Genomic DNA, 72089 nt, shown 5'->3' on the forward strand with positions numbered 1-72089 from the left:
CAAGCGTATTATTGGATGATCTTTTGACAATGGAGACACGTGATTCGATTGGTTATTGTAGCGGCAACTATAAATTCAGATATTTAGTTATTTATTTCTTTTATGGCTTAGAAACTGATTGATATCCGCTGGATTAGAACCAGTTCTCAGTTAAAATGAAAATTACATATAGGATCTTATTACAGACAATTTTCCACAAATATGAAAATAAAAATCATAAAAGAAAAAAAAAATTTTGTTAGGCCGGCCTTTCGGCCCAACGGGCCTAACAAAACTGGTTTAAATCTTATATATTTTTATTTCAAACCGCAGAAAGATGTCATTGAAACGATATGAAAAAAACAATCCTAGCTTAAACAATGGCTACAATTAATTAATTCAATTAAATTAATTATTTTCCAACTCTCCGTGTTTTTCTTCATTTATTCTGGACATCTGAAACAAAAATAACAAATTAGATTACTCCTGTTATACTAGAAGAATTTAGTTGACATACGGTCCTAGGACAAACGCAGGAGTTCCAAACGTCGGAGTGGACAAACGCAGGAGAGGACAATTAATCTAACCTAACCTCTTTTAAACCATATTTTAGGTTTTTTAAATGCCTAACCCCTGCGGGGGGCTTATTTGTATAATCATATCTTAACCTAACCTAACCTGTATAAAAATACTTAAACTAATATTTTAACACCCCTGCGTTTGTCTACTCCGACGTTTGGGACTCCTACGTTTTTTGTCGACTTAATTATTGACTTATTCCCAAATTTTTCTGATATTCAGGTCTACACAATTATCAACATGAAGTTTCGCTAATACAATGCTTATTCTTTTGCATAACTAATAACTATATTCTAATAATGATAGATAATTACTAAAGTCTAATGTCTTAAACTTTTGAACAATCTTCTGTTAATTTGAAATAAATCAAAAATATTGGGTAGAGAGTTGTTTTATTTTTAAAAAATTAGTTCAGGTTTGGGTAGGACTTGTTGGATTAAGGCCCCTCTCAACGGTTAAGTATAAAGAAACAAACTAGGGAGGCTTCTCTGCTGGCTAGGTGCTTTAAGGGAAATCACCAGGTTTTGTTAGAATTTTGTCTAAGACAGTCAGATGTAGCTAGACAACTCGAAAAAAAGTTAAATCTATACGCTGTAATTAGATAGACTGATTAAAAGTTTCTTTGATTAGGATTCTTACAGAATAATTTACTAATTTATTTTATTACTTGAAAGGATTGTGCAATGTAAGGTAAGGTTTATTTTTTTTTCAATTGGAATAAATAATCTAGCTAACTTGAGCAATCAATAATTGATTTTGCATCCACAAAAAACTATTTTGCCTTCAAAGTTTTCACCAGTAATAACCCTAAACAAGGATGACAACATTCATAATAAGCGAATCACAAAAAAACCAGATGGATGGGTATTTAGACAATGCGATTTAAAGAGTAGATGTTGAAATCAAGAGTAAATGTATTTTCATATTTTTCAATATCTATATTTTGAAACATTAATTAAAGACCTACAGACCAAATAATTTACATACTGAGGTCTCACTGGTATGGGAAATCTTCACAAAGCAATCATGTTTCCCCATGGCGATATGGACAGAAGGACGGACAGACAAAGCGAATTATCAGCTTGTTGCGCTACCTAGGCACAAAATAGCAAAGTCAACGTAAATAACCACTAACGAATTTGATAGATCTAGAAACTGATTAAAAAGTTTTCTCACTTCGGATTAAGACAAGGAGATAAATTCTTATAAACAACTAATATGGAAAATGTTATATTTCTAATTTATTGATAATGCCTGCTAAAAGTTAACAAAAGGAAACAGGTGCATTCCCTCAAAGCACCTATCAAGCACTGAACCCACCCTTTTCTCCTTATTTTTGAAATTGATTAAAAATAAGAGGGACCTTTACCTTCGGTTCTTAAACCTGTGGGGCTATCCAGTACCAATTTAACCTAACCTAACATAACCAAAAGTAACAAAAAAGCAAACGGAAAACTCCCCCTCCCCTCCTTTTATTTCATTTTTTTTCAAAATACGAGGGAGGGAGTTTCTGTGTCCAACAAGGTGCATTGCGGGAAACTACCAGGAAACTTTCTTATTGTTTTATGCTTTACAAATATGTTGTAATCAAAATATCTTTTTAAAATTTGTTGCTGCTCCCCTGCTGAAAGACAAAAAATATCTTGGACATTAAATGTAACAAAATGAATTTTCCGAATTATTATCTCTTTTCTGAAATAAATAATTGTTAGAAGTAACTTAATGAGAGGATTGGTGCAAAAAATACAAGAAATACTAAATAAAAACAAGGAAGACAACATCATAAGATAGCGAAGCACAAAAAGTCATTCATGGACAAACGGAACAAGTTAGTTACCAAGCAGTTGTCATAAAAAGTAGACGAAAGAGTATCTGCGATAAATCATAATAATTTTAAAGAATATTTAGATAAATGTATGTATGTCTTTTGAAGCATGGTGAACAGATCAAATGGGGAAGTAAATTATAGTAATTTCAGCAGTGTTCTTAATTAGCAGCTAAGAAAATAGCATTTTCCAAATAGCGTTGCGGAAGTACAGAAGAACAGACAAAATTAATCATAGAGCAGCTACAGCAGACTATTATAAATGAATTAAATCCTAAGAATAACATTTAGCAATTTAAAATGACATTCTAAAGCAAATAAAGTAACATTTTTAATTGTTTTTTAATTTTATATACCTATTTCAAATGCGCACTATTTTTAAGGCCTATACAACTGCGAAAAAGTAATTAGTAAAATCTGTATTCATTTTTCCAAATGGATAATATAATAATAATGCATGCAGAATATGCGTGGATATTATGTCAGGGGAAAAATTTAAGTCAAATAAGCTTAATAACACGGACTCGTTCGTTCATCCAGTAGGAGGGGATGGGGTAAAAGGGGTGGAAGGGGGGAATCGTCATTCTAGCCCGCTGCTATTTTCAGTCTTTTAGAGAACATAAAAATTTGTTGTACTATCCAAATATTAATATATCCATTGTCATATTGAGTATAAGAAAAATCTCATTTTGGCTATAGAAATGTTGCAAATATAAAATAACCGCATTGCCAAAAAGACGCAGAGTTCCAATTTGTTTTTTTGAGAAGCGTAGCTACTCTATAACTACTTTTTGTCTCTATGTTATAACGGTGAAATTGTTAGTATATATAATGATGGATTTCAAAAAGATATTTAAGAAACATATTATATTCTGCGATTTATTCACTATACTTTAATGTTTACTAGCGGTTACGCATCCATAGCCTCTAGGGGCACTTGAGGAGGGGGGAGTTGAATTCGGTAACCAATTTTTTTCATTTTAGATTTAAAAAGAAAAATGAACAAAATTTTTTTTTGCTGGGGTAATTTTTTCTTGGGATGGTGGTGGTACCCTACCCCAAAATAGTTATAAACCTTTTGAGAAGCTAGCATATAAAGGAGAACCATATGGGTTCAGCGGTTGGCGAGATTCATTAATACAAACTTACAGACAAACAGACAGACAAACATCCTGTTACTTTATTATAAGGATTGCATACAAGTATTAACCACTGTGTTTTACTTATCTTTTTCCCTATTTAAATGGTTTCGCTAATTTTGAAAAAAATGTCCTTGTACATTTATTGCAAAATGAATAAACTTATTTATTCATTTAGTGGCGTGCACATAATTTTGCCAAGTGTGTGTGACCTTTAAGGGGGTATATTACAGACAACAAGAGAAGTGTATTTTCAGTGTTAGCTTGGGATGGGTAAACCTCCTATGTGTTTACTAACTTACCCCTTGATTTTACCAGAGGGTTTGATTCTCCCCCCCCCCCTTCTGTAAATAAATTTTTGTCCAACAAATTGTTGATTAAAATGAGTTTTTTTACTCAAACAGCATAAATGAATAATTAAATCTCAAGTTGATAAATCTAGATTGAGCAACGATTTTTTTCTACATGAAATAATTGGATCCCTAGCAAAATAAATTGATCACACGTGAAAAATAAATCCTACGAAAAGTAAATTGTAATTTATTTCACAAAAAATTCTCGAAATTAAATCATTTAATATATTCTCACACCAACTATATTTTTACAATGGAATGATTACGCTTTTCTTATTTTTAAAATACATTTCTTTCTCCAATGTTTTGAGCTAGCGAACTAAAGATCCTATTTTGTTTAATTTTGACACCTTTTTGTACTAAATTTTCATTTCTGAGCTTTGCTTTTGTAAATGTTGTCATTCTTGTTCTCTTAAAACAAGGAAGACAACATCCATAAGAGCAAAGCTCTGAAACGGTAGGAAAAACGAACATTAACACTTGTAGAGTGTAAGAACTGAATAATCAGGATTTAAATGTATAACAGTCGAACCAATATTGTAAGTAAATTTGGTGAAATACTGATTAAATACAGGATAATGTTTAAGGACATGCTTTCATGTTTTATTAAGCCTAAATTAACGAAAAAAGCTATCCGTTCCTGACGGACGGACGTACGGACCGACCCTAACTAAAGAAAAGTTTCGCTTTAAATACTTATTTTTAACCTACCTCTGATTGATAATTATCCCTCAGAGCTCCGGAACCGTTCGATACTTGAGATCTAAAATAAAGTTAATCATTAAATAATAGATGTTTTATAATAGATCTATTCTTTACTAATTTGGATTTTTGTTTAATACTCACAAAAGTATTTAAAATATTGTACATTTGTTAGTTAAAGTAAAGTTAATCTTTATACAGTTATCATTTAAATAATGCCTTTAAAAGTAGTCTAAAAATTGGACATTTGGGTTTTAAAGTAAAGTTATTATTATATAATAGATTTTATATAATAGAGAATCAATAATTTATTATTTTTGATTATATTTAAATGCCTCCAAGTGTATTTAAAATATTGGACGTTTTAGATGTAATCATTATAATAGATATTATAGAATAGAGAATCTATTCTTTACTAATTTGAATTTTTGTATAATACCCCCAAAAGCATTTAAAATATTTGACATTTGACATCTAAATATAATAGAATTCATAGAAGAATTAATTCTTCACCATTACGGAATATTGTTTATAATGCCCCAAAAGTATTTCGAATATTGGACATTTTAGTGAAGTTAATAGATGTTATAGAATAGAGAATCAATAAACTATTTTTTATGACATTTCAATGCCCCCGAGTGTATTTAAAATATGGGATATTTGAGGTATGAAGCGAACTTAATTATTAAATAATAGATGCTATAGAATAGAGAATCAATTTCTTTACTATTTTGGATTTTTGTCTAACGCCCCTCAATTATTTGAAATATTTGTAATCTTAAGTATAATTATTCAATAGATGTTATAGTATAGAGTATCAATATCACATCATTGTTATTTAAAGGTTTATTGAAACATTTATTGATACTCTAAAGTTGAATGTCTCCCTTAGCAAAAATAAGAAAACATGACAAACAAAAATCCTTATAATAAAGTAACAGGATGTGTGTTTGTCTGTCTGTTTGTACCGAATGATCTCGCTAACCGCTGAACCGATTACGTTCTCCTTAACATTGTAGCTTCTCGTTGGTCCCGGGAAGGTTTATAACTATTTTGGGGGAGGGTACCACCACTCTCCAAAGAGAAATCGCCCCTAGAAAAAAATACTCCCCCCACCTAAAAAATTCCCCCCCAAATTTTTTTCTTATTCTTTTAAAATCTAAAATAATTAATTGGGTTATCAAACTCGACTCTCCCCTCCTCAAAAGCCCCTAGAGGCCTCTAGGGGGCGTATCCGCTAGTAGAAAATAAAGAATAGAAAAATGGAAAAATGTTGAGATAATAGTATAAATTACTTCGCATTTTTCTCTCATGACAATTATGCACATAAAACAAGGATATATTTATTCATGAGTAGCACAACAAAAAACAAGGTAAAACCGGTTCTAATCTAGCGAATATTATTCGTTTTGAAAGCCATATAGAAAAATATTTCTCGTATTCATTCGAATCCGGTGGATAGGAACCGGTTCACATCCATACGAAAAAACTATGTCTAGTATAATATCCAGCTTTCTACAAATATACAAAAGTACAATCACCTCGGGGCTAAAAAAACTGGTTTTAATCTCATAATTGTACATTCTATGTCTGCGGAAAGCTGTTTATAATACGATGCGAGAAATAACTATTTCTTCTCATGGACTATGTTCGCCAAGGCATTATAGATTAATAACATTGTGAAATATATAAAAAATGCTAAATAAATTTAAGAGTGGCTTTAAAGGTAATAAACTAAAGATAGAATATTTGTCTTTTTCGTGGATAAGGATTTATATTAAAGTAAGAGAATAGAGAGAGCTAATTGTAATTTTGTCCGTAGGGCGAGGAGTCTGTCCCGATTTTGTAAATTAGATTATAGTGTCAGAAATATAAACACAGCCGAGTTCCTACTAAAGAATAAGAAGCAATTTGGTAGCAGACTAAAAGGGTCTCCACCACTTAGTAATTTAGAAATAGTGTGTAGTTATTTGGCTATTTAGTCGTCTAAATTATGCATCTTTACTTTTTTTGGACTGTTGTCAAATAATTAAACAATCGTTAAGTAAGTGGTTTATTAAATTCCATGCAAACTGACTTAATGATTTCCACTTATTATCAGTTAATTATAGGCACATGACATAGATGCAGAAGCAAAGCTAGGGGCACTTGAGGAGGGAGGAGTTGAATCCCAAAACTTTTTTTTTAATTTAGATTTTTTTTAAAGAAAAAAAAGTTTTTTGGGAGGGGGAGGGGGGCAACATTACTCCACCCCCGACCTCATTTTTTATTTTAGTTTTCAAATGAATATGTTGCGTTCAAGTCTCTACAAATATTAAAAAAAAAATGATTTTTTTGTTATTTCTCTTGGGAGGGTGGTGGTACCCTCCCCCATAATAGTTATAAACCTTCCCGGGACAATGAGAAGCTATCCTGTAAAGGAGAAACCGATCGGTTCAGCGGTTACTACATTATAAAGAAAAACCATATCGAATTTATTTAATGAGATTCGAAACCGCCACCTCACATTGAGGTGTTACAGTCACGGTTAAATCAACAAAAATTCTTAAACATTACGTAATCAAATAATTAAAGTCTCTAAATATGTATCCCGATTTCTTGTCTTATATGTCTACGTCTCATTTTCTAATGTAATGTAATAAATCTAACAAAATTCTCAGAAAATAACAAGGATGAAAATAATAAAAGTTCAGAATTCCGAAAGTTCGACAAATGAACATTTTATCCTTATAATAAAGTAACAGGATTTGTGTTTGTCTGTCTGTACCGAAGGATCCCACTAACCGCTGAACTGATCGGGTTCTCCTTAACAGGGTAGCTTCTCATAGGTCCTGGGAAGGTTTATAACTATTTTGGAGTAGGGTACCACCACCCTCCCAAGAGAATCCACAAAAAATAGAAATTTTTAAAAAATATTCTTAGAGACTTGAACGCAACATAGAAATCGGACAATTTTATCAAAAACATTTTCTTTTAAAATTTGCCGTTGGAATTCAACTTCCCTCTTCTCGAGTTCCCCTAGAGGCTTTAGGGGCGAAGCCGCTAGTTAATAATAGAGTGACAGCGCTCTAACTTGATCTGCCGGTAAAATGATGCTTAATTTGGACGTACTTTCATTTTGAGATGTAATTAAGAGCTGACACGCATGTAATATTATTCCTAATCGTCGTAAGATTAAACATTCAAGAATATGGTTAAAAATATAAAGAAAATCTGGACGTACCATTTTACCCTAATGTTTGAAGCCGATAAAATGGATGTAAAATATGCCTTGATATGCCTATTTAGGTTGCTAACATAGACCTCATTTATGGTCAGTTCGTTCATCCAGCAGGAGGGAGGGGATGGGTAAAGGTTGTTGAGCCAGGACTCGATTCCATCACTTCCCCGACGACGAGCGGATGCGCTACATGTTTAGCCATGGTTAAAATTATCACCTGCTGTATTTTCTGAGGTCATTATTTGTACTACATGCCTTCACATCTAAAATATTGGGTATAGTCCTTTCCATGACATCGCTCCATATGGGGCGATGATTTTAATTGATCGCCTCTTATGACAAGGGGCGATGTATTGGCTCCTTGAAAGGAGCGATTTAATAGCCCCTTATAACAAGAGGCGATGTTATGACTCCTTGAAAGGAGCGATTTGATAGCCCCTTGCCCTAAGAGGCGATTAAATGATCCTTTATCGCTCCATACTCGCTCCTTCTAAAGAGGTAATGATATGTCCTCTTATCCCAAGGGGCTATTTAATAAAATATCGCCTCTTCATGGCCCCTTCACGATTTTATATATATATCTGAGTTCCTTGATGGCCCCTACATCGCTCCTTCATCTCTCCTTCTTGAAATTTATATTACATTGTACTTACTTTGATGGCCCCTACATCGCTCCTCCATCGCCCCTTCATCGCTCCTACATCGCTCCTTCATCTCTCCATCTTGAAATTTATACTACATTGTACTTTGATGGCCCCTACATCGCTCCTCCATCGCCCCTTCATCGCTCCTACATCGCTCCTTCATCTCTCCTTCTTGAAATTTTTATTACATGGTACTTTGATGGCCCCTACATCGCTCCTCCATCGCTCCTCCATCGCCCCTTCATCGCTCCTACATCGCTCCTTCATCTCTCCTTCTTGAAATTTACATTACATTGTACTTTGATGGCCCCTACATCGCTCCTCCATCGCCCCTTCATCGCTCCTCCATCGCCCCTACATCGCTCCTTCATCTCTCCTTCTTGAAATTTACATTACATTGTACTTTGATGGCCCCTACATCGCTCCTCCATCGCCCCTTCATCGCTCCTCCATCGCCCCTACATCGCTCCTCCATCGCCCCGTACATCGCTCCTTCATCGCTCCTACATCGCTCCTTCATCTCTCCTTCTTGAAATTTATATTACATTGTACTTTGATGGCCCCTACATCGCTCCTCCATCGCCCCTTCATCGCTCCTACATCGCCCCTACATCGCTCCTTCATCTCTCCTTCTTGAAATTTATATTACATTGTACTTTGATGACCCCTACATCGCTCCTCCATCGCCCCTACATCGCTCCTACATCGCCCCTACATCGCTCCTTCATCTCTCCTTCTTGAAATTTATATTACATTGTACTTACTTTGATGGCCCCTACATCGCTCCTCCATCGCCCCTTCATCGCTCCTACATCGCCCCTACATCGCTCCTCCATCGCCCCTTCATCGCTCCTACATCGCCCCTACATCGCTCCTCCATCGCCCCTTCATCGCTCCTACATCGCCCCTACATCGCTCCTTCATCTCTCCTTCTTGAAATTTATATTACATTGTACTTTGATGACCCCTACATCGCTCCTCCATCGCCCCTACATCGCTCCTACATCGCCCCTACATCGCTCCTTCATCTCTCCTTCTTGAAATTTATATTACATTGTACTTTGATGGCCCCTACATCGCTCCTCCATCGCCCCTTCATCGCTCCTACATCGCCCCTACATCGCTCCTTCATCTCTCCTTCTTGAAATTTATATTACATTGTACTTTGATGGCCCCTACATCGCTCCTCCATCGCCCCTTCATCGCTCCTCCATCGCCCCTACATCGCTCCTTCATCTCTCCTTCTTGAAATTTATATTACATTGTACTTTGATGACCCCTACATCGCTCCTCCATCGCCCCTACATCGCTCCTACATCGCTCCTCCATCGCCCCTTCATCGCTCCTTCTCCAAATTTATATTACATTGTACTTTTATGGCCCCTACATCCCCTACATCGCTCCTCCATCACCCCTTCATTGCTCCTCCATCGCCCCTTCATCGCTCCTACATCGCCCCTTCATCGCTCCTACATCGCCCCTACATTGCTCCTTCATCTCTCCTTCTTATAATTTATATTACATTGTACTTACTTTGATGGCCCCTACATCGCTCCTCCATCGCCCCTACATCGCCCCTACATCGCTCCTTCATCTCTCCTTCTTGAAATTTATATTACATTGTACTTTGATGGCCCCTACATCGCTCCTCCATCGCCCCTTCATCGCTCCTACATCGCCCCTACATCGCTCCTTCATCTCTCCTTCTTGAAATTTATATTACATTGTACTTACTTTGATGGCCCCTACATCGCTCCTCCATCGCCCCTACATCGCTCCTCCATCGCCCCTACATCGCTCCTCCATCGCCCCTACATCGCTCCTCCATCGCCCCTACATCGCTCCTACATCGCCCCTATATCGCTCCTACATCGCCCCTACATCGCTCCTTCATCTCTCCTTCTTGAAATTTATATTACATTGTACTTTGATGGCCCCTACATCGCTCCTCCATCGCCCCTACATCGCTCCTACATCGCTCCTCCATCGCCCCTTCATAGCTCCTTCTCCAAATTTATATTACATTGTAGGGGCCATCAAAGTGCAATGTAATACTAATTTGGAGAAGGAGCGATGTAGGGGCCATCAAAGTACAAAGTAATATAAATTTGGAAAAGGATCGATGTAGGAGCCATCAAAGTAGAATGTAATATAAATTTGGAAAAGGAGCGATGTATGGGCCAGCAAAGTAAGTACAATGTAATATAAATTTCAAGAAGGAGAGATTTAGGGGCGATGAAGGAGCAATGTAGGGGCCATCAAAGTACAATGTAATATAAATTTCAAGAAGGAGAGATGAAGGAAAAATGTAGGGGCGATGAAGGAGCGATGAAGGGGCGATGGAGGAGCGATGTAGGGGCGATGGAGGAGCGATGTAGGGGTCATCAAAGTACAATGTAATATAAATTTCAAGAAGGAGAGATGAAGGAGCGATGGAGGAGCGATGTAGGGGCCATCAAAGTACAATGTAATATAAATTTCAAGAAGGAGAGATGAAGGAGCGATGTAGGAGCGATGTAGGGGCGATGGAGGAGCGATGTAGGGGCCATCAAAGTAAGTACAATGTAATATAAATTTCAAGAAGGAGAGATGAAGGAGCGATGGAGGAGCGATGTAGGGGCCATCAAAGTAAGTACAATGTAATATAAATTTCAAGAAGGAGAGATGAAGGAGCGATGTAGGGGCGATGTAGGAGCGATATAGGGGCGATGGAGGAGCGATGTAGGGGCGATGGAGGAGCGATGTAGGGGCGATGGAGGAGCGATGTAGGGGCGATGGAGGAGCGATGTAGGGGCCATCAAAGTAAGTACAATGTAATATAAATTTCAAGAAGGAGAGATGAAGGAGCGATGTAGGGGCGATGTAGGAGCGATATAGGGGCGATGGAGGAGCGATGTAGGGGCAATGGAGGAGCGATGTAGGGGCGATGGAGGAGCGATGTAGGGGCGATGGAGGAGCGATGTAGGGGCCATCAAAGTAAGTACAATGTAATATAAATTTCAAGAAGGAGAGATGAAGGAGCGATGTAGGGGCGATATAGGAGCGATATAGGGGCGATGTAGGGGCGTTGTAGGAGCGATGAAGGGGCGATGGAGGAGCGATGTAGGGGCCATCAAAGTACAATGTAATATAAATTTCAAGAAGGAGAGATGAAGGAGCGATGTAGGGGCGATGTAGGAGCGATGGAGGAGCGATGTAGGGGCGATGGAGGAGCAATGAAGGGGCGATGGAGGAGCGATGTAGGGGCCATCAAAGTAAGTACAATGTAATATAAATTTCAAGAAGGAAAGATGAAGGAGCGATGTAGGGGCGATGTAGGAGCGATATAGGGGCAATGGAGGAGCGATGTAAGGGCCATCAAAGTAAGTACAATGTAATATAAATTTCAAGAAGGAGAGATGAAGGAGCGATGTAGGGGCGATGTAGGAGCGATATAGGAGCGATGTAGGGGCGATGGAGGAGCGATGTAAGGGGATGGAGGAGCGATGTAGGGGCCATGGAGGAGCGATGTAGGGGCGATGGAGGAGCGATGTAGGGGCGATGGAGGAGCGATGAAGGGGCGATGGAGGAGCGATGTAAGGGCCATCAAAGTAAGTACAATGTAATATAAATTTCAAGAAGGAGAGATGAAGGAGCGATGTAGGGGCCATGGAGGAGCGATGTAGGGGCGATGGAGGAGCGATGTAGGGGCCATCAAAGTACAATGTAATATAAATATCAAGAAGGAGAGATGAAGGAGCAATGTAAGGGGATGGAGGAGCGATGTAGGGGCCATGGAGGAGCGATGTAGGGGCGATGGAGGAGCGATGTAGGGGCGATGGAGGAGCGATGCAGGGGCGATGGAGGAGTGATGTAAGGGCCATCAAAGTAAGTACAATGTAATATAAATTTCAAGATGGAGAGATGAAGGAGCGATGTAGGGGCCATGGAGGAGCGATGTAGGGGCGATGGAGGAGCGATGTAGGGGCCATCAAAGTACAATGTAATATAAATATCAAGAAGGAGAGATGAAGGAGCGATGTAGGGGCGATGTAGGAGCGATGAAGGGGCGATGGAGGAGCGATGTAGGGGCCATCAAAGTACAATGTAATATAAATTTCAAGAAGGAGAGATGAAGGAGCGATGTAGGGGCGATGTAGGAGCGATGAAGGGGCCATGGAGGAGCGATGTAGGGGCCATCAAAGTACAATGTAATATAAATTTCAAGAAGGAGAGATGAAGGAGCGATGTAGGGGCGATGGAGGAGCGATGAAGGGGCGATGGAGGAGCGATGTAGGGGCCATCAAAGTACAATGTAATATAAATTTCAAGAAGGAGAGATGAAGGAGCGATGTAGGGGCGATGTATGAGCGATGTAGGGGCGATGGAGGAGCGATGTAGGGGCCATCAAAGTACAATGTAATATAAAATTCAAGAATTAGAGATGAAGGAGCGATGTAGGGGCGATGTAGGGGCCATCAAAGTACAATTTAATATAAATTTCAAGAAGGAGAGATGAAGGAGCGATGTAGGGGCGATGAAGGAGCGATGAAGGGGCACTGGAGGTAAAGGACTATGGAGGGGCGATGGAGAGGCTATGAAGGAGCCATCATGGGGCTATAGTATAGCCTCTTATCATAAGAGGCGATATTAACGCCCCTTCAAAGGAGCTATTAAGAGGCCATGAAGGAGCTATAGCATAGCCTCTTATCATAAGAGGCGATATGAACGCTCCTTAAAAGGGGCTATCACATCGCTCCATATGATAAGAGGCTATGCTATAGCTCCTTGAAGGAGCTATAGAAAATCATCGCCCCATATGGAGCGATGTCATGGAAAGGACTATACCCAAAATATTTAATTATATGAAAGCCATTCAAGACTAGTTAAGTTATTATTTTTCTTATATTTTGTCAGTTATTTGTTTAACTTTTAACCTATATCATCCTTATATAAAAGTAGCAGTATGTGTGTTTGTGTGTGTATCGCTAACAGCCGAACCGATATGGTTCTCATTTACAATGTAGCTTCTCATAGGTTCTGGGAAGGTTGATGATTTTTTTGGGGGGGAGGGGACCATCACCCAACCAAGTTAAATCGCACCTAGAAAGTCCCTCGAGGCCCCTAGGGGCGTAACTGCAAGTCTAAAACCAAATATTTTTTAAAAAATGCTCGAACAAAAATGAATAAAATTACCTAAATCTGACAGAACTGTTGTCGCTGATACAATGCTTACTTTTTGTACTCGGGCCTTTGCCTGAGAAAAAATAGACGTAAATTAATTTTTATAATTCTAATGCTATCTTTTTACTGCTGCTATGTGAAACGCGAGATAAAAGTGTTTTACAAGTGGGAAAATTGTTTTTTTTTATTGACGCAACAGATAGCTTTTCCATAATTGAGGTAATTGAATCAGTTGAGATGTTAGTTGTCTGATAAGTGTCTGAACACGACAAACAAAATTTTTTAAAAATGTAAATAATAATATATTTAATGTTGATACCTGCTGTCTTTCAACAACCATTCCAATTAAAGGTTCTTCTTGACAAAGATTTCTCATTTCTAAAAATTAATAATAAATTAAGCTAATCAAGGCTGACATATGACAATAATGGGGGGAAATGGGTGTGTGGATTAATTTATTCACGTTTTTCTCCCTTCCTTTAACAAAAACATTACCACATAAAAGTAACTGGATGTCTATCTGTAGCAAAGGGGCGCTCCACCCTTCAAGAGAAATCGACCCTAGAAAAAATTACCCACACCTCCCAGAAAAGTTTGTTTTCTTCTTCTTTTTAAAACTAAGATTGAAAGGTGTTCCTCGAAGTAATAAAAAAGCAGTAAATTTTTAGTCTAACTGTATATTTATTCACTAAAATCTCGCATTGCTTCTATATGTCCTGGTAAGGTGTTAGATTATTTTAAGGGAATACCCTCACTCCCAAATATAACCATTGCCCCTAAAGTCTAGAGACTAAGAAAAGGTTTTTGATATAAAAAATACCTAGTACTTTTTGGAAAGCTTTAAAAAGAAACAAAGATAAAAAAGAAATAAAAAAAGAATTTTTTATTGTATATTCTACTATGATAAAGTCTTATATTAAAAAACTAAAAATAAAGTTGTATCTTTTAAACGTCTAGTATTGTAAACTGAAACCTCTACAATGAATAAGTTTAATAAAAATTATACTTCTACAGATTCTATTTTTCTTAACTTGTCAGAAATATTATCTGTGATCTAAGGGATAAGATTATGGCCGACAAATTAATGTGTTTCTCTAATGATGATACACAAAATTACACCTTCTGTAGATAACAATTAGTGGTTAGAAATTTGGACACTCAACTTATAAACCAAACAATCAAAATTCAATAAAATCCCCAAAAGTACTAAGGGAATAAACAGCCCTATGTCCCCTCCTTCTCTGGTAATAATACCAGACAGATGCAAATTTAAAGTCAATATTGTTTTTCTTTTAGACTACAGCTTAAGATTTATTAACCACTGAACCGATTGAATTCTCCGTTTCAGGGAAGCTTCCTTTAGGTCTCTGATTGGTATCAGGCAATTAAAATTTGCGGCAGCCGCCGGTAAGCCTCAGTGAAATCAACCTCAAAATGTTAAAAATCAGCTGGAAGTCTAATCCTGAACCCAAAAATATGGCAATCCCTCTTTCCAAAAATATTTTTCAAAGCGCCCAAAAAGTTTTAAATTTGAGGCTTACTCGCGGCTGACGCTGGGCTTCTAAGACCTGACGAAAATAAAATAAAGTATTAGATTACAGAGTAGCAACGCTACTGAATAATTGTAAATAATTACCAATTGATGATTCATCATTTGATGCCAAATTATTTCTTCTTGTTCTCTCTACGACAAAACATAAATGTTTAATATTTTACATATAAAATCTAATATTTGTATGCTGAATTTGTGCTTTTACAAAAAGAACATTGTTTTATAAATAAAATCAAAATGAGGGGGGGGGGGAGTTTTTTCCTTTGCATAAATGATGCGGGACCTAACTTAACACGATCTAAAGAAATAAATAAACAAACCTAAAACTACCTCTCCTCCTTCTTAATTTTAACTAATTAAAAAATAACAGGTTATTTGTGATTTACAATACATGTTGTGGGATAACGCTGATGCTTTTCATTCTTGTTATTCTATAAAAATAGAGCGCAGACGATTTTGTATTTTGTTAAAATAATAAATATATGTAAATTGAATTTAAACTCTATTATTTCTATTCGTTTGGTAACCATATTACTGTTGAAATTCTATAGTTTTGAGAATCTAATTTTCTAAAATTTAAAATCTAGGCAAGCTTTTTAAACACTTTTTGAATATAAACAAAACAAAAGCAATTTTGGGGGGAAAATTTGATAAAAAAATGACAATAGCAGTCATTGACTGCTAATATTTTGAATTGTTTAATGTTTAAACATTCGGCCTAAATGAGAGAATCTATACAAATAAACGTCATAAATCTTTGTATATTTATCAGATGGACGTATAGACCGGCGCTAGTTATAGAGAAGATGTACAACTAAAAATTACCTAAATTTCTCAATTTTGTGATGTTAATGTTTGAATTTTTTCTGTACAAGCTGGCTGCTACGTGGCGGCTCATTGTCTCCCGTCTAATAAAGAAAAAATATTAGTATTAAACTTGGATCCTATACTAGATTGTACTCTAATAAAGTAAAACATGTAACTGGCTAAAATAAAGGTCCCCCATCCAACTTCTTTACCCCATTCCCTCCCCTTTACTGAATGAAAAAATGAAAAAACTGAGCAATAAATGAAGTCCAGGCTAGCAACCTAATGCACGATAATCCTAATGTCCAAATATATTCTATATTGTCAAAAGTAACTTGGAAAGTTATATGAAAGGAGGAGACATTAGATACTTGTTCCCAAAGTTAAGTTTGTAAACTTAGTCTCATATTGGTACTTTTTGTTTCATTGTATCTTGATTAGTTGGTTCATACTAGAAGTGATCAAACTTTTCGACCAACAATTTTTATACTTTTTAAGTTTTATTATCAAAGGTGAGAAAGCATATCAATTTATCGTCCATTTTATTGATTTACCAGGGCATTAAGGCTATTTGGGAAATGTGATAAATTTATTTGTTAAACCTCTCACTCCAACTTGAAGCGGATCCCATAAAGGCTAGGAGCTTAGCCCTTGTTCATAAAAAAAAGATAATTAATGTAAATTTTCCAAAGAAGTAACTTTTAAATTTTTAATTATGAAAACAAAACAATAAAATTTTAGTTTTTGTTGTTAAAATATTTCTTTTATCATAAAATTCTAATTTATCATGGAATTTTTTGTTTAGTAATTAGCTTCAAAAAAATTACAAGATGGTTTAAGACAGGAAATCACCAGGGGGTTTAGAACCTTTAGGGGGGAGGGGGGGGGGGGGGGGTGGAAGTATTGTTGAGTGATGATGACCCCCCTTCTGCACGCCATTTTTATTATATATTGAAATTTATAAACCATAAGTGTGGATAAATGGAAATAAAAATATGAAACAAAATTTCATTCAAATAGTTTACAACATATACTATACTTAACAACATAACAATATAAAAAAGAAAAATTGTTCATGCATACTGTATGTACAATTAATACATTTTTAATGTACATCATACATATGTATATGTTATCAACTAAGATTGTTAAATGAAACAATTTTTAAGAATGCTATCACGTAGATGTTGTTAAAAAGGATAATTTAAAACCTAACATAAAAATACCAATTTATTTAGATCAAAGCTATACCTACCTAAAATACTTTCTTAGCTGAAGTTTATATTCTACTATTAGATATGCCTATAATCTAGTGGAGGTTGAGGGAATAGAATAGGCTAAAACCATCCCAAGAATTAAGGATAAATTAGCTTGGGCCTTATTCAAGCTTCAATCAAAGAAGAACTCAATCGGTTCGATAGTTCCTTATTTTTTATATATACTATAGGATGTGGAAAATCAAATAAATTATAATTTTAAGTAAGGAAACAAAATATCTATATTTATGAAACTAAACCTTTTATAAAATCATTAAAATTTATTATTTAACATTTTAAATTTAAATAGCTTCCGGCAAAAATGTTTTTAAATTTTTTATACAACAGTATAAAAAATTACATCCATATTAGTGAATTTAATTTATGCCAAAGCTTAATCTCGTTAAATCTAATGAATTTTAAAATCTTAAATGTATTATATAAAACTTTTATATAAAAACTGGACAGGAATATCATTCTCATTTAAACAAAAACTCATTTTTATGCTAGTAAAATGTGGTTTAATTTTGGTTTTTAAATTTCATTTATTTCCCTGGTATAATTTTTCCTTCTTTTAGTAATTAATAAAAATTATAAAATCTTCCAAAAAAAATTAAAAATCTTCTAAAATCATACCAGGGATATAAATGAGATACCAGGGAAATAAATGAATATTTACATCCACTATTTAAGGGGTTGTTTATATGGGAATGAATATTTACATCCACTATTTAAGGGGTTGTTTATATGGGAATGAAAAATTCATAACATTTTTATAATCGCCTGATTATAAATAAAAAATATTTGCTTTAAATTAAAAATAATAGTCTATTTCTGATTTAATTTGCTAATGTTCTTTTATTTTATATTTAATGAAATGTGTGTAAATTAAACATTACATTTATAGATTAAACGTGAAATATTATTGCCAAAATTTAGTCTATTAATAAATAATGGCCAACTTGTTGCCAGTTAAAAATACTTTTTTTTATATTGTTTTATTTCTTCGTTGATAACATTTAAAGCATAAAATTGTTAACTGATGAGCACGCAGTAAAAAGAATTTAATTTTTCTATATCTATAATTAGTATTTTCAATACTTTGCGGAACCGTTGTTTGCCCTTTTTTTGTTGGGGGGGGGGGGGGAGGGGGGCAGTTTTGTCAGGGCTGTATCTCCAATAAGGGATGGATGGGATGGTCGAATACCTCCAAAAACTGGCCTAAAACATGCAAAGTACCCCAACTAAGATTATCAGAAAAGTTGCCACTAGTTTTTGAGATCTTAACAAACACATTAACATAAAAAATACAATGATAAATAAAAAAAATAAATCGCCAACAACTGTCAAACGCTTTGCTAAATTCAAACTGCATCTAAATATGGAAGACCAATAGATAGATAATAATAAGGATGTTGCACAATATTTTCATGTACTCTAATAAAGTAATAGTCCCCGGTGGGTAAAATAACAATACTTACAAATGACAGTTTTTAAAAGCGAAGCTTTTCTATAACTAGGATCGGTCAGTCCTTCCGTCCGTCCGTAACGGATAGCTTTTTTCGTTAATTTAGGCTTGTTAGAATTGTCCTTTCGATTTCAAACTTTGCATGAAGATTCCTGTAGTTGTTAGGTACAATTTAGAAAGCATAGCAACTCTATAGTCGTTACCCAGAATGTCCGTACGTCCATTTTAAACATGTTAATTGTTTACTTTTTTAACAACAATTTTTTATGTGATAAAATCATTCGATTGTTCTGATTTTTGGATTTCTACCATCCTGCATTTTTCATATGTTTATTATAAAGAACTTACGAGACAATGTAAACTACATTTCATTCAACAACAAATAACTACAAAACTACAAAATCATAAAAAGGACGATTTTGTCTATAGGTAACGTAGCAATAAAATGACAACAATATATCTAAAAAATATTAAATTGTCTTTACAGTAAAATTTAAAAAAAATATGCTGAAACAATTATAAATAATCGAAAAAATATTGAAAAATTACAGTCTTTTATAAACACTACAATTCACTCTAACGTAAGAATGGTAGACTTGTTACTGAAAAATCATCCATTTTTTTCATTTATATTTCTTGATTTAATATTAAAATTTTTAATGTTATCCAAGTTCAAATAACACTTCTCCCAAAAGGTATACATTAAATAAACGTTTAAAAACATTGTACATTTTTTAATTTTCACAAAAATGAGATTTACTTAAATCGGATTAATAATAAGTCCCAATTCTTACTGAAACCTTTATTACTTAGAAATCCTGTATACAGTCACTAACTGAAATAAAGTGGCCATTCCACCTTGCTATTGAAATCAAATTTAATTTTGCTTCTAAGAATACTATAATATAGCCACGAACCTCTTACACAGTAACCTTGAATCTTAGCCTCTAGCATAAAAATATACAACATTCTGTATATATTTAGAAAACCCGTTCAAGCTAATAATTAACTCATTTCCATCTTTGATCTTTTTCCAGCCTCGCCTATTTGTGTTAAAAACCTAGACATTTTAATATATGCGGTCTTAACTTTTATGTATTAGATGGAAAGATATATTACAAAACATTGGCTGAACAATGGATATAGAATACGTGGATGTTGTGACAGATTCTCGCATACAATGATAAAATGTTTATCCCAGCTGGCTGATATAACAATATCCCATCCATTATAATTTTATCCCATTCAATCCCCTGACCATGGAGGAACGTATTGACTAATATTTCAGGACTATATTAGCAACCTAAATTGACGACAAAAATTCCTATCATGATATCCACGTATATTATATCCATTTTGGGTGAACGGGATAAAGATTTTATTTTAGACATCTTGTTTGGATATAATATAGAATAGGTATCAGATTTTAATTAAATTGTTTTTTAATAAAAATCTAAGAAAGAAACTTATAAACTCTTTGGTAGCAATAATTTAGTTTAAAAAAAGAGAAACACGTTTTTTTTCAACCTTGTTTAATGTTTATGGCCTATAAGTGACAACACCAAAAAGTGGCAAATCACAAAAAAATCATGTACTAGAAAATAGACAATCAGAAAAATATTAAAATCAAGATTAGATCTACAGGAGAGAAAAAACATAAACCTTCTTGCGTATTTCTATATTTATAATATCCTTATTTTAGCATGACTAACAGACCGACGGAAAAAGTAAATTGCTGTATGATTATTGGTTTGGGGAATCTGCCATCTATCATGGCAGCTGAGAAAATTAATTTCCACCATAGCGTTACGGCTTGAATGACTGTCGAAAGGACAGACAAAGTTAATTATAGTGTAAATTAAAAACCTATAACATATCAGAAAAATTATACAGTGCTTAAATTTTTTCTGTTCTGTTAATAATAATAATATTTGATATTTATCCTGTACTTTAATATAATTTATTGAACAAATAAATGAAAAATGTTCTAATGTCAAATGTAAAGTGTAAATGACACGAAGTTTTAAGGGATAAAAGGATAGGGCAATGGACATGAAATTAATCCCACCCCCTCAATTCTTTGATGTGAGATTCTGTCTTTCTGTCTTTAACTGTTAGGAGAAGAAAATGGTGTACTAAATTAATTTAACCCCCATGGTTCTAACCACCCCTGAAAGTTTCTGAGGAAAAAAATATTATTTTTCACGCAAGGATAGTAGAACATGAACAAGTTTTACCAGGAATAAGGATAAGCCAATGGATGTTAAACTAAAGTACACTTCAATCATGATATACAAAATTACCTATTTTGTTGATTACAATTATTTGTGAAAAAGTTTGGACACTGCTGCTAGTTTCCATCAAGATTTAACAAATGCTTTCAATAGGAAGCGAAACAATACATCAAAGGAAAGTTTTCATTTTTGTAAAGAAGATATTTTATCCTTTAATACAAAGAAGTAAGGCATTTTTGTCTGTAGCTAAATATCGTGGAAATTGCTGCTCTAAATGGGTAATTCTTTTCAGGGTAGATTTATATATGTGTTTGTATAAATCATGGACTGCATAACAATATTAAACATAGAGTACATACATTTAAAACGGTTAGTTTAGGACAAACAGGTTAAAATGGGACTCTAAAACAAGGACGTCCAAGCTTTTTATTTTGGGGGTGGTAAACTTATGGGAAGCTAATGTAGTTCTTAGGGATTTTTACACCTATTTACCCTCTTCTTCCCCTTGGACGTCCATGCCCCATAATTACTACAAATCAACTGCAAAGAGCAGGTGGTCTGTTAAAGACGGGGCAAATATAACAATTGACTTTGTCTCAATTTAACCTGTTTTACTGTAAATTATATACATACTAATACATATATTTCTTTAGTGTATTTTAATACTTACTTATTCTGTCTTAAATATAAAAAGAAACTTTTAAAATTGTGCAAATTATTAGTGTTAATAAAAAATTTTACAATAATACCCTTATAGCTAATTAATTGGGTTATTTTTCAAGCAGTTAGGTGTATGATTTTATTTTCAACGTGAAAAAAAGAAAATTAGGACAAGTTTTAAAAACAGAAGCCAATTTGGAAAGGTTTTCTTAAGATTTTAATAAAGTTTTAGGTGATTTTTTGAAGAAAATGTTTTATCAGTTTTCTTTCTGAGTTTCTTCGATTTAAAAAAAAGAAAAGAATAAATAAACTATTTTTTTTTAAATTTGTCCTTATTTAGTAGAAAACTAGAAAAAAGTTTTTAAGATTGTCACAAAACTTTTAGAAGTGATTTTGTGGTGCGTTATATTCAAAAAGTGCTTGGTATAAGGTTTGAAAATTATGATTAAGAAATAAAAATATTTGATTATTATTCAATATTTTAAAAATCAAATTTTCTTTCCTTATATTTAATCATTTAAAAAAAAACTATGTAGCAAACAATTTATGAAAAATCGAAATCGGGGTTAGACAGGAATAGGCTAATGTAAGATAAAATAATCTTTCCCCATATCTACTGTAAAAATAAAATCTTATATATGAATTATTAATTAATTTTAAATAATTTGGTTGTATTTTTAGTTCAATAAAAAAAGTAACAAAACTTTTGTAGCATGGAAAAATATTTCTTCATTTAAAATGTTTTATAAAATGAGTTTTGGAGGAAGAATATTTTATCTTTCATTGTCATATCTCTGTTTCCTTAGGGGTAAGATTAGAATAAAAAAAGAATAAAAAGACCGTACATTTTGAATTGATGATGATACCTGGAGAAAGGACTGTCCCATGTCACGTTAGGAAAGCATTGTCTCATACCAGGAATCTTTCCAAATAAATCCAGGAATCCATAACGAATCTAAAAACATAAAATTTAATTTTGCATTTCGGATTTTGCATATTAAATATGTGAATTTAAAAAAAAAGATGGTATTAGTAAAAAATATCATATAAAACTAACAGAATGTCTATAGTATGTTTGTGTGTGTGTGTACTGAAGGATCCAGCTAACCGGCGGACCTATATGGTCCTCCTTTACAATGTAGCTTCTTATGGGACTTGGGAAACCATTTTTAGGAGAGGTACTACAACCCTTCCCAAAAAAAATTTAAAAAAATTTGTTTTCAATTTTTCTGTTTAAAACTAAAACCCATAAAGGCGTTTCTGGGTGTAGCCTCTAGTTAATAATATATTATTAAAAATGAAGCTGGAAAATTAAACTATATAACAATTATAGATACATTTACATTTAGACGGCTGAAAAACAGAATTTTTACATGAAACTTTTTGGAGGAAGGATATTTAGTTTTTTCCTAGATCACTAAAATTGATCTAAAAATCATACTTTTTTATACCAAAAGTTCAAAAATAATTTGTGCCGTCATGGTTTTAATTAAACATTTACAGAATTATTATTATAATTGGTAGAATCTTGTAGAATATAAATGGATGTATGATTTTAATATCCAATTATAAATCTATTCTAATTTGATTGCAAAATCGAACATTAGTCTGACAGGATACGGTCTGCACAAAGTCAGGGAGAAGATAATGGATGACAAATTAATGTTTATTATAAAATAAATTACCCTTTTTTCTAATCACAATTACTGGTTGAAAAGTATGGACACTTCTAGCTTGGAAACAACCAATAAAAATTCAATAAAAGTACACAAAGTTTTAAGCCAATGAATTAAAAAAACGTGTTTATAAAACTTTGGGTACCAGTGTAATTTACAGTCCAATGTCCCCTTTTTCCCTGATATAAAGAAATTAGGATTCTCTTGGATAAGTTCAATAGTTTTTATTAGCGTAGCTACTCTATAATTTAAAATGTCCGTCTATCCGTATGTACGTATGTATGTATGTATGTCTGAAACGTTTTTGGGGAGACGTGATTTTCTTAACTACTGCATAAGATAGAAGGCTGAAACTTTTTGTCAACATTCCCGCAATACGGAGTATAATTAAGAATAAAACATCTAAAGCGGTCGGACTGCTTTTGGCAGCTTTTTAACCGCTTTTACTTTTTACAACTTTCTCGACTACTTCAAAAAATACACGGCTAAAACTTCTTGTCTATATTCCCTTCATCTACCATTATTAGGTATAAAAATATATGGCAGTATGACTGCTTTTAAGCAGCTTTTAACTTCTTTTCTTTTTACAACTTTCAAAGTCATAAACTATTTTTGTAAGGTTTCGTGATTTTAAGTTTTGAATATTCATATTAGAACATTATGACAATTGATGTCAATTTATGTTGTTTTATCAGGCGGCTGATATTGTAATAAATAAAGGAGTAAGTGAATAATAGACGCACTTCAAATTTAGGGAGTTGTTTAATTACAGCTTTCTTAGTCTTTGAATTTCAACATTATTTCAAGACTATGCATATTTATACACAAATACATAAATATGACTAAATTCCTATGTAAAATGAATTTAAACCTAATAATTTTCATAATATCAAATCAAATCTTAACAAAAATATTTCTAAAGTCTTTCTTTAAATATAGTTAGTTTGTTTATTATATGTACATTATTTAGATTTTTAAGATTTCTTCGTTAATTTGAAACCGAGCCTTTTTCTGCATTTAGAGTCAGTAGATAAGAATAGCTCTAATAGATAATTGTTGTTTGTTAGAATCGTCATATTATTTCAAAACTTTCCAACGTTGTTGCTATTCATATTTTCTTAGTCTTATTAAATTTTCTTAACAAATTGTTTCTAGATAAAACTTCTAAATATGAAAAATAAACAAAAGATTAAATTAATTTCAATTCTGAAAAATAAACAAAAAATGTGTAACAATATTTATATTTTAACAAAGGAACACTTTGAATACAATTCCTTTACATTTGGTAAAATATTTTATTTGAAAAGAAAATGTTTAATTGAACCAAAAAGAATAACAAGAGATTCTTATTTAACAATAAAATTAACAAAAACTGGCAAATTCCATTTTTCTGTAGGAGCACCTATGATAAACCAAAATTCTTTCAAAAAAGGACTAAATTTTTAAAACATTTTTATTGTTATCTTATAAGTACATATAAGATAGCCTAAAACCATGCCTAAAATAGGGACCTACATCAAGCCTCCCTAGAATGAAACACTGAATCGGATTATAGGTTAGCAGGATCTTAGCAAACAAACCAAAAAACTTTATACAACATGAATTATGCATGAATAATATGCAAATCCGACACATGCCTTATTTATAGAGGAGCGGCACTATTTAAACATAAATATTTGGAATATTTCTTACATGGAAAGACATTCGGTCGGATATGCCCTAGGTATAAAGTAGCTTCGCTACTAAAAAACACTTACCCTAACATTCATCCAGATATAATCAAGTGGATTAAAGAAGACATGGGACAGCGCTAGGAATAAGGACGTACGGACATAACACATGGTGAAGAGTAGCTTCGCTATTAATATAAAAACACTTACCCTAACAATCATCCAGAAATATACAGGAAGATTATAGCAGACATGTGTCAGCGCTAGGAATAAGGACGTACGGACATAACACATGGTGAAGAGTAGCTTCGCTTCTAATAAAAAACACTTACTCTAACATTCATCCAGAAATATACAGGTTGGTTATAGCAGACATGTGTCAGCGCTAGGAATAAGGACATACCGACATAACACAATGAATAGAGTAGCTTCGCTACTGATATAAAAAAAACTTACCCTAACATTCATCCAGAAATAGACAGGTGGATTATAGCAGACATGGGACAGCGCCAAGAACAGAAAGATTGTGTGGATATACGCGAATATATGCCTGAAAATAAAAAAAAGTTTCTTTGAAAATCAGGTATCTAAGGGATAAGACAACATACAATCTAACATCCCTTATGATAATAAACAAAATTACCCCTTTTGCAAATTAAAATTATTGTTGAAAAGTTTGCAAACTTCTAGTTTGAATCAACGTACAAATTAAAAGTACCCAAAGTTTTTAAGCTTAGGAATGAGAGAGCATGTTTATATAAAAATTTGGGTACCAGTATAATATATTGTTCAATGTCCCCTCCTTCCGTAAACAAACGAAAAAGATATATTAACGAATTAGAATGCACAAATTAAATTATTTTTCATCATAACTGTTTTATGCTTAAAGTTGCTTCCATGCTTTTAGTCCCATTTACATATATTTTTATTTGTTTTCCTAGAGGATAAAGGCGAAGCTGGCAGTTTGTAAAATGTAAAAGAATATCTTTATTACTCTATTTGTAAGAACATTAGAACAAAAAAGCAATCCTAGAGAGTGAAAAATGGTCCCAGATGGTTTTTTCAATATTTGACCAAATACACAAGACAAAAATTCGCAAAACATTTTATATAAATTCATTAATAATAGTAATTTCTTGAATTTGGAAGGCGTATTCAATCCATTCTTTCCTTATACTTGTATAGCCTAACAAAACAAAAAATTTGCTATCAGACATAATCACCTTTTAATCTATTCAATTAATTAACATAATGCAAAGTCAAGGAATGTAAAAATGCTTTTCAGAATGATTATCCCTATCATTAAAACCTTGGAAAATTTTGTGGTGTGTATTCACTTCTGCATTTTATCATATTTGCATAGTATTTCATAATCGCAAAAAAAACAGTAGTAAATACATTTCCATTATGGCTTAGACACTGATTAATATCCGCTGGTTTAAAATCGGTTGTCATCCATACTAAAAAATCATGTACAGAAATATTAAAAATAAACATCATAATTAATATTAATTAATAATTAATATCAGTTTTGTTAGCCAGGACCTTCGGTCCTTTAGTGCTAACTAGTTTTAGTTTTATGCTTTTTCACTTTAATATCCACAATATTTTTTATTTAAATATCCGCGGAAAGCTGTCTTTAATACGATGCGATAAATAACTATTTTAAATGAGAGTGAAGCAAAAGGGGGTATGGGAATAGAATATGTTGTTTTAATAATATCCAGTTCTGGTAATACTTATAATAGGTCAGCTGAATTCTAGTTTCCGATTATGCACATAGCACCCTTCTTAATTCTAGCTAAAAAAGCTTTAAACTTCAAAAAAAAAAAAAAATTCAAAAATTAAGATTTTGAATGCATAATGTATAAATCGTTTTTACATTATATCGATTTTCCCTTTCACCAAAGTAGCTAAAAATAGCAGAGATAAAAGATAATGCCGCGTTTTTTCGACATTTTTTACGCTATGAATAACAAGCGCGGCATTCGCGAAATCTAAACAGAGTATACAACTATTTATCTAATTATTTCGCTTTTGTTGGTACAGCCTTTATAAAAGAAAAACTAATTATCTTAAATCCATTTTTGCTGCATATTAATTAATATATCTTTTTAGAGCTATATTAAACATTATACAAATGGCTAAAATAATAATTTTAAAATTTTGAATTCTTAAGTTGTATACTCTTTTTAGATTTCGCAAATGCCGCGCTTGTTATTCATAGCGTAAAAAATGTCGAAAAAACGCGGCATTATCTTTTAAGAACCCATCTCAGAAGTGTGCAGAAGTAAAGGCACACTAAAATTTCTTAAGATTGATGGAGATACATTGAGATTCACTTCCAGTAAAAACAGGGATCCAAAGGGATATGACAATGGCCAATCAATTGATGTTCATCCCCAATATTGGTACTTTAAATTACCCCTTCTATTGATTACAATTAGTGGTTGCAATGTTCAGTGACTCAACTTAATGAACCAACCAACCAAAATTCAATTAAAGTCGCCAAAGTTGTTAGGCCAAACTTTTGGGACTAATGTAATAAACAGGTAATGTTCCCTGCCTCCCTGAGTAAAACAGAGGATTCTATTTCTCAAAAAATTACAAATTTAAGGGAAAAGTTTTATTGATCCCCAATGATGATACACAAAATCACCCTTATTGTAGATTGAAGTTTTGCATGAAAAGTTTGAACACTACTAGTTTGAAGTTTCAATGAAAGTAACCCAAAGTTTTTATTCAGACACAACAAACTTTAGTCATCTTAATTTGTTAACATCTTTAGTTATAAATATATAAAACCTCCCTAAAAACAAAAAAAAGAATTTTTACGAATTTTTTTTTGTGAATTCGCTTTTTTTCGCGAAAATTTGCGATAAATTCGCATTTTTTTCTGCTGGGTAGGTAATAGAAGATGTAATTATACCTCTTGGGGCAAAGCCGCTAGTATATTTATAGTAATAGCACTATAGTTAGTCCAAAATTTTATTTTGGTACAATTAAACACATTTTAGGATATTAGTATTATAGAATTTCACACAAGCATTCTATAATTGACAAATAAACTTACCCCAATCCAGATCTGGAATTTTCCGCCTTCTCTGCTACAGGTCCCAAAATCAGCTAAAATAGATATTTAATTTTAAAAAAGTTTTAATTTGAATTACCAAAGCCAAATTTTTTTTGTAAAATCTGTAATTCAGTCTCATAAAAAGCCAAGTAATGTAATTTTCTAGCTTAAAAAAACATTTAATAAAAAAACACTTTGATTTATCACCTCATAGAAAAAAACTCTCTTTACAGTTTACATTACATTGTTTTTTTTTCAAGTGAATTATAGTAAACTTCTAGGTAAAAACTAGTTTAGAACAAAATTGTTCTTGAAAAATTGCGTTTAATCCTGTTAAATAGTTTATAATATTTAAATAATCATCAAGAAAAAAATCTTTTTAAAAAGTTTTCCAAAGTTTCTTTTGAAGAAATATTCTGTTTTCTTTTCAATACTATTTATTGATTAGGATTTCCAAAACTTTTTCATTTTTTGTTATCAAATGTTTTATAACATAACGAGAATAGGTTTTTCTACAGTAGTTTTAAGACAACGAATTATTATTTTTTATAATTTTGGTTTATTTCTAGGCTACTTATGTGTGCTTTCCCTTAAAGTGCCTATAGAGCACAGAACCCCCAACACCATTGTTTTAATTTGAGAAAAGTGTCAAGTAGTCTTTTTGCCTAACCTCTGCAGGGGTGTCGTAACCCTGCGGGCCTATATCTTTGGTGCTTTGAACCTCTTTGGTTACCATCTACTCAATTAAATATATAATTAATATACATTCCCAATAATGGTACACAAAATTAACCCTTCTGTAGCGTGTAATAAGTAGTTGAAACGTTTGAACACTCAACTTAATAAACCAACCAATTTAAAAGTCACAAAAGTCCCCAAAGTTGTGAAGCCAAAAAATAAGAAACGTTATTATAAAACTTTAGGGACTAGTGTAATAAACAGCCCATTGTCCCCTCTCTTTCTGGGAGTAAGGGGTGTTTCTATGATCGATAGGGAAACCACTACATAAAAATTGATTGTCCTTGTTAAAGCGAAGCTTATCTATAATTAGGGTCGGTATGTACGTCCGTCCGTCCGTCCGTCCGTACGTATCGGATAGCTTTTTTCATTAATTTAGGCAAGTTATAATTGTCCTATCAATTTCAAACTTTGCATGATGATTCCTGCAGTAGTCGGTACGATTTAGAAAGCGTAGCAACTCTATAATCATTACCAGAATGTCCGTACGTCCATTATAAACATGTTAATTTTTACCCTTATTTAACAACAATTTTTTATCTGATATATTCATCCGATTGATCTGATTTTTGGAGAACATATTCCTGTTACAATAAAGTACAATATTATAAGCGAAGGATCTCTATGATCAAGTTCTAAAATGTCAGTATGTCCTTGAACAGAATTCTGTATTTAAGAAATTTTGCAACAAAAATACGTAAAATTTTGTCAAAACTTTTATATTTATTTTGTAAATTCAGTTCTGACACTCTATAAGAGTTGATATTCGTCTGTCATACCGTTTCAGAGCTTCGCTTTTATGGATGTTGTCATCCTTGTTAAATGCAAACTTACCCAGACAATGTTAAGAGGAAAGTATGCCAGTGAGTATAGAGTTACCACTACTATTAACATCTTAACCATCTAAATAAATACAGTATATGTAGATCATCAATCAGCAAATTCTACCAATAAGAACACAGCGTAAGAACAATCCGGCCATATTTTGATTAAAAATAAACACATTTCGGAAAAAAGGCAATATTTTTAAGAAAATAAATCGTCCAAATATTCGTTCGTAGTATTGGAATGAATAATTTGAGTTTATCGTGTCTGACAGTTCATTTACAAGTATCAAATCTATTGGCAAGTAAAACAATTACAGAGGATCGAGATACATGTTTGGATTACTTTGTATTGTTTATATTTAGTTATGTACTAAAAACCAACAGCAGTAGTTTTTACTTTTGACGTCTTCAATTATGACGGGGGATAATAAAACTATTAAAACTTTTTTAAAGAGCAACAATTATTGTAAATTATGGCTATTAAGTAGTTATGAAACTTGACATTTAATATTTTTCATCGATTTTTTTGTATGCTCTAACACAATAGACATAAGAGTTTTAGAGTTAGCACACAATTTACTGTTTTCTGTTATTTGAATTGTTAGCCATTATATTATAAGCCTAGATTAAATTTAATTAAATTTTCAATTTAAAATTTTCCCAAAATTTGAAACCATTATGTATTCATACTTTATTTTTTTAAAAGTTAAAACTAATAATTGCGAATGTAAATTCCTTATTTATTGGTGTTTATACACTTTTATATCTAATGTTATTGTAAGGTCTTTATTTTCGAATAATTATATTAATTGCTTTAATATGAATTTATGGAAAGCGTGTATTCTTAAAAAGTACATAATATAATATGTGCACGCAAATGATTTTCCATTATGGCTTTGAAACCGATAATATCCACTGGATTAGAACCGGTTCTCAGCCATACTAAAATCATGTATATCATCTTAAAAATCTTAAGTAAAGTCCTGTTTCGCTAGACCGAGCCTTCGGCCGCTCGGGGCTCACAAAACTGGTTTTTAACGTATAATTTATAATTTTAATATCTGCGGAAAGGTGTCTACAATACGATTCAAAGTTTACCTTTTTCTTAGATTTTAGCATCTGCTGACGTCTTTGTTCCTTCTGACAATCAAGTCCATTCTAAAATGATAAAAAAATAGAGGTGCGTTCTTAAAAAATCTAGCATAGCTGAATCGGCTATGGTAGCCAGATCACAAAATTTAATTTTGTACAAATTTAATTATAAATTAAAAGAAAAGTGTTCTATAATCAGAAGGGTTTTAACATAAGAATTCATTTGATTATTTTAGATGTTTTATGTGATTTTGGAGGATTTTTTTTTTACAAAATATAATTTTGGTGATGCAGCGATCCTATTTTGTTTTAAGAATCCACCTTAGGTATTTCCATTTTTTGTTGCAAATTTAACAGCGACACACTTGAGAATGACGGTTGTGTTTAGACAATAAAGGAGAGATATGGCTCCCATTAGTTATTTGAACTTGACGTTAAAGTGTGATGGGCAGCAGCCTTGCCCCTATGAGGTAATTGATAGGTATAAAAAAGAATGACAACCTTCATAAAACTGAAGCTCGATCGGTATGACAAGCGATCATTGGCACGTAGAGTGTCAGAACTTTAAAAGATACATTTCTGTATACGTTTGTTGAAAACTTGCCTTAATACGGGATATTGTTTACATTTTTTGGTTATAGAGATGCCTTGCTTATTAGTTATTTCTCGTATCGTATTATAAACGGCTTTCCGCGGATATAGAATGTACAATCATAAGATTAAAACTAGTTTTTTTAGCCCCGTGGTGCCGAAGGCATCGGCTAAAAAAACTAGTTTTAATCTTATGATTGTACATTTTTATATTCGTAGAAAACTGGATATAATACGATGCTAGACATAGTTTTTTTGTATTCATGAGAACCGGTTCCTATCCACCGGATTCAAATGAATACGAGAAAATATTTTAATTTCGCTTATAAAAATGATTCAGTATAAGAAACAACAACAAAAAAAACAACATATGAAATACAAAAATATGAATTAGTTCAGTTTTGCAACCATATTCTTTCTTTTAACATAAAAACCTTGAATTAAACATACTTTTCTTTTTAAGTAGATATTCTAAACCTTTAACATTTAACATTTGATTGGTAATTTTACAATTTTATAATATACATTTATATAATCTATAACAGAAAAACTTTAAATAAAGATTTTGGCAGTTAAAATTAATTAGCTATGTAATTAAGATTATAAAAAGAAAATAAACTTTTAACCAAAAATTATTACTAGTTGAGTTGGTCCGGGCCTTTAGTCTTAATCATATAATTTTTCATTTTATTATCCGCGGAAAGCAGTCTACAATACAATGCTATAAATAATTATTCCTCACCTGATTGAAATCCCTTTTTTTCCAGATGGTAGCAGCCATCATGACATAACAGAATATCATTACCACAACAGGAATTATGTATTGGATTATTAACACAGCGGCATGATAGATCTAAATAGATAGATAGATGGATTGAAACATGTATCATTTAAGGTGCTGATAGATGGATAGATTGTTAAATGTGTCAATTTTGATAGACCCATAAATGAATAGATATATTGAACATATTACCTTAGCCCAAGAGGCTCCACCTGGATTAACAGTGCACTGTCCCCCATGGTCCCATATGTACTAAAAATAATGATATCTTATTAAAAGAAAACAAGTTAAAAAGCCTAAAAGCATCCCTGGACCTATGTGAAGCTTTCATATAATGGAGTACTCAATCGGTTAAGTAGCACTTTGAAACTTAAGCTGCACACCAAAAAACCTTAAAACTTTAATTTATAATTGGATAGAATACAGGGACGTCAAAGGTTTTTTATTTGGGGGGGGGGGGTAAAATTTTGAAAATAAAATTTTTTTTGGGGGGGGGGTAATCTTTATTTCCTAGAGGCATTTTTTTTTATTTGGTGGGGGGAGGGGTAAAAATTGAAAATCCAAAATTTTGTGGCACCCCCAAATTCATTTGGGGGGGGGGGGAATCACCCCTTTACCCCCCCCCCCGCCCTTGGACGTCTATGATAGAATATATGGTTTTTATTGCATTGTAAACTAAATAGCATGCAGTATCATTATGAAAAGAAAATGTCTGTCAGTCTGTGTTTGTTTCAAATAATCTTGCTAACCGCTGAACTGATATGGTTCTCCTTTACAGTAAAGCTTCTCACAGATCAAGCTATTTTGGGAGAGGGTTAAAATATCCACCCTCCCAAGTGGCATCTCCCCAAGAAAAAAATTAATCCACCTAATTTTTTTACTTATTCTTTTTAAATAAAATTAAAGTGGAGGGTCGACATCTTCCTTCCCACAAGTGCAATAAAGTACTTAAGTGATAGTACATATTTAAAATTTAATAGTATAATTTCATAGCAACATCCATTTCTTATTCAATAAGCTGAAATTAAGTTAATTTTATATTTTAAAAGAGAATTTAGGAATATTTCTATAATTTGTTTTCATTTTAAAAAATCAATTAAATGGTCTATTAAGAGCCTTAGCAACATATCAAATATAATATTCATTTTTATAACTAAAAATGTATTTTAAAAAAAGAAATTTTGATAATAGTAATAATTTGTTTTCTCGTATTCATTCGAATCCGGTGGATAGGAACCGGTTCTCATCCATACGAAAAAACTATGTCTAGCATCGTATTATATCCAGCTTTCTACGAATATAAAAATGTACAATTATAAGATTAAAACCAGTTTTTTTAGCCCGTGCCTACGGCACCTAGGGGCTAAAAAACTGGTTTTAATCTTATAATTGTACATTCTATATCCGCGGAAAGCCGTTTATAATACGATGCGAGAAATAACTATTCTCGTATTCATTTGAATCCGGTGGATAGGAACCGGTTCTCATGAATACGAAAAAACTATGTCTAGCATCGTATTATATCCAGTTTTCTACGAATATAGAAATGTACAATCATAAGATTAAAACTAGTTTTTTTAGCCGGTGCCTTCGGCACCACGGGGCTAAAAAAACTAGTTTTAATCTTATAATTGTACATTCTATATCCGCGGAAAGCCGTTTATAATACGATACGAGAAATAACTATTCTCGTATTCATTCGAATCCGGTGGATAGGAACCGGTTCTCATCCATACGAAAAAACTATGTCTAGCATCGTATTATAACCAGCTTTCTACGAATATAAAAATGTACAATCATAAGATTATAGCCAGTTTTTTTAACCCGTGCCTTCGGCACCTCGAGGCTAAAAAAAACTGGTTTTAATCTTATAATTGTACATTCTATATCCGCGGAAAGCTGCTTATAATACGATGCGAGAAATAGCTATTATTTTTTTTAAAAATCAATTAAATGGCTTATTAAGAGGTAAAGCAACTATTCAGATATTAAAATCATGCTTAATCTAAAGTAATTAGTGAATTTGTCTATGATGTTAGACTGAGAAAATGATTGAAAATTCTATTTAATGGATAAAAAATCACCTGGGCTAGATAAACATCTGGGCTACTGCAGATACCAGCAATTATCCAAACACAAACTAAATAAAACAATTTTCAGCATAGCTTCAAAACTGATGAATAACCGCTGCGTTAGAATTAGTTATGAGCCATACTGAAAAATCAGTTATTGTACCATTTTATAGGCAATTTTTTATGAATAATAAAATAAAATTCATAAAATTAATACTAGTTTTGATATCCGAGTTTTCGACCACTTGGGGCTAACAAAACTAGAATTAATCTTATAATTTTTCTCTCTCTGGAAAGCTGTCTATAATACAATATGATAAATAACTTTTTTTAGCCTTGCAAAATTGTTACAATTAATTTGCAATTTTCACAAAAAAAAGAAGCCATTATGATAATTATTAAACTGTTTCATGATTTTTAAACATTAAACTGGTATTGTACCAATTAATTCGCAATATTTGGTAGTAAATTATTAGATTAAGGGCATTTTTAGTTTTAAGATTTTACAAGATGCATACATTTATTTTTAGTTTTTTTAAATCTTACCAATTGTTATTTTTGAATGTGATGTTTTCATTCTTGGCTTCAGTGGGTATATAATACTCACATATCTAAAAAAAAATATGTTTTATCTGGGTTTGATATTTATGATCTGGTTAGTCTTAGCAATAATGGATCCAAATTGAATGCAATTGATCTTCAACTCTTAGACAAGCTTGTAATTAGTTATAGTCAGGTTTTAGGTCCTTTTTTCGGGGATAGGAGATCAACCTTCCCCTCCCATTTTTGTTATACGCAGTTTTAAAACAAAAAAAGGATTGAGGGACTATTTTTGGTGTAAAAGTCTTATTTAGAAGTAATATCTAATATATTTCCAAAAAAATATTGAGGGTGGTTATGGAATTATTTTGGGGAGTCTCTCTACCCCATTGTACATTTTTTTTTTTTTTTTATAATTAAAATTAGTTTATTAATATCTAATACAAGTGCAATATTGTTTGTCTTGCGCCCAAATAAAAAAGTTTTATATTATTTCAATCAAAGTTTGTAATGTAATTAAATTAATAGCTGTGTAAACTTTTATATTAAAAATAACTTAAAGTTTTTTCTTGTTTGTTGTGTAATTTTCTTAATTGATCTTATTCACTGAAAAGAACTTTACTTTCTTATTCATACTTAGGACATCACAAATGAAATTAAATGTTTAAAGAATGAAATATTGCAGTTTAAGAAACGGACTTCAGTCTCTTAGAATAAAAATAAGTAAGACTTTACCCATGGATCTAAAGGATAAGCCAATGGCCGATAAATCAATGTACATCCCCAATGATAATACACAAATTTTTAATTTACCCCTTTTTAGTTTACAACTAGTGGTTTAAACGTTTGGATATTCAACTTATGAACCAACCAATCAAAATTTAAATTAAGTCCCCAAAGTTGATAAGCCAACGAATAAGACAACTTTATTTAAAAACTTTAGAGACTAGTGTATTAGACTGCCGAATATCCCCTCCCTCCCCGTTATACTAGTCTTAAAAATCATTCAGTCCCTTGGAAAAAAAAGTAAAAAAGACCTCTTACCTTTCAATACTGATAACAACAAGAGTGAATGAGCTGGAGAAAATTGTTGTGGGTTGTATCATTACCAACAGGTAACACATGGACGGACCAAACGGAAAACTTCCAGTCAATAAGATTATTGCCTAAAATTTTTTTTTGTTAATACTTATATCGTTAAAGTCTGCAATTTCACATGTTAACTTGTTAGGCATAGGACTTTTTTTGTTATTACATAATGCTATGTATACCTACTTGCGGCAACGCACCTAGAGGCTTCAATATTTACTTGTGGCTTCTAGGGGCAATTCTTCTTGAGAGGATGGTGGTATCCTCAGTCCAAAAAGTTATTAACCTTCCCAGGATCAATATTGTAAAGGAGAGAAAAATACCAAAGTTAAATATATTTTTAATTCTCATTTAAGATATTGAAACCGTCTTATAAAATCGTCGTATTATATATGCTCAGAAATCTGAAAGAAAACTGCTTTAATATGAAAAGCTTTTAGAGAAAATAAGATTATATTTTTGTCCACTCAAATATTAAATATTTATAAAACTTTTTGGGGTTTATATCTTACATAATTTTTAAGGTACATATTTCAACTTACATCATTAAAAATATTACAAAATGTAGGAAAAACTTTTTTGATTAAAGGAAGTTTTCGGATATAAAAATTATTTCAATTTAAAGCATTTAACTTGATATGTTTTACGACGTTGGTATGTTCGACAATCCTAAAATTATGATTTTTTGAATATTGAAATTCTTAAATCATAAGCTCATGTAAATTTTTAAAATTGAAATTGTTTTTGCATTTCTCTATCTTCGAATTTAAAGCATTTTGCAATATTCAAAATATCTTTTTAAAAGCGAAGCTTTTCTATAATTAGGGTCTTTACTTAGGTTATGTTAAAATCTTCCTATCAATGTCAAACTTTGGATGATGATTCTTGTAATATGTACGAATTGTGCATGTTTTTTTATTGCATGATAAATAATCCTATTCATCTGATTTTTAATAATTATTCCTAGAATACCAAAAACAATATTTTAAGCGAAGCATCTCTCTTAATATTCTGCTTATTAAGTTTTGACAATCTACAAATGTTCATGTTCTACCCTTTGATTACAGAGCTCGGCTTCATGAATGTTGTCATCTTTGTTGACAACACACGTTAAGGAAAAAAAAAACACTTTTCCAGCTAGTTCCTAAGTTGAAAATCTAAGAGAGGTAAGATTTGCATAACTGAATAAAACACAGATTGTGTAAAAATGTATTATTTATCTAAACTGTGTAAAGTGTTTCTAAAAATAACCTTCTTTTCTGGCGGGGTAATGAGGTGTACTAAACTCCATTTACTTGAATGAACAATGAATGGCCGAAAAGTAGGTTGGATTGATTATTGTGTCAAATGGAATGTACAAATATCTTAATGTAAAGGAGTTTGGGTGATACTTTTTTAATAAAACTAAAATGACAAAACCTATATAATGAATTGAAGCTCTGAAACCTAATAAAAAAAATATTAAACATTACAAAGTATCAAGATCTTAAAAAAACATAAAAATAAATATACTGGCATATGAAATTTATAATCTTTATTTTTTTCTATTACTACGTTCTTCTTTTATGAATGGTTTAAGTTTTTTTTGTAATTGCTGTTCTACTCAGCGTGAAAACTTTTTCCATTTTGGTTTCGAAACCGATTATTATTTAGACACCTTTTCACGAATATAAAAAACCCTCGGGGCTAACAAAACTGATGTTAATCTTATTATTTTTCCTGTAATATCCGCGGAAAGCTGTCTATAATACTTTACTTGTTTAGTAGCATGATGTAATTCTGTGTTTTATAACTTTAGATGAAAACTATAAAAATCAGCAGATTTTATGTGTAAGGTTATACAGCAATTTAAAATATCTCAAATTTAAAAAAAGTTTTTGAAGTTTATATGTCACACTAGTATGACAGTAAAATAGTAGGACATTACAGATCTTAACTTTACTGTGATAATTTTGTATTAAATAACTATAAAATTAGATTTTAAACTCTTAGAAAGAAAATTATTTGCTGATCAAACAATTCTATTTCTTTTTTTTGGATATGGCTTTTAGATACATTTTTAGTTTTTGAGCCATTTTCCTTGATTTTTTTTTGGAATTTACTTCTGGGGAAAGGTGAACAGTAGTTTAATAAATCTGCCACCTAATCATAGTAATGTTCTATAACTATTTTCATATTATTTTCTTAATTTGTGAGGGGGAGGGGGGGGATGTTTCATCGCTCAACTAGGTACTTTGAGGGAATACACCTTACTTTTCAAGAAGTACATAAAGTCAGGGGCTGCTATTCAGCCAATTAATTCCATTTGAAATTGCCGAAAATTAAATATTTTGTTGGCGTAGAGTTGGTGTAGAACTTGTTTTTTTGATGTAACTGAAGGGAAGTGGGTAAGAAGGGGGTGATAAAAGGGAAGGGGTTTGTAGGGGATATTTTCACTTAGAATTGTTTGTCAGAATAACATTCCCTTTTCCCTGACTAAAAGTACACTAAAGAATAATACTTTTTGTGACAAAAAAGACAGGTCAAATGTAAAAATTGGTTTAATCAAATGTTTCCAAAGAAGGAAAGTCTCATGGGTGCAATGATTCAAGGTTTTTCCCCATGAATGAAGGCACTCATTTTCCCTTTTTAGGAGCGTAGCTATTTAACAATTAGGGTATTGCTGTCTGCCAGGGATCTCTCAAGGGATAAGACAATAGTCGATACATTTATAATAATTAAGATTACCCATTCTGTAGACTAAGATTTTTGGATAATCAATAAGATAAAGTGTTTGTAAAACCTTAGGTACCAGTGTAATTAACAGCCCTCTCCTCCCTGGCTGTCTGTCCATGAGTAATTCTGTTAATATAATAAACCTAACTGTAAATTTCTTCTTTATAAAGATATCTAAAAATTCAAAAAAGATGTCGTAAAAAATCTGATAATCTGATGCTTACAACACTAATAAATGATTTTAAATGGTTTTTGCTTAATGTTGTTGCGTTTCTTGTGCACATTGATGTTCTTTTTTATTTCTTTTTTTAATAAAAGTGTACAAAAACATATTTCCTTCAAAATTTAAAATAAATTTTTTCTCTTGGCATGGATAAAACAATGTATGACATATTAGTTTACACACCCAATGACGATAAACAAAATTACAACAATTGTAGATTAAAAGTATTAGTTGAAAAGTTTGGACACCAACCAATCAGAATTATAAAAGTACAAGTTTATTGCCAAAGAATAGGATAACGTGGTTAAACAATTTCCACTATAATAAATTAAAATTATTGGTTAAAAACTTTAGACACTTCAAGTTTTAACCAACCAATAAAAAATATTAAATAAAAGTAAAAAAAGTTTTTAAGTCAACTTAAATTATAATTTTTAAATGTCCCCTCCCTCCTTGTTAATAGCAATTAAGCAAGAATAGGTATTGGGTGTTAAATAAGATGCTGTCTAAAATGGTGCAAAAAATGGGAACAAATTTCAAATTGTTTTGGCGTGTGACGTCATACCCCCATCTCTTTTCTAGGGGGTTTCTTTCCTCCTTCCCTTTTCTTTCCCCTCACTTGTGACGTAAATAAACAGCCCCGTCAAATCAATTTGAAATTTGTCCCCATTTTTTGCACCATTTTAGACAACATCATTTAGCAGAAGTGATAGCACAATAATAATCCTAACCTATGAGACAGAAAGTTAAAAGATTCTTATAAATTTTAGAAGATTTTCTGTGAAAAATGAATGTTGAATTTTAAAAGATTTCAAGATTAAAAATTAAGGAAACTCACCCAACCTCGAATTATTAAATTCAAAATATTTTTAATATTGGTTAAAAATAAGATAAGTTATTTGGTTAGGGATAATTATAAGTTTGAATTTTTTCTAAAAAAATCAACTTCTGTTGGTATGCTAGAAGCGTGAAAGAGGAAGATCTTTTTCATAAAGATGTCAAAGTTAGAACCTTAAGACAAAGGTTGTGCAGCTAAAGATTTATTTTATTGTTTACATAACAGTAAAGTAAATTTTCTATATAAATATTGTACATCATTAAATTTCTAGTTTATGCATTTTTTATTTAAGTTTTTGATTTACTAATAATTTTTTAATCTATTGGACATTTTAAAAATATTCTTTTTTCTTTAAATTTTAGGATGAATGTTTAAAGTATGTTTATGACAATAAGTCGATAAAATATAAGCGTATACTAGAGATATCAGGTGAATGCTTTTAAAGTTTTGGGGATAACACAAGTATAATCTAATAGGAAGGTTGAAGACATTGATTTTTCAAGGAATTTTTTATTTACGCTGTCATCCTTGTTTCGCACGCCCCGAAAAGATTTTGTTGAAATCCAAATCTGCAACTTATAAAATCTTTTAATATTTTTTTTGCAAATCCTCAAATAAAATGAAATTCATATGTTTTTTTTTATATAATCTCTTTTACATAAATGTAAATAATAACATGATTTTTGTAAATAATAAAAATATTTTTTGTAATGTTAAATTTTCTTTTATTTGTATAAAAACGTAAATATTTTTTTACTTAGTTTATTATTCTATTTTTGATTTTAAACAAAAAAGTAGACTTAAATTTTCTTTTACGATTTAGAATCAGTGTCTTTTTCGTCGATTTAATAGTTTTTTTGTCTGTAGTGAAGGATCTCGCTAACCGCCAAACCGATATAGTTCTCCTCTACGGTGAAGCTTCCTACAGGTCTTGAGATGGTTTTAGGCTATTTTTTACCCTTCCCTTCGATATAGCCCCTAGATGCTGGGGGCACAGCCGCTAGTGTACATATAAAGTAGTACGTTTTTTTCTGCAATAACTACTGAAACGGTTGAATTCTCTATTTTAGGGAAGCAATACATGGGTCCTTGGATTTTATTTTCATATCTAAGTTTGAGGATGGTTCAGGTTTTTTTCTGTCATGCCCAATTCATTCGAGTACAGAGCCCCTAAATGATAGGAGCACAGCCACTAGTTTTCTTTTAATGAACAAACCTGTGGTCGGACCCCTCATTTAGAGTAGTTGCATAATACTGTATAATTCTAAATTTTACCTGGTTTAACGTACAGAAAATGGAGATTAAAAGATCTGTGATGGCCAAATTTAACAGGAAATAATTTGTTACTGTCTTCATAGCTGAAAAAAATATTATATTATGCATTTCTAAAGTAATAGTTTATGCCTGTTTATAGTTAATTTTTACCTATCATTTTGTTTAAGAAATGTTGACCCTACTAATTCTGTTTTTAGTAAATTTCAACATTTAGAGGTGATAAAGAAAGAAGTAATAATTTAACATTGTCTTATCCCTCCCTGTATAGATTCAAATGCAATAGAAAATTTAAGATAAGGAAAGAAATACAAATACCAACAGACCCCACTAACTGTAGAGAATCTTTGCTGATATATTATGTGGTGGGTAAAATGGATCAGTTAAAAAGCATAGCAACATTAATTTTATCTGATTATTGAAATTTTATACTCAATTGCCATGGTAATCTTTTAAAACGTGGCTTATTAAGTCTCATTTTTAAAGCTTTAAGGACCAATGGACGGACAAAGTGAGTAGTAGCTGATCATATATTTATTATTACAGGGAGACTCGCCAAACAAATTAGACGCCTGTCCTAAATAGCAGCCAAGAAAAAACATACATATAGCTTTGTTTCTGAAGCAATATATAATGATAAATTGTGGGATATTTCCGTTTGGTTGTTATCTTAACGAAACTATGATGAAAGCCAATATCTCATATTATTTTCATTTACCTTACACAATATAAGATATTTCTAGGAGTGAAACTACTCTAAATGTTAACTATGTCTGTCTGTCTTATCGTCTGACTGTAAATCATCAATAGTTTAGCATCGTTTTTAAAAACTTTTTTGAGGTATATTTTTTGAGGAAAAAAATTCTTTAGTTGCTCAATAAAGCTTTAAATGAACGCAATCATTAATGTTAGAATAATAAATTTAGATAATTTGATTTTCAACCCTTTCTTCCCTTTATTATCCCAGATACCAAGGACAGAATTTTACATCGAAAAAATTTCCTATCCCCATTGAGGGAGGGAGAGAAAGAGAGAGAGAGAGAGAGAGAGAGAGAGAGAGAGAGAGAGAGAGAGAGAGAGAGAGAGAGAGAGAGAGAGAGAGAGAGAGAGAGAGAGAGAGAGAGAGAGAGAGAGAGAGAGAGAGAGAGAGAGAGAGAGAGAGAGAGAGAGAGAGAGAGAGAGAGAGAGAGAGAGTGAGAGAGAGAGGAGGGGACAATGGTCTATAATTTTTTTAACCCAAAATCTTTTCAAACTAGTTAAGCCATAAGTTATCTAAATTATTAAGTAATATTATGTAATAATTCAGGGAGGGGGGGGGGGGTGAGATTTATCATTCTTTATCCTATCCCTGTAATAATGAAATAGAAATAATTACCTGGTGAAGAAATAACAATATAACAGAACATCAGATTTCCAATGAATCCAATGGCAAATATCAGGAAATACAAACAGGACGCCGCGATTCTAAAAATAAAAACCATTGTTAAAATTTAAATGAAACACTGAGATAAAATATATGAAAATTATTTTATATATGGAACACTGTGTATCGATTTTTAACCAATTATTTGAGGTTCTAATATGTAATTTGCATTTGATTAAATAAAGGCTTGATTTAATATTAAAATAAATGCAACAGGTTCGTGTGATTATTTTTTTGGTTAATGAGCCATTTTTCTTGTAAACTCTCACTTAGAATTAAAATTCCAGTATATCAACCACTTTGGTAAAGTCAAAGTGTCTTAAATTGCAACTAAAGGCTTGCAATGTACGTTTATCTGCTCAGATATCTCTAACCATCGAACTGTTTTCGTTTTATCTTTCATAGAGTAGTTTTATATATGTTTATAGGTTTTATAAAGATGCTTCGATTACATAGTCCTAAGATTTACAATTTCCAAAAATCATGTTAATAAGATTATAATATCACGTGCAAAATTGATATACAATTATATATAACATGAACAAGTTTAACATGGCTGAGAACTGGTATTAATCAGCTTCTAAGCCATACTATTAAAGCTATCCGTTACAAAAGGACGGACGTATTAATACTATTTGTAGAAAGCCATTAATAAAACTGTATATGCGTAAAAATAGTGTCCATCTCGATAATTGAAAAATATAAAAACTTTTCCTAAAACTCATGGTCTTAATTTGTCAATCTTATCAAGTGATTACAAGTACCATTATGTTATTGAGGAGCGCAGCATTAAATCAAAAGAATAGAGGGGGCATGAGATATATGTAACTCTATCCCGATATTGTGTTGGGTCTTAGAAATAAATTAATAGCATCGGAAATATAAACCTAGCCTTCAAAAGAACAAAAAACAATTTGCTAGCAGCGAAAAGGCTCTCCGATAGATGGGCCAATAATTTGTCTGGGTTATACATTTATTAGCGAAGCATTAACTGAATAACAATCAAGTCAAAATGTAAACTTTTAAAGATTGTTGTTAATTTTATTTATACAGCTGTAGAGAAGTTTCATACTTAAAAACAAATTTCTAAGAAAGTTTGGATTATTGGATATTAAATTAATGGATAGTTTGTGAACTGATTCCTTATTATTTGTTAATTAAAAAAAAATTATATTAATATGTATATTTTTATCAATTATATCATAAAATTATCAAGTTCATAAGTCTTTTTTTAAGGCTGCTTATTTATTAGTCCATTCGATGATCATGAACTGAACTTATATTTTCGTTGCTTATTAAAGATTCTAAAAAAACTAAAATAAAAATTTGATATAACTTCAATACTCTTGGACTTAGTTATCCTAGCTTCTCATATGAAAATGATCGAATTGTTTTTTTACGAAAAAAAAACACTTTTTTATGAATTGTCTAAGTTATAATATTAATCTGATTTTATTTGATTGGCATCTATTGTTCTGATAATAAGTAGAAGGTTTTAACACACAGAGTTTTACTATATGTACACCAATCGTATTTAAAACACCATTCTTAGCCATCTATAATCTAGGTAAATTTTAAAAGGTTTAAACAATAAGAACTTGATTTTTTTCTGAATTTAAAACGTAAAGTAACCTTCATGAAGATCTTAAAAATTCTATATGGCAGTTGGTAAATAAATATAAGAAAACTTAGGTAGGTTAGGTTAGGTAAATGTAAATGATTGCTCCGTAGGGTTAGAGCCCCCCACAGGGGCTAGAAGTAGGAGAAAAGCTACTGTGAAAATACGATGAAACGCCCCTAAGAGGCGATTTCACAAAACCGACAATACCCAAAAGTTTTGTAGAGTAAGCAGTTTTTCAATTTTTTAAAAAATGGTAGTTCAAATCTGTAAAGGTTAAGATAACAATCATACAATAACATAATAAACAATATACTCTTATGAAATACCTAAAAAGTATATATTAATATTAGGGTTGGGCCGGATATTTTTTTGGCCGGATACCGGATACCGGATATCCGGCTGATTTTAAATGCCGGATATCCGGTATCCGGCCGGATATCCGGCCAACGCCGGATATCCGGTTATCCGGTTATCCGGCCAAATTACCGGATATCCGGCCGGATAACCGGCCAAATTACTAAATATTAAAGTATCAAAAAAGGATATAGTCCCTTTCGTGGCAACGTACCTTAAGGGGCGATTCGTTGTATTTTTAAAATTGCTTTTAATAGGTTATTTTAGGTTAGGTTAGGTTATATTTGGTTAGGTGATTGCCCCGCAGGGTTAGGCAATTGGCCCCGCAAGGTTAGAGTTCCCCGTGAGGGGCTAGAAATAGGAGGAAAACTACTGTGAAAATACGAATAATCGCTCCTTAAGGGGCGTTGCCACGAAAGGGACTATACCAGAAAAAAAAATTTCTTTATAAACTGGTGTTTTATATTATACTGCGGCTGCGTCCCTAGTATCTAGGGATATTAGAAGGGACATGAAAGTGCAAAATAACTTAAAACCTTACAACGATTTTTTTTTTATAAAAATTAAGCAGCCTAAAGGAGAACCATATCGGTTCAGAGGTTAGCGAGATCCTTCGCTACAGACAAAAAAAGCTTACTACTTTATATAATAGGATAAAATTAAGGTTAAAACTTAAAAATTAAGTAACTATTACATGATCTTTTTTCTTAGCAAATAAATCTAATTAACTATTACTAACCTCAATCTGTAATATCAACCCCAAACAGAGATTTTTGTTGTAAAATATAAAAGATTATATTGCCGGATATCCGGCCGGATAGTTTCAATATCCGGTATCCGGCCGGATATTGAAAATGGCAGGATATCCGGTCGGATATCCGGCCACACCGGATATCCGGTCGGATATCCGGCCACACCGGATATCCGGCCACACCGGATATCCGGCCCAACCCTAATTAATATACAATTAATCATATTCTTTTATTTTTTTTATGTAACATTATTGTAGAATAAAATCATCTCTTTTTTCTCAAAATCATGTTTGAAGATAAGTATAGCTAGTCCTCAAAACTTTATCATACTACTTTAAATTTTTTCAAAAATTTCCAATACATTTAAAGTTAAATTCCAAAATTAATTTCAAGTAAATTTAAAATTTATTAAAGTATAAGAATTTCAAAAAAGTTTAAATTGGGAGAATAGCCTCTAAAAAATACGAAAACGGTTATAAACAGAATTTTGAACAAATTATTTACACATTACGATATATCATACTAGCGGCTTCGCCCATAGCCTGGAGATCCCCCACTCCACCACTATTTTAAATAATTAAAAAAAAATGGCGGGCATCATCTGCACCATCAAAAAAAAATGATGGAGATTTTTTTTATTTTTGGGGGTTTGGGGGTGTCCCACGCCCCAAGAAAATAGCCTAAAACCACTAAAGGACCAGTAGGTATATTCCCTGAAGAGTAGAATCCGATCGGTTCAGTGGTTATTAAGATCTTAAGGGACAGACGGACAGAAAGACAGACGGACGGACGGACGGACAGACATCTGTCTATCTACTTTGTATTATAGATTTTAAAAAAATTCAGATTTAAGAGACGCAATTCCTATAAACATTAGATATCTTAAGGGATAAGACAGTTGACGACAAGTTACGACCCCGATTTTGATAAACTAAATCCCTAAACTAAACAAATTGTTTTTTTTTCTAGTACCTATTTTTCCACAATTTTTTTTCTTATGGGGAAGTTAGTTCACATAAAACTACTGGCGGCAGCACCAGTAGTACTTATTTTTTTTTTTAAAATACCACTTGGGGCAAAGCCCCTAGAGGCTAAGGGCGAAGCCGCTAGTTTTATATATAAAGTGAAAAAGTGTTTACATTACGTTTTATGTTATACTAACACAATATTAAATAAACTTCATTCATTCTTGCAATAATTTTCCAGTAGGGCTTCGAAAACAATTAATATCCGCTGTATTAGAACCGGTTCACTGCCATACTAAAAAATCATGTATAGCATCGTATAACAGAGAATGTTCAACGAATGTTAAAGCAAACAAGGATGACAACATCCATAAAAGCGAAGCACTGAAACGATAGGACAAACGGACATTAACACTTGTCTAGTGTCTGAACTAAATAATCAGCATATAAAAGTATCGAAAGAGGTCGAATCAAAATTGTAAGTAAATTTGTTGAAAAACTGCTTGATACAGGATAATGTTTTGGACATACTTACATTTTTAGGACTTGATTATAGAGTTGCTTTGCTTATACTATTGTTCTTTGTTGTCCCAGGAATCAATATACCCAAAATCAGATCAAACGGATAATTAGATCACATAAAAATTTGTTGTTAAAAAAGTAGAAAAATCAACATGTTTAAAATGGACATACGGACATTCTGGTAATGATTATAGAGTTGCTACGCTTTCTAAATCGTACCTAACTACTACAGAAATCATTATGCAAAGTTTGAAATTGATAGGACAATTCTAACATGCCTAAATTAACGAATAAAAGCTATCTATCTCGGACGGACGGACGGACGTACGGACCGACCCTAATTATAGAAAAGCTTCGCTTTTAAAAATATAATATCAATATAACTTAAATAAATTTGTTAGCCGGGTGGGCCTTCGGGGCTGTTAACATTGTTCATGCAAAGTTTGAAATTGATATAACTCTTTTAACAAACCCAAATTAGTGCCTTCCATCAAGAGCAGATAAAAATATCGTCTTTTTCCCTTCAAATTGTTCTTTCCATAATAATTGAAGGTCTGTCCGTATGTCTTCTCTTTTTACTATGTATTATATTACGATCTTTTATAGCCCCCTATTTAAAATATTTGAGTATGCCCTGAATAAAGCAATAAAGATCTCATACAGGACTTGGCACTGAGACTTCTTATGATTTATTTTTCCCGTACATCAGGGAGGGAGGAAACACTTATGTGAATTTTACAATATGGAGTTACACATCAATCTATCGGCCAATGTCTTATCCTTTTAGATCCCTGGTATACATAGTCAGAAAGTGAGAAAATGAGGACAATATGTTCCTGTAGTAGTGAAACAATGGTCATGAATAAAAATTTATAAACTCTTTTGACAAAAAACTTTGGGTACTTGGTTAAAAACCAAACTTTTCCCTCAATTACTTTAATCTACACAATGAAAATTTTGTTCTTGTAATTGGAAGAGAACAAGCATCTATCGTCTTTTCTCTGGAAAAATCCCTGTACAGAGTAAATTATAAACTTAAATGCGGGTAATTACAGAATTTAATTTGGTTTACAATAAGCAAGGTCATGATAACAAGAAAAGCAATGTGAATAAGTAGCATAGTAATTTAATCTAGATATTTAAGTAAGATAATAGAAGGGGCAAGAGCTGCATTTAGCTTTCCCTACAAGACAAGGACCCCCCCCCCCCCCCCGATTGTGTATTGGATATTTTAAAAACAGCTGGCAGTAAAATTCAAAGTGTCTAGAATCATAACATTGTCAGGTTCATACAAGAAACGCAAGCAAAATGTGAAATATAATGTTTCTAAAAATACTATTTAAATTATAAAACTGACAATAATCCAATGAGACATAAATAATTTGCCGCCACTTTAACCCTATTTTTGTGTTTAAATGATTTATTCGTCTTATGGAAAAATCTTACATAATAATATAATAAAAATACATAAAAATTTAATTAAAAGGATCATATCATACATACAAATATTTAAAAAATAGCCAAAAGCTTCTAATAGGTAGTTGTCTTAAAAATACATCTATGTATACTTATACATTTTTATCTATTTTGCCCCAAGAGGTTTGATCAAACCAATTTTTCGTATTTTAGATTTAAAAGAAAAAATTAAAAAAAAAAATTATTTGGGGAGAGAATTTTTTTAAGGGGGGGGGGGTAATCGACCCCACTATTTTAATTTTAGAAAATTTTTTTTTTTTTTTTGGGGGGGGGGGTTAGGGGTGTCCCACCACCCCAAGAAAATAGTTATAAACCTTCCCGGGACCTATGAGAAGCCACCCTGTGAAGGAGAACCCGTTCGGTTCAGCGGTTAGCGAGATCCTTCGCTACAAACAAAGAGACAGACAAACAGACAGACAAACAGACAGACAAACAGACAGACAAACAGACAGACAAACAGACAGACAAACAGACAGACAAACAGACAGACAAACAGACAGACAAACAGACAGACAAACAGACAGACAAACAGACAGACAAACAGACAGACAAACAGACAGACAAACAGACAGACAAACAGACAGACAAACAGACAGACAAACAGACAGACAAACAGACAGACAAACAGACAGACAAACAGACAGACAAACAGACAGACAAACAGACAGACAAACAGACAGACAAACAGACAGACAAACAGACAGACAAACAGACAGACAAACAGACAGACAAACAGACAGACAAACAGACAGACAAACAGACAGACAAACAGACAGACAAACAACCAGACAAACAGACAGACAAACAGACAGACAAACAGACAGACAAACAGACAGACAAACAGACAGACAAACAGACAGAAAAACAGACAGACAAACAGACAGACAAACAGACAGACAAACAGACAGACAAACAAACAGACAGACAGACATCGTTCTACTTTGTATTATAGATATTTACAGATGGTTTTTGTTTTTCATTAATTCAAAAGTACGTTTTTTTCATAAATGAATAATTCATATGTCTAACCTTTCAATTGTCTTTTACTAGCACTGACATTTCATGTTTTAACAATCTAAATTTTTCATCATTTTTTGTGTAACCTTTCAAAATAATGTCAAAAGGTTGGATATCTATCTACCTATCTATCTATCTATCTATCTATCTATCTATCTATCTGTCTGTCTGTCTGTCTGTCTGTCTGTCTGTCTGTCTGTCTGTCTGTCTGTCTGTCTGTCTGTCTGTCTGTCTGTCTGTTTATCTATCTAGCTATCTATCTATCTATCTATCTATCTATCTATCTATCTATCTATCTATCTATCTATCTATCTATCTATCTATCTATCTATCTATCAATCTATCTATCTATCTATCTATGTGTTTATAATAAAACTCACAGAGTTTATGGGTAGAAATATTATGAATGTTTTTTTCCAATGATTTCTTACAACTGTGAATTCAACATAGATATGCAGGGACTAGGAGATAAGACAATGGCACTAATAAAAATATACAACAAGGATTGAAGAATAAGATCATTTAAACGACGGATTTTAGAAATCATAAGTTGGAAAGTAGAGTATAGCAAAAAATTCAATAATTTAATCTAATAATTAGAATTCGACACTACACTTTATATTTATATTTTTCTGAATTAGAATTTAGCAAAAATTAATGATTTAATCTAATAATTATAATGAAACATTCTTCTTTTAATCATAGTTTTAAGCAAAAAAGTAAGAGAATACTTCTAAAATTTGTATTTTTATCTTAAGATCCTCCCAAAAATTATAAACCTTCCCAGACCTATAAGAAGCTTACTGAAAGAAAAATAATACCCAGTTAAGATCCTCCCAAAAATTATAAACCTTCCCAGACCTATAAGAAGCTTACTGAAAGAAATATAATACTCAGTTACTTTTATATGAGTATTTCTATGATAACAGCACAAAAGGTGTGTTTATTTATCGCTTAATTCCTGAGTTATTCTGGCAGAGGAGAGGAGTGTCTCCTGTTTATTTGTACAATCTCATTTATGCAGTGCGTAAACTAAACTCACTGGGAGCTGCCACATTAGGAAGGTTAACATTTTCAACAACAAAAAATTGCAGCTAAACGTATCACCAAGGCTTATATAGAACGTGCATTAAAACTTTTTTTGAGGATGTAAAAAGTGTACTTCATAGCATTGATATTATATACTAAAACTAGCGGCTGCGTCCTAGCATCTAGTGCAGAATGATAGCCTAAAACATCCCTAGACTAAAATCTAAAGCTAAAATAGCCTTAAACCATCCCGGGACCCATGTGAAGCTTAAGCTACAGACAAAAGCACTTACTACTTTATAAAATAGGAAATAATTTAATCATAGTTAAAGTTTCTTTTCAACATACAGCAATTAAAAAGATATTTCTTGTTATTTTGTTATTTGATCAAATGTTTTAAATTTGGATTAAAAAAACAAGGTATGTTCAATTGGGCATATGAAGAAAATTTTCTTTACTTTTAATTTTTTTGTGTGATGCTTTCAATAAAACCTCCTTGATTGTTTTTAATATATATATATATCTAGCCAAAATTCGAACTATTTAAATGATTCCTCTCTTGATTTAGCTTTCTTTGGGGATCTGCCTTAGTAAACACCCCCTAAAAATATATTCAACCCCTAAAAACTAATACAATTAAGAGATTTTTTATTCTAATTGTTTTTTGATTATTTTTATAGTGTATAATATCAATAATGAAAACGACATAAATAGTTCTGGAAAGGCATAAGATGCAAGATTTTAGAAATTTTATAAAACTAGATTGATTTACCTAATTGCTGTACGCGGAATCAGAGGGAGACACGTCTCAAGGCCAATTAATCAAGCTAGACTATAAATTACATCTTTTAGCTTTCCTATAAATTAGTCCTCGTAATTTATTTAGCACCTAATTTATATCTTATCGATAGTATGTTTTTTTTGCCCAACCAGTAGCTACGCTCCTAGAGGCTTCTAGGGACCCTTAAGGTTTGGGAGGGGATGAAGGGGGAGAATGACTTTCAATAATAGTTTGTAAAGAAAAAAAGTTTCGGCACCCTTGTACTAAGGGAAATCCAGTAAGTCATACACTGTTTTTGATATTACTTTTCTAGGGGCGATTTATCTTGGGAGGGTCATAGTACCCCATCAAAAATATTTACTAACCGTTCCAGGACCTTTAATAGGTCTGTTTTAGCTTATTTCTAAAAGCTTTAATGGTATAATGAAAGGAATAATCCCTTTTTTTTTTATCTTTTAACATCTTCTAGCAAAAATTAAAATTTAGAAGATTTAAATTTATCTTATATTTTTCAAGGAATTTTTCAATAATTGAATTCTTTAACCAAAATGCTAGCGTAAGCGTTGCATTTTTTTCTTCAAAATTAAATCATTCTGCAATTTGAATTTTTAAACATTTATTATATTTTTTTTTCAAGCAAGACATTATACACATTAGAAGTCATTGACACACTTTTTAATTACAGCCTTCCATTTTACTGCTTGGTTTTTACGGAAAATTGTATTATGCTAGAAAACAGACCCTTTTCAATGAAATGTTGAATTTGAAGTGTGATTTTGTTTGATATTACATCGACTAATAAAGTCTTATATTCAAAGATTGTTTTCGTACCTACCATCTAGGGGCTTAAGGGGGGTGAATCTATCTAATCCCCCCCCCCACCACATTGTTAAAAAATATAATTAAATATAAAATACTTTATCAATATTATAACTAGATATCCTCAAGAAAATAGCCCAAAAACATTCCAGATGTATTTCAGAAAAGGTGGGGCTAATTCAATGAAAAAAGAAATGTTACTCAAAGTAATAAAAATAAAGCAAAATCTTTTTGCATTTCCATTTTTGCAAAAACATATTTTTTTCATATTATATGAAAAATTCATTTATCATTCAAAATTTTATTTTCGCCTTTCACTTGAAAAATAAAAAGAAAACAAGAACAAAAATATTCCAAAAAAAGGTAAGATTCTAAAAGCAATTTAATTTTTTAGGAATTTATAAGTTCATTTAATTTTTTTTATAAATAAGTGTATGAGAGCCATAGTGAGTTTTTAGAAACTATGGGTAGTGGCGTAACTATTGTAACGTTCAGACGGATTTACAATTAAACGTACTCTAAATACAGAGTAGCTGCGCTTCTATGATATAATTTGTCATGTTCCATGGACAATGAAAAGTGCTTTAAAAATGTTATAAATAGTCTTGAGAAAGTTTTAAAGTGATATTTGACATGCTTTTACTATGAGAAAAGCGCAGCATTTCTTCAATTAATCAAAAATTTACTAAATACAATTTTTATTGAGAAAATCTGAAAAATTTCCCCAATATCTTTCACTAAATTTGCAAATGTTTGTAGATTTTTTGCATGTACTAGCAAGCATTGATTGATTATCTTTTAATCATATTTCAAGACACGAAACAGAATTATAGATGACAAGACAAGGATAATTTAATTAAAAGTTGAGAGTAATGTATTTTTGAATTAATAATCTGAACTTATGTGGCTCTTTATAGTGCCTATTGAAAAAGGGGATCAATTTAAAAACATTAGGCCAAGGTATTCAGAATGACGTCATATTAGATTAATGAACTATTTCATTATGATGTCATTCGTGGTACTTCGGCTAAATGTTTAATTTATCCCCTTTTTTATAGGTACTATACAGAAAATATGAACTTATACGAAGCCAACTAGCTTAAAAGACTTTTTGCGAACTCTCAATACTGAATAAAATCGCACAGTACGATGTTAAGTATGACATTCAAAGTAAATTTTAAACATAGGCAACGCATGCTATATTCTTATACTTATAAATTGTTAAATTAAAGAAACTTACCCCTAAAAATGAATTAATCATAGGTATTCTAAGTAATCGTTTAAAGTATTTTTTATTAAAACAAATGCTGCTTTTTTCCCAATCATTAGGATATCTTTTATCTTTTTCAAATTTGATATAAATTAATTATATTTCATTATTTTATAGCAACAGTTTTCATTTTTTTTGACACAACCAGAAGGAATACAGAAAAAAACGATGATATGTCCTTGTTCAGAACAAGAACCTATAATTGTTTTTTCCTCCATATTCCTATTGGTTGTATCAGAAAATCGGAAAGCTCAGTTTTTTCTGAATCACCTTGTATTTACAGTTATTTTCTAATTAAATTTAAATGGATATCAAAATTATAAAAATTTCAAACAAAAAGGGCCTCTAAAATCTAAATATTTAGGGATCTTAAGTTATAATACAATGGACGATAAATTGATGTATATCCCTAATGTTTTTATTATTTATTATAATTATGTAATTTTGTAATATTTTTAAGTACTACGTGAAATTTATTCTTTAATAAGAAAATAAGTTTCAGAATTTTATTAAATAAAGTGCATAATATCAACATATTAATTTTAAAAAATGAGGAAAAAAATAATCTGTATTTTTTATATCGATCACTTTTCTAAAGTCAAAGTAACACAAATCAAAAATTTTTTCGCAATAATTTTTAAAATATTACAGCGAAGCTTTTCTATTATTATGGTCCGCCCGTGCGTAACAGTAAGTCCATTGAAAACATAAAGAATTATTGTATTTCCGTTTGTCCTACTTTCCTACAATGCTTTTCAGATAAAATCAAATTTGAATATTTTGTGGGAGAAAAGGGCAAAAATAATACATAACATTAAACAAAAATATTTTGTTCAATTATTTTGAAACACAATACATAAATTTAAAATATCAATTTAATTGTCAATTAAAAACATTAAGGCAATTAAATTTAATAATTATCTACTCTATCCTTAATTGATCTAAACATTCGTTAAAGTTGTTTGAAAATTTGAAAAGATATTATAAAAAGTCTTTTTAGAATATAATGTTAGCTAAAAATATTAATTCCAAAACACTATGATTTGAATTAGAGAAAGGACAATTATGTTTATTAGAAAAAAAAACAAAAAATCATTAAGCGAATTTTGTGTCCTTTTCTACGCAAAGTGACGAGCGCACATACTCTAATTTTACAAAATCTCTGTAACCAAAGTGTTTTTAAATACTTTTTTTTGTATCTAATGTACTTTTAAATTCAATTTTTATTTGCATTGTTATTAAATTTCTCAGAAACAGACCAATAAAACTTTTCTTGAGATTTATATTTTTGGATCTACTGCAGTTCACGGTAAAATATTGCTGGTAAGCAATATTTCCAAAAATCTATAAATTTTAAAGGCTGCTAGCTGCCAAACGGCTGAACGTACAGATCATGCCCGCACACTGTTTTAAGCGGCACAAGAAGGCCTACATATAATCTGGAATAGCCATAAATCAATAATGCATAATTATTTCGCAGTGCTGAGAAATGCGCGAAAAAGACCTATTTTACGCGTTTTTTCTTCAGTGAAGCTTTCCCTGTGCATAATTGGATCTTGGCTATTCCAGATTATTTGTAGGCCTCCCTAGGCCACTTAAAATGGTGTGCGGATATGATCTGAACATTCAGCCGTTTGGCAGCTAGCAGCTTTTAAAATTCATAGATTTTTGGAAATATTGCTTACCAGCAATATTTTATCGTTAATTGCAGTAGATCCATATTTTTATTTATTCAGGAAGAAATATAAAGTAAAGTTTGCTAAAGAAAAACCTATAAAAAAATTCTGAAATAACTTATATAAATCTTTCAAATTATCAAAGAAAGAATAGCAAACAAAAATGACCCAAATCACTATAAAAATTTTAGACCCAAAATTGCATTCTTTTTTGAGATCTTACTGGATACAGACACAAATTCAATATAGTCAATTTAGTAGCAAAGCTACTCTATATTTCACTTTGTCTGTCTGTCCGTCCATAACACTTTTAGGAACATGAAATTTATTTAAGATGAGCACCAATTTTTTGGATGATTTCAGTACATAATTAACTTGGTCCATTGGTCATGCTTTTTTCTTTTATATTATTTGAAATTTTTGTTTTTATTTTCCCATTTTTTTTACAAGAAACGTTATCATCCCTGTTCATCAAATAATATTAAACGTATATCTCTTTACCTCCTAAAATGTTTCAAAGAAACCGAAAAAAGAATAAAGTTTCTATTATAGATAAATATTAGATAAATTGGAAAGAAATTTAGAGAAAAGATATTTTCTTTCACTCAATAATGAGATTCATAAGATTCTTCATGTTTTATTCATTGTGTTTCAATATGCTAATGTTCTTAAATAAAAACATTATTTTTTAATTTTTTTTATATATTATTGGTTTATGTTGTTTTTGTAGATTGTATAAAGAGGTGAATGTCTTTTATTCTCATGTTTTTCCCTACTCGAGCAAAAAAAACCACATTTCATTATTTTGCAAGACTTGCAGTGGGTTCGGAGGTAATTTTTTCATTTGTTTGTTTTTTACCTTAGGTCTGGTTAGGTTATATTGGGAAGTACAGCAGAGTTACGGCAGGAGAGCCCCCACAGGGCCCAAGTTAGGCAAGGCACAACTTAACCCTCTTTATTTTCCATTTATTTCAAAAATTGATAGGCCTAAAAAGCACTTTGAGGGAAAGTACCTTTTTTTGGGTTTGCAAGGAGCAGTGATAAATTGTGAAAAAAGCATCCCACCATAGCTGCGGATTTGCTTTGATAGAAGTAGACCAATTGTTTACTTACTAGTAGATCAGACTAAATAATTGAACATAAAATTAGCAAAATTTATAAAATATGAAAGTTAATAAAATTGGCGATTTTAGTTGACTACATTAGTCATAAAATATTTTGTATTGCAGTGGCTACATATTTCTCAATAATAGAACTCATAACTTGTAGTTTTTTTTTGTGACTTTTTTTCTTTATTTTGAACCTTCTAAGTACATGAAGAATAGTTATAGCATTCCTTGTTTGTTTGTTTTTACACGAATCGTTCAGAGAAATACATTTAGGTAATATACTTTGTTACATACATGTAAAAAGTTTTATACAGTACAAAATAATAATTGGATAAAAAATAGTATATCACGATCATAACAAAATCATATCTTAATTTTTGGATTATAGAATTATATAGGGAATAAATTATAATACAGTCAGACAAATTCCAAAGAAGATTTACTAAAAGAATAGAAGTGGAGTGAGCTATATGTAACCTGTCATATCACTGGCGGAAATATAAACACAATCGAATCCATACTAAGGAACAATTTGCTAGCAGAAAAAAAGTGTCTCTGCCAATTGGGCCAGCTTGTTTATTTAATGCTTTGCGGTTAAAATAAAAAGAAAAACTTACATGAATTCCTCCGCAATGCGAATAGTCGGATCCATAAACTCCAAACTCTCATTGTAATGTCCACTGTGTGTAGAATTGAACCACCCCTGGCCCACTGTGCCACTGTGGGTAGAATTTACCCATGTCTGCCCCACAGTGTTGTCATCCACAGTGGTCCATAACGGTTCCATTGTGAAATTTGTCATCATATCTAAAATAATAATTGCTTTTTAAGATCTGAATTATTGATGTATAATAAAATAGTGTTTTTTAAAGTAAATTAGTAATGTTTTATGAAATATGGGCAGTTTTCTTCATATCTTATCATATCCTATTAGAAAAGTAGTAAGGTTTTTTTTTACTTTAGATAAAGATTTCGTTGACTACTGAACCGATTTATTTCTCTATTTTATGGAAGATTTTTATAGTTCCCTGAATAGTTTTCATGTAAAAGTTTGGTTTTAGGCTATTTTCCTACTTTCCTTTCTCTTCAAAATACAGACCTCCTAGATGGTAAGAGTGTAGCCGCTTGTTGCATATAAAATACAACATTTTTAAAAATATTTATTTGGGTTAGCTTAAAAACGAAAGAGGGGAGAGGTACTGTGATATTGGATTATTTAAAAATCTAGGAACCATAATTTTTGTAAGAATATTATCCTTTTGAGTATAAACTTAATAGACCTATAAATCAACAAATATTCTAGAAGTTTCTAAAGTTCTTTAAAACCCTAGTGTCACTTTAACTTTATACCTATTAAAGCCTACTAATGGGATGTTTTAGGAGAGTTATTTGGAACTTCTAAACTGATGTTCATGATCAATTTTTACACTTAATATAATTGCATACCTTACTAGTTTTTGAGGTTCACAAAATACAAATTTTATTTTATTATGTGAATCATTTTTGACTACTTTATGTTATGTCTGTTCGCCCTTTGCCTTTTTTTTTGGTCTTTATCTTAGTATCTTTCCCCACTTATGGGTCCATTTTTAAAAGCGAAGCTTTTCTATAATAAGGGTCGGTCTGTCCGTCCGGAACGGGTAGCTTTATTCGTTAATTTAGGCATGTTAGAACTGTCATATCGATTTAAAACTTTGTATGGTGATTTCTTTAGTAGTTAGGTACGATTTCGAAAGCGTAGCTACTCTATATTTATTACCAGAATGTCTGTACGTCAATTTTAAACATGTTGATTTTTCTTACTTCTCTAACAACTAATTTTATGTGATCTAATTATCCAATTGATCTGATTTTAAGTATACTGATTCCTGGGATAACAAAGTACAATATTATAAGCAAAACAACTCTATAATCAAGTATGTCCATAAATATTATCCTGTATAAAGCAGTTTTCAACAAATTTACTTACAATTTTGCTTCGACTCTTATACATTTATATTCTAAATATTCAGGTCTGACACTCTACTAGGGTTAATGTCCGTTTGTCCTACCGTTTCAAAGCTTCGCTTTTATGCATGTTGTCATCCTTGTTTGTATATCTGTCTGTGTAATTTTGCCGGGCTTTTTGATCATTGTTTTATTTCTTACTTTTTTTTACAGTTTTATGTTTTTCTCTTATTTAAAAAACATGAATATTGGACAACTTTACTAAAATTGCTCAAGAAAAGGCGTATGGAGCATAATTCTATTTACACTAGTAATTATCCTATAAATTAGAACAGCAAAGCAAACAATTTATCCAATTAATAAGTATTTAAAAATACACAAAACTAAATATCATTATAAAATTATTACAATATGATTACTTTCAAATATAATTTATGGCCTCAGGATTAGGCTTATCATTTGATATTTGAATGTGCAATTTATTCTTTATTTATAGATAATTTTATCCAGTAGTTTTAACCATAAAGAGACTACCAGAACTTACAAATTTAAGGGGGTTGTGATTACACCCCCATCCCCCACAGCCCAATTTCGCACGTATGTACAAACGGACATATTTCAAAATAGCTGCACCGTTAAACAAAACTTTGGAACTCATGCATTGAGCAATAAGTGCAGTTATTGTCTACATTTGAATATTTCCAATTTATAAGGTAGAAGTAATTATTAATAAAATGATCAAGAATTATGGTTTTTTTGCGTACGCCTGCTTTAATTATCATTATTTTAGGAAATGGATTTTACTTTTCCAAAATTTAGTAGAGAAGCTTCTCATAATTTACTTTGTCTGTTCGTCGGTCAGTCTGTAACAAAATAAGGGAAATATAATTCTATCAACTGCTACTAGATTTTTGTTTGCGAATATTCACTTTTTTAAAGAGCATCCAGTATACAACTTACTTGGTCTGTCAGTCTGTCAGTTATGCTACAAAAATGATGTTCTATATTTTAAGGTTTAGTGATTTTCTAATGTGTATCATATCCTTTTTTTGTGCTTTGCCGCTCACTGATGTTGTCTTACTTGTTTTATTAAGCAAGTTAAATGCATGTATATAATGGCTTAATGGTCACCATTTCACAAAAGGAAAAATTAAAATTACAAAATACAAACTCACAGACAGTAGTTATAGAGTGTTCATACCTGATTTACCTCTATTTAACTGAAATAAATTCTCGTCACTCTCTGATGCCAACTCCATTCTATATTTTCTGAAAATAAATTATAATAATCATCTGATTTTTGGACTAATGATTCCAAAGACAACAAGGTACAATGTTATAAAAGATATATTTCTATAACCAAAGCCTAAAAATGAAAGTATGTCCTTTCACTGTACCCTTCATTTTTACAATTTTGCAACAAATCTATGTACAATTTAGTTTAGACTTTTAGATCGAAGTTCTGCCACTCTACAAGTGTTATTGTTCTTGTTCCTTCCTTCTGATTGAGATTTCTGCTTTTATGGATGCTGTCATCCTTGTTTATTAATGGTACTACAATCAGTTATGCCATCGTCACATAGGCCAACATAATAGTTATTTCTCGCATCGTATTATAAACGGCTTTCCGCGGATATTGAATGTACAATTATGAGATTAAAACTGGTTTTGATCTTATAATTGTACATTTTTATATTCGTAGAAAGCTGGATATAATACGATGCTAGACATAGTTTTTTTTTATTGATGAGAACCGGTTCCTATCCACCGGATTCGAATGAATACGAGAAATAAAATGATAAACTTTATTGTTGTTGTTATCATTAGAAAAAAAAGAAAGAGTAAAATTGGTCTATTTATCAACTTATCCAGTTAGGGAGTTGAATCCATTTTTATAGAAGCAGAAATATAATCTATGATTATGGTTTGGACCCTCTAAAACTGTAATCTACCCTTCCACTTTTCCCTCTCTTGGTGAAGATATCTTCAACGCCGATACGATTTTTGAAATATAAGATTCCACTTTTGTCTCTCTTGTTGAAGATATCTTCACCAAGAGAGGCAAAAGTGGAATCTTAAATTTCAAAAATCGTATCGGCGTTGAAGATATCTTCACCAAGAGAGGAGAAAGTGGAATCTTACATTTCAAAAATCGTATCGGCGTTGAAGATATCTTCACCAAGAGAAGGGAAAGTAGAATCTTACATTTCAAAAATCGTATCGGCGTTGAAGATATCTTCACCAAGAGAGGGGAAAGTGGAAAGGTAGATTACAGTTTTAGAGGGTCCAAACCATAATCATAGATTATATTTCTGCTTCTATAAAAATGGATTCAACTCCCTAACTGTTATCTGCAATTTTATTTCCTCGTATAAGTACATTATTAACAAAACAAGGACAATTATGTTTATTAGAAGTAAAGCTAACTTGGTGAAACAAACTGTAGTTCTATATTAAATTAAATTATATTATATTAAACCCCAAAATATTTAAAATCCTTTTCTACACATGTAAGAATCTTTACTTTTGAAAGGAACCACATCTGTCCAGCAGTTATCAAGATCATAAGATACAGGCACACATACATAAAGTTAGACATCCTATTACTTTTATATGAGGATTAACATATTTTTAAACTTTATGTATAGATGGAGTCGACACTCGACTCTAGTTACGAAGCTACTATTACTAATTAAGTGAAAAGAGTGTCAATCAATTACAATCTTTTAATAGTACTTTAAGTAATTGATAAATTTTCAGAAAAATTTACTAATTGAAGCCATTTCCAATATGTACTTTCAAAATTTTATGAAGTATTTTTTATGAATAGTTTGTTTTCCATATAAGCGAATTTTATAGATTAAAAATATAACTTTTCTACTTGACTTCTGAAAGTTAAATGTAAATTCTCTAGTTCTTTAAAAACGCCTTACTTTCTCAATCTAAGAGATACTGACACACAAACCCAAATTATAAACAAGTTTTGCTTCCCATATAGACTTTCATAATGTTAAATTTGGGAGAGATTTAATGATTTTTTAATGCGATTAACAATACATTAAAATTAATGTTAGGTTTTTGTGAAGTTTAAAGTTTAGGCCGAATTTGATATAATTGCATGTTTAAAATGAAATTTAAGGCTGCCCTTTCAAAGCTACAACGCTTATGAGAAAAAGTAAAAAGTGGCTCTTGAGAAATAATCTACTCAAAAATTTACTTTATCTGTTGGTTTAATTGTGCTATATGCTTGTAAAACGTAGATAAATCATGAAAATTAAAACCTAAATATAAATCCTTATACGAAATAACAAATTATTGCAGTGAATTTTCACATTCAATTTCCTGGAATATAGCCTAAATCCTGCCCAAAAGACCTGTATAAATCCGTAACCTTTTTCAATATCTTAATATTTTTACAATAAACCCTTTAAAGGAGATGCTCACTACATATAAGTATAGTATAAAACACATTGTAAGTTGGTTTGCTTTAGCTTGTGCTTTTATGTTGGTTTTTAAAAGCTGTACTTTTTGTACAATTAACAAAAATATCCTTGTTTACCTTTTTACTGCTATTAAATGCTGAGAAACTCTTTAGCAAACAAGGACAATTAAGTTCATTCATACTATAGCATTAATGCATTGTTAAAAAATATAATTTGTACTACCGTTTAAGAAACCGTAAATATCTTGGCGGCTATTCAAGAGAGACGACTATAATTTTTTTAGAAGATTCCAAATACCGATGCAATGAGTATCATGTTCATAATTTAGTTCGTAGGTCTTTCGGCATGTTAAAAAGAACGAAACATATTTTTTCAAAACAGTTTTGTGATTTTTTACTATCATACATGTTGAGTTGCCCAATGGAGTAGCTACCAAACTAAAATGAGCTTTCACTTAATGAAACTTTTATTCTTGGGTGCAATATTTTACTGAAAAATAGACGTACATACTAAAACTAGTCAAAGTATAGCTACGCTACTAAATGTGTTAAATTGTTGTTAATCTTCCTTATCTTTGAAAATTATTGGCAAAACAAATATTTCTTAACTACTAATATTAATTCATTACATTATTTGCAAACAAATTAATAATGTTAAAAAATAAGTTTCTAGCAACACAGCCACTCTATAACTACTGGAACAAAGTCTATAAATTATTAATAATTGTACTAGAAATATTAGAATAAATATACAAGTATAGATGCATAACTAGACAACTACCTGGCCCTAGTAGTGGGGGCCTTATTCGTCTGTTAGTAAATTGTTATCTGTTGATTTAAAGATCGCTATTAGGTTAGTGGCTGTACCTCTGGCAGCGGCAACGGCAACAACTACACATTTAAAGATCCAGCTCTGGTGAAACTGAAGATGGCATATAATAATGGATATACATATTATTACTTGAATCGTACACTAGATTTTCATCTTCTCTAGGAATGTGAAACTTTCAGCGGTTAAAAATAACGATTCCCCTCCTCCATCCACTTTACCCAATTCCCTCTCCTCCTACTGGATGAACTAACTGACCAAAAATTAGTTCAATGTTAGCAAGCTAAATTCCTGTTGTCATAGTATCCACGTATATTCTACATCCATTCATGTTACAGCACTGTATATGAAAGTACTAAAATAAAATAAAAAATTCATGACAAAAGTCACATTGGTAAGAAAACTTTTATATTCTTTCTATTACAGTAATACTCAAGGTTTAGTTTGTGGGGAGCTATGCTACTCTAAGGGCTAAAACAATGGAGGTTAAATTGATGTACTTACCCAATTATGATAATCAAAATTACCATTCTATAGATTCAAATTATTGGTTAAAAGGTTTGAACACTGCTAATTTGAACCAATTATATGAGAGAATGATTAAAACTTTAGAACTCAGTATATTTTATTCTCCAGTGTCCCCTCCCTAACTGTTTTAAACAAACATAATGACCCTCTTATAATGATTATAGAGTTGTGCTATGATTTAAGATTATTCCTTATAAGCCATACTGGAATAGTTTTTCTCATATTCATTCGAATCCGGTGGATAGGAACCGGTTCTCATCCATACGAAAAAACTATGTCTAGCATCGTATTATATCCAGCTTTCTACGAATATAAAAATAAGATTAAAGATTAAGATTAAAGCCGGTTTTTTAGCCTGTGCCTTCGGCAGCATTCTATATCCGCGTAAAGCTGTTTATAATACGATGCGAGAAATAACTATTATAAAGTTTTTCTTTGAAAATGTAATAACTTTCAAAAATACCACAGTATGAAAATTATCTTATTCTATTGATGATAACTAATTTCTTTGAATAAGATCATTAAATTTTATACACAATTAATGATGTTCAATTTAAAATAGATTATTAATAAATTTATTTTTAGAGAAAATTATAAGTTATCTTAGCTTTTTATATATGAAAAGATTTAAAAATTCTATGGTTTGATTAATTTAAATAAACAAAAATCCTCCTAAAAATAAGAGACTCTTATTTTTGACAAGTAAACAAGATCTTTAAAAAATGATAATTTCGTTTCCCTTGAACTTATAATAGATATAATAGATTTAATTTTAGCACTTACCACATACCATTATCAACTTTAAAGTGTTTCAAGTAATACATAAATCAATTTACAAAATAATAGTGAATTCTTAAAACTTATATAAAACAAAAATGACAACATCTAAATAAGCAAAACTCAACAAGAATTACAACATCTAAATAAGTGAATCTCAACAAATTGCACATTAGGAAAAACGGAAAATAATAACTTTAAGTGATAGAATTTTTAATAAGGTTCCAAATACTGTAAAAAGTGACTGTGTTGTTATAACTTATGTTTTAATGGAAATAATTAATACAAATAATACTGTATTGTCCATTCTCCTATCCCTAAAGTTTGCAGTAAGAAGAGGCAAGAAGTACTTGGAACTCTTCCCAAACTCATTAATAGTCGCACAATTAGATGGAGGGTTCCCAGGAAAGAATGGTGAATTGTTATAGCAGTATAGAATATGCTTCAACTATGCTGCAAATATTAAGGAACCATCCAATAATTAAAAGACAATTTGTACTTCTAGTACTTTTTAAAAAAAAAGTAGAAAAATTAAGGGAAAGGGGGGTAATTTTTTCTAGGGGTGATTTCTCTTTGAAGGTTTGAGACGCCCCCTCAAATATTGTTAAAAACCTTTCCTATACTAAGCTTCAATGTAAAGGAAAACCATATAGGTTCTGCGGTTAGCGAGATCCTTCGGCTACGTCCATAAAAGTCTCTAGAGGAACTTAATGTAGGAGTCGACATCCATTCTTTAAATTTTTTTTAATGGAAATTTTTTTTCAGTGGGGGTTATTTTTTTCTTGGAGGTTTTGTGATATCCTCCCCAAAAATAGGTATAAATCTTCCCAAGACCTATGAAAGCTACACTGTAAAGGAGAACCATATCGGTTAAGTGGTTAGCGAGGTCCTTTAGTACAAACAGACAGACAAATAGAAATCCTGTTACTATTTTAGGATCAACATTAAAGAAGTTTTCAAACAAATTATTTTAAAATTTAAAAACCCAAAAGCATTGTTGTTTTCGTGGGTTTTCCTTTTTTAATATAATATTTTTGATGTATCAAGTCCGACAAAAAAAACAACAAGTACTAACACTAGACAACCTTTGGATTAGATAACATTAAGTCAATAAGTTGTGCAGTTATAAAGAACTAGCGGCTACGCCCCTAGAAGCCTCTAGGGGCAATTAATGTTGGAGGTACCCTCCACCAAAATAGTTAAAATCCTTCCCTGGACCTAAAAGAAGCTTTATTGTAAAGGAGAACCATATCGGTTCAGTGGTTAGCGAGATCCTTCGGGACAGACAAAAAACGCTTACTACTTTATATAATAGGATTAAAGTTTGAATAAGTTGTGCCTCAGGTAAGCTTCATACATATCTTTGGGTGTTTTAGGCCATTTTTCTGTTCTCTAATGCCCTTGCCTTAAGGCTACGGACAAAAAACTAATAATTCTAAGTTTAATTTTCATAACCTATCATTACTTAAGGATGCGATTCATATTTTCATGATAAACGTACCATACCCTATTTAGATATATCTGTACTACAAAAATACAACTTGAGATGATATCTAATATTAGAAGCACAGCTTTACTTATTGGTTATGTTCGTCAGTCAGTTATTATTACTTTACCCAATATCCTCCCCTCCTACTGGACGAACAAACTGACTAATATTCGAATTCCATGTTAGCAACCTAAATTGACGACAATATTTCCCTTGTCAAAATATCCACTTATATTCTACATTACTTTTTGACTAACTTACAAATCTTCAAAATTTCTTTTTACTTTGTTACAATGTACATTCTTTTATTTTGGATTTTTCTTTATTGCTGCGCTACCTATGAACATTAAATTACTTGTTATATGTATTAATAAACAAAAATCCAATAAACGGATATTAACATACAAAGTACAAATAGTTCAATATCATACATGACTAGATAAAAATAGCCAGATAGACATTTTACAATGTTTAACCGTAAATAAATTCAGGGATCTAAATGGATAAGACAATGGACAATTAAATTGATATACTTTCCCAATGATAATTAACAAAATACTCATTCTGTAGATTATGATTAGAGGTAGAAACGTGGGGATACTCAACTAAATGAACCAACATATAAAAATTCAATAATAAAATCTAAAAAGTTGATAAGCCAACGAATAAGAAAACATTACCATAAACTGTTTGGACTAGTTTAATAAACAGCCCAATGTCCCCTCTCTCCATGGCTAAAGTATACATATAATAAATAGTTCAATCAAGATTTAATAAAAGCAGTGGGGTGCACACGGTGTTTCCAGACAAATGTTGACCCCCCCCCCCCCCCCAAATAATCAACATTCTCATGCAAATTTACACGTTAAATAACATTTTTATTTGGTGTATCATAGGGGTGTAGAGAGTTGTAATATACAACCCCCTTAATTTTTACAGGAGGATGGAGACATCCTCTACACACCCCTTTCGGCAAGTCTTGAATAAAAGTCCTTAAAGTTTTTGAATCACCAAATAAAAGAACATGTCTGTAAACCTTTGTGAACCCAGCTTACATTCTAATGTCCTCTCATTCCTTAGAATTAGGGTTTGAAAGCAAATTTGTTGGATCAAAATAACATTGGCATCTAAATGCCTTGTATTCATAATGATATATAATTAATGAGAATTGATAATAGATATTAAGTAATACATCTTTATTATTCTTTATCATTTTATCAAATTAATTTACCTTTTATTAATTTATATTTTTCTTTTCTTAATGAAAGTAAATTCACTAAAAAAATTTTTGTCCCAGCCTTTTTATAAAATTTAATTCATAAAATAAAAAAATATTTAAATATGTTTGGTATTTTTTATATTCATCTTTAATTTTGAAACACATTATCATGAATTGTGATCTGAATCTAACTAAACATTGTACGACTGTGTATTTTCTTTATATAGAGGGCATTTGGACAATTTTTTAACGGAGATATACAGAGAAAATTTGTTCGGAGACTGGACTAAATTGTCGGAGACTGGCGGGTTCCTTAGTAGTTGTTTACAATACAATATCAAGACAGTGGTATTATATAACCACTGTAACTTGTTTGTGATTTTAAAAAATAAAAAATGCGCGAACCGATACATAAGAGTAGACTGCATGTCTGTTCATATAGGCCCAATGTCAAGGGAGCTATGAGGCTCCGTTAAAACCTTACTCTCACGGAAAGTTAAGATTTCTAGATTGACTTTTTATTTAAGCATCACAATACAAAATAACCTTTGATCTTTCTGTAAAACTACTCGAAATATGTTTGAGAAACTAGGCTCGCAATTCTGTGGATTTTTTAAAAAGACGATTAAAGTTGGTTTAATTGAAATATAATTTTTTCACTAATCATTTTCTGTAACATTTTAGTAATCAACCTAAATTTCTATAATTTTAATTTATAGTGTTAAGAAGTATCAAAATGTTTGTTTGTTTGTCCAGGAAGATCTCGTAAACGGTTAAACTAGTTAAATTAGATCTTATTTAGACTATTTGGTAGAGTTATTCAAAACATCATTCTATTTTATTTTATAATTTCATAGAGGTGTATATGTAGCGTTACAGAGTGGCTTTACAAATATAGGTATATACATATATCTATAATACAAAGTAAAACTATGTCTGTCTGTATGAACCGATTGGGCTCTACTCTTCAGGGAATATACCTACTGATCCTGTGATGGTTTAAAGATATTTTTTTTTTTTTTGGGGGGGGGGGGGTGGGACACCTCCAACCCCCACTCCTCCCCAAAAAAATACTTCCCCCCCCTCCCAAGAAAAGTATTTTTTATCTTTTTGAAATTAAAATATATAAGAAAGGGTTGTCCCCAAGGGCGTCCAAGCTTTTTTATTTGGGGGGGGGGGGGGTAAAATTTTGAAAATAAAAATTTTGGGGATGCCTACGGCACCCCAAAGCTCATTTGGGGGGGGGGGGGTAATCTTTATTTCATATAGGCATTTTTTTATTTTGGGGGGGGGGGTAAAAATTGAAAATCCAAAATTTTGGGGGTGCCTACCCCCAAATACCCCCATATTCAGATGTAATTGTTTATAAAAACAAAATTTAAAAAAATTGACTGCTTTTTGAAGTTGGCGTTTTCCCTCCATTTTACTAGTTGAGCACAGAGACTGGGATACAGTGCTCACTGGGATCTTGTAAGTAAAGTCCTCAAAGTAATTTAAAGCTTTTTTTTCAGATGAAAATCCTCCGGCCCCCTGTCTACATTTAATTTGTCTTAAAGAAATAATTTTAGTTTGTTGAACTCTGATATATGTAGAAATAAATATATTTATTTTCAATGAAAAGTTTCATATCAAGGATGTAAGAAAGTTTAAAAAACAAGGATGACAACATCCTTGAAAGCAAGGCTAACTTAATATCAGACTGTAACAAAAGAAAATAAAATAAATTCGCCTTAATCATGGGTGTTCATATTCGCTATAATTAAAAGTAACATGATGTCTGGGAGTCTTATGCTGAATGTGATTAAAGTAAACCTCCATTTCCTAGATACTATTTTTTTTTTTGGGGGGGGGGGGTTTCGAGGGGGGAGTAATAAATATGAAGTCTGTATCTGTATTGGTCTGTTAGTCCGTGAATAATGCCATGGACACTAAATACCTATGTAAAGTAACAGTGACCTGCGTTAAGAGGGGTGTCAACAACCCCCCCCCCCGCACTTAAATTTAAAATTTAGAAGGCCTACCCTTCACTTTTATCCCCCCTAATGGTTTGATTAATATATAAAAGCTATATAAAAGAGAAATGTATAGATGATTGTCTACATTTTAATATTCGGAAGGCCTTCAAATCTAAATAAGGGACCTACTGACAACTTACTTATAAAGTAGCTTCGCTAAAAGAAAAGTGTATAAATGATCGTCTACTGATATTTGATATATTGTTTCATTTGGAGAAAAGAGTTCCTCTTTATTTCTCAGGGACAAAGGGATGGTAGGCAATGTTCATAAATATACAGTATAATATTTAAATATTTAAAAGTCATGTATTAAAACTTTTTTTTTGTAATATATTATTTAATTACTGGCGGTTTAGGGGCTAAAGGCTTCTAGGGTCCCTTGAGGGAGTGGAGGAAAAAGGGAAAGTCTACCCTCCTTACCTTAAATTGTAGCTTTAAAAAAAAGTTTCGACAACCTTGTACGAAGGGAAGTCCAGTAAGTCATACAGTGGCGTCACTTTAAATTATTTTTGGTATTTTTTTCTAGATGCGATTTCTCTTGGGAGTGTGGTGGTACACTCCCCTAAATAATAATTAAAAACTTTCTCAGGACCTACAAGAAGCTACATTGTAAAAGAAAAACCATATCGGTTCAACGGTTAGTATTATTATTTGGTAAAGACAGACAAAGATCCGTCTACTTTTATATTCTTGATTGATTCTTGGTTTCAACTAAATTTCCTTTATAATACGTTCCCTAATCCTTGATATGAGAAGATATTTTGTTACAGAATATAATTATCATTCGTTATCTTATATAGAACTAAGGAAACAAACAGTATACTAATAATTTGATACTTAGAATTGCAGCGTAGCTTATTTATAATAAAAGTTATTCCGTCTTCGATCTGTAAAAAAGGATGATATCAATTGGTTGCTTTGAGATAAATTTTTTTTTACAAATATTCAGTCTTCACCCTATAAATATAAGGAAAATTTCAACCCCGCCCCCTTATTAGTAGCAAAGCTACTCAATAATTTAAAATATCCATCCATAATTTTTTACTTTCGCTACTTATGGATGTTGTCATCCTTGCTTTCTTTTGAAAACCTGTTGGTTGCTCTAAGCCTACTAATCTTAGGGGAGTATTTTGTTCCTTACCTGATTGATACTTCAAAAGCTTAATATATATATATATATATATATATATATATATATATATATATATATATATATATATATATATCAATTAAAAACATTTCCCGTATTTTTAGGTTTCTGTTATTTGTTTGGAACTTCGAATTAATTTGAAAAAAAAACATAATTCAATTTGTAACAATATAAAACAAAACCTAGAATTGTTATGTTATTAATGGGTACTATTTATTTACTTCTATATTAATTCTTTCTTTATTACCGCCATTATTGATATTCTATAACAAGGATCTATATAACATTATAAAAAGCCAAAAAAAAGAAGCTTCAAACAAAAAAAAATGCAGAAACAAATTGTTGATATGTTTTTTTATCAAACGGAAAATTAGATTAAATAATAGTTTTTGGGTAAATATGTCTTTAATATAGGCTTAGAAGCGCCCGGTGGGGGTGGGGGGAGGCAACACCCTCCATAAAATTGAAATAGAAATAATATTTGTAAAATTATTTATATTTAAGACTTTGTAAAGACGCACGGATGACCTTAACTATAGAGAAGCATTAATCTTAAAGCTGGTTCTATAAAAGCTTTTTTTGTATATTAATTACAGGACATTGAAAGGTTATTATACACTTGAATACTACTGTAATATTATTCGGGTTAAAGGTACCATAGGAATCAACTAAAACAAATTTGCGTAATTAATTCATTGCAAATTTTCTTGGCTTTATAGTACCTAATCAATTTAAAAAACATTTCACCATATAAATTTTGAATAACTCACTGATATGCACTGTATGACTTCAAACCCGCTTAATATCCGCTGGATTAGAACAGGTTCTGGGCCATACTGAAACATTATGTATCGTAATGATTAAAGACAATTTCCCACGAATAACTAAAATTAAAATCATAAAATCAATATCAGTTTAGTTGGCCCGGGACTAAACTTGAATTAATTAAATATTTTTTTTTACGCGGAAAGCTGTCTTTAATACTATGCAGTAATAACTATTATAATATTATTATTTATAAGTGCACATAGCTATTAATTTTGTAAGGTTTACTTAGTACATAAACTGACGCGCTACTGTCCTGGTAAATATTTTTAATTAAGACAAGAATAACATACAAAAACATTGTAGCTGGTTCATTAGGCTCATCCGAGCATCGGTGCGCAGATAATCTCGGCCCAAACAGTGCCATTACTAAAGTTATCTTCTTTTGCTATCTCATATTAACATTGATAGTAATTGTGTGGGAATGCCTTGGCTGAAAATCAGTTGCATCTCAATACCATAGTTAGGACTTCCAGACAAAGGTTGTACAAACCCTTAATGTATTAATCAGGGTTTATAGACTAAATTTTATAAGATATAATTGGCTTCACCACTAGACGCGTTGTAAAATGTAAAAATTATTCCAATAATCTTACAAGAGAATTCCGTAATTATGAAATACTTATATGCGGTTTTACTTTTTGTTTGTTTGTCAATTAACATCTTAAATCTTAATTTTAACTCAATATAAAATCCTACAACACTTTTCCATAGGATTTTTAATTTGTTCATATTGATCAAACGCTTTGTTAATATCAATGTCTTTATGTTTAAAAAAAAGTCCAATTTAGTATTATTATTTCAGTATGGCTTCAAAACCGTAAAATCTGCTAGATTAGAACCGGTTCTGAGCCGTACATAAAAATCATGGTTCGCATCGTATTATAGACAATTATCCCCAAATAAAAAAATTTTATACCAGTTTTATTTGCCAGGGACTTTAGCCTCTGAGTTGTAAACAAAACTGGAATTAATTCTATAATCTTTCACTTTACTACTCGTGGATTGATGTCTCTAATACGATGCGATAAATAACTATAAACCAATTATTAATCGACATCGATTTTTAATAGATCAATCTGGTTTTCTATTTTTTTTGTTAGTTTTGTGCTAAAATTAGTTTTAAATATTTCGTTGTCTAATGAACTAGCCACTTTTTTCTCTATCTTTATCTCTATGCTAAGGAGCCGTAAACTAGTGTTAATTTCTATACAAATAAAGGACAGGTCCATAAAATAAAATTTCTCATTATAACAGCCAATTACAGTCATATTTATATTAATTTTAATTGTTATGTTATTATAACAAAATATTCGAAAAACCCACCTAAAAATAAAAATATTATGAAGTAGAATTTAAAAGGTTGTTTGATATTTAGATGTCAAATATTGCATTTTAAATTGCATAAAGATTTAATTAAAATTTCTAATGTCAGTAAGATTTCTTAAAATATTGTAAGAAAGTGGTTTTCACATTGAATTAATGTTATGAAAGAGGTATAATGCAGTATATAAATAAGATATTTGATAGAATACTAGCAGCTTCGCCCCTAGCCTCTAGGTGCTTTGGCCCAATTGGTGATTGAAAAAAATAGGTATTTCTGATGCTGCCATTTATTGTGAAGTAATTGCATAAAAACAATTTTTTTTGGGGGGAATTTTTTTTTTTTTTGGGGGGGGGTAGGGGTCTCCCACCCACCAAGAAATAGCTTAAAACCACCACAGGACCAATAGGTATATAACCTGAAGAGTAGAATCCGATCGTTTCAGTAGTTACCGAGATCTTAAGGACGGACAGACGGACAGACGCAATTCTACTTTGTATCCTTATACTAAAGTAACAGGATGTTTGTATGTGTGTCTGTGTGTGTATCTGTGTGTGTATCTGTGTGTCTGTACCGAAGGATCTCGCTAACCGCTGAACCGATCGGGTTCTTCGTAACAGGGTAGCTTCTCATAGGTCCTGGGAAGGTTTATAACTATTTTGGGGGAGGGTACCTCCACCCTCCCAAGAGAAATCACAATAAAATCAAAAATATTAAATATTTCCGCCGCATAGTGTCGCTAGCATAGTCGCGCTACGTAGTCGCGCTGCGTAGACACATGAATTTAACAATTCATAACATAGACAAGTTATTTCTCAAATTAGATATTTAAAATAAAAAAAAAATTAAAGGCCACTTACATAATCAACACAATTTTAAATAAATTTGTTGCAAAATTGCTTAAATATAGAATACTTTTTAGGGCATATTTATATTTTATAGACTTGAGATG

At 31.5% G+C, this 72089-nt stretch overlaps 1 protein-coding gene across 2 annotated transcripts; it reads right to left on the reverse strand.

Moving 5' to 3' along the window:
• Positions 1-233: 233 nt before the first annotated feature.
• LOC145325177 (RYamide receptor-like) lies at positions 234-58804 on the reverse strand. Of its 2 annotated transcripts, none has more exons than XM_080168045.1 (21): positions 58750-58804; positions 56210-56399; positions 42154-42242; positions 40782-40864; positions 35686-35807; positions 34648-34712; positions 34114-34169; positions 32222-32281; positions 31991-32101; positions 30664-30723; positions 29573-29641; positions 28001-28053; positions 25384-25477; positions 22448-22536; positions 15982-16064; positions 15241-15288; positions 13924-13982; positions 13617-13677; positions 8015-8060; positions 4587-4638; positions 234-435 (listed from the first exon to the last, which is right to left on the reverse strand). In XM_080168045.1, the coding sequence occupies exons 1-21, from the start codon at positions 58796-58798 to the stop codon at positions 388-390; spliced, it is 1587 nt and encodes a 528-aa protein (XP_080024171.1). In that variant the 5' UTR covers positions 58799-58804; the 3' UTR covers positions 234-387. The 2 variants fall into 2 exon arrangements, with proteins under 2 accessions (XP_080024171.1, XP_080024170.1); XM_080168044.1 differs by having other exon boundaries at positions 58741-58804.
• Positions 58805-72089: the final 13285 nt, after the last annotated feature.

Source organism: Acartia tonsa, chromosome 7 (genome assembly GCF_053477335.1).
Source record: "Acartia tonsa isolate MP-2025a chromosome 7, ASM5347733v1, whole genome shotgun sequence".
In the NCBI taxonomy this organism is placed as follows: domain Eukaryota; kingdom Metazoa; phylum Arthropoda; class Copepoda; order Calanoida; family Acartiidae; genus Acartia; species Acartia tonsa.

What these genes read in the sequence shown, in the direction of transcription:
- LOC145325177 (XM_080168044.1), bottom strand. Translation starts at nt 58,798, where the DNA reads ATGGAGTTGGCATCAGAGAGTGACGAGAATTTATTTCAGTTAAATAGA. An exon ending in TATTGTTATTTCTTCACCAG is followed by an intron (nt 40,865 to 42,153) that starts GTAATTATTTCT and finishes TATTTTTTTCAG; the next exon opens with CTATGAAGACAGTAACAAAT. An exon ending in CAGATGTTTATCTAGCCCAG is followed by an intron (nt 32,282 to 34,113) that starts GTGATTTTTTAT and finishes CATTATTTTTAG; the next exon opens with TACATATGGGACCATGGGGG.